Source organism: Erigeron canadensis, chromosome 3, assembly GCF_010389155.1.
Source record: "Erigeron canadensis isolate Cc75 chromosome 3, C_canadensis_v1, whole genome shotgun sequence".
NCBI classification, from domain to species: Eukaryota; Viridiplantae; Streptophyta; class Magnoliopsida; order Asterales; family Asteraceae; genus Erigeron; species Erigeron canadensis.
The window spans coordinates 29,368,356-29,419,377 of NC_057763.1; the positions used below are offsets into that span (position 1 = coordinate 29,368,356).

At 32.0% G+C, this 51,022-nt stretch overlaps 5 protein-coding genes across 5 annotated transcripts; all 5 read right to left on the bottom strand.

Moving 5' to 3' along the window:
• Positions 1-5,935: 5,935 nt before the first annotated feature.
• On the bottom strand, positions 5,936-7,143 carry LOC122591217 (probable carboxylesterase 12). The gene has a single exon (XM_043763443.1). The coding sequence runs from the start codon at positions 7,059-7,061 to the stop codon at positions 6,096-6,098; it is 966 nt and encodes a 321-aa protein (XP_043619378.1). The 5' UTR covers positions 7,062-7,143; the 3' UTR covers positions 5,936-6,095.
• An 8,613-nt stretch (positions 7,144-15,756) lies between these two features.
• On the bottom strand, positions 15,757-16,905 carry LOC122592926 (probable carboxylesterase 12). The gene has a single exon (XM_043765259.1). It carries the CDS (start codon positions 16,837-16,839, stop codon positions 15,874-15,876), a length of 966 nt encoding a protein of 321 aa, XP_043621194.1. The 5' UTR covers positions 16,840-16,905; the 3' UTR covers positions 15,757-15,873.
• A 5,015-nt stretch (positions 16,906-21,920) lies between these two features.
• Positions 21,921-23,163, bottom strand: LOC122591370 (probable carboxylesterase 12). Its single transcript, XM_043763640.1, has one exon. The coding sequence runs from the start codon at positions 23,043-23,045 to the stop codon at positions 22,080-22,082; it is 966 nt and encodes a 321-aa protein (XP_043619575.1). The 5' UTR covers positions 23,046-23,163; the 3' UTR covers positions 21,921-22,079.
• Positions 23,164-25,666: 2,503 nt separating this feature from the next.
• Positions 25,667-26,852, bottom strand: LOC122592587 (probable carboxylesterase 12). Its single transcript, XM_043764854.1, has one exon. The coding sequence runs from the start codon at positions 26,706-26,708 to the stop codon at positions 25,749-25,751; it is 960 nt and encodes a 319-aa protein (XP_043620789.1). The 5' UTR covers positions 26,709-26,852; the 3' UTR covers positions 25,667-25,748.
• An 11,891-nt stretch (positions 26,853-38,743) lies between these two features.
• LOC122591864 (probable carboxylesterase 2) lies at positions 38,744-39,942 on the bottom strand. Its single transcript, XM_043764093.1, has one exon. It carries the CDS (start codon positions 39,940-39,942, stop codon positions 38,944-38,946), a length of 999 nt encoding a protein of 332 aa, XP_043620028.1. The 3' UTR covers positions 38,744-38,943.
• Between the last annotated feature and the right edge of the window lie 11,080 nt (positions 39,943-51,022).

Below are 51,022 nucleotides of genomic sequence, written 5' to 3' on the forward strand. Positions count from 1 at the left end.
TACCTTTTTTTTTCGAACATTCAGTCGTTATGCGACATCAAGGAAACCTCACCGTATAATGGTGAAGTCTTGCACGTACCCTAGAAAATGAGATGTTGAATATGGGCCGTTATAAGTATTCAAAACGTGTATTTTGGAAAGAACACACAAGTCCTTGATACTTTGTACCTAGCTTTCCCACCCTGTAAGGGGTCACTACCGTGTGAAACTCCTGAGCATGATAACCCATGGTTATTGGAGACGAATGAGATTCGATCCCTCGACCTTAGTATTCAATTGGTCTCCCCATAGTATAGTATAAAATCTACTAATTGCATATCAGCCAAATATTTGTTCCAGTTTAGCATGTATAGAGCAAAATGTACTTCTAGTTAACAATCTACACGTAACAGTTTCAACTAATTTACACAGAATATCACGGCTAAATATCAACTAAATAATAAAGCTAGAAGTGATTACTGTTCTACAACCACTTATACTGTCTACACATACCTATATAGTCAGCCATCAACATTTTCGTACACTTTTTAGAAGTGATGATCTTGGTCAACTACGTTTCTGCCTTTTGATAATTTCTTATAAGAAATTCAACTATTTATTTATAGAAATTCTTAAAATATAATGACTTTATCTGCTAATATATAAGCAATTTGGCTATTCTTGTTACATCACATATATCAAATCTACTTTCAGGGACCAGCTTGCTAATATAACAATGTCTATTTATCATCAAACGTGCATAATTTCATTAATGCATTTTCCTCGAACTAAAGTCATGTTACCAACAATTAATTAAGCTAACTAACAATATCATAACTACTTAAGTCTAGATAACCCATAATGGATTCCCAAAATTTCTTAAAGCAATATTAATCATATAACTGCAATTAATCATTAATAAATAGACATTCAGGGGCATTATAGCAATTTGAGGTAAATATATTCAGGGGCATTATAGCAATTTGAGGTAAATAACTAAGTTAACAACATAAAATCAGCACGGCTAATCATGCATATTCTATTGGTTTAAGTCCAGACAATCCTATCGTAGATCATCTAAATCCCTTAAACTACAACTCTGATACCACTTGTTACACCCGTTTTTTTTTCTTTTTTCTTTTAAAGAAAACTTTATTTAACTTTCTATAGATAAATATGTATTCAGTAAATACATATTTATTCGACAATGCCGAATGCCAATTTATTTCAAACGACACCATAGAAAAATTAGAAATTTCGGCATGACCTCATCGTAATATCAACAATCAATATCTGCTAGTTTCAATACAACCTGCTTTAAACAGTCAAAATACTTGACACGACTTAGTTTAACGACCACATTGCTAACTTAAAGAGAATTACATATTTAGTTCCAAAATATGGGCTATTAATATAACAAACATAATATACTCGGCTGTAATTTAAAGGTACCACTTGCATAAACCTTCAGCAAGTGATCATCCACGACTATGACTTTCCTCATGCTCGTTCTAGCCAGTTGCTCATCATTAAACGTTAAATCCATAGGCACCTACAACATTATAATTAAAGGAATAAGCACATCGCTTAGTGAATATGTAGAAAGTAAACATGTTAACCTTCTGCATTATATAAACTGCGTGTATATCTATATTAACCTTCTACATTAAACTGCGTGTATATCGTACTGCGTAAGATAAACTGCATGATAGTCTGCAATTATAATCTACCAGCTATTCAGATATATAGACCAGACTACATGTATATAGCCAACCTCCATATAATCAACTTTGACTCTGCCTGCTAAAATAGATTCATTATAACAAACTATAAGAAAGTAAATAATACAACTTTTTGCATCAAGGATTAACTGCTATCACATCGTCATACCGCATATATCCCCTAAATCTGCACATTAGCCTGACATATCCAAATTAACAATACACAATCACATAACACTTAAAGCATGTGTGATTACATAACATACACACTTACACAACAAAACATCTACATACACATAACAACATGACTAACACAATTTTACGATCACATAACAATTAAAGCTCGTGTGGCTGAATAACATACACAACGAAACATCTACGTAACACTTGTTAATCGAACAAACAACATGGTTATCACCAATCTAGCCTCCTTAGCGTTCTAACTCACAAATAAGTCGATTTAACGCTATAATCATATCTCAATATACAACATCAACTGCCTAGATTCTGCCTTTGGCATGATCATTATCTAAGGCCAATAAAAATGTTTCACGACAAATATTGGCTATTAATCTTCAGGCTGCTTAATTATTGCCTAAAACTTACAACTACAATAGAGATTCTGCCCAATCTATCAATCTATCAGCTTACTATTATATATCGATAACAAATTCTGCTACTAACTTATCTATTACCATACTAATTACCATAACAACAATGTCATTGCTGCAACTTATTTATCTTCGTAACTTTAACAAAAGTCATATCAAATAACTAAACAAGACTGCATATCAACTACTACTATATTAGTACCAACTGCACCATTACATGGAATAGATAACACATATATAACCGAGTTCCATAGAATTCAATGTTACGGCTCAATCATTCCTAATTTAATTAATAGCTGCAATTTTAACATATATTTTCAACAATTAAAACAACTAAACAAATACGGCATTATATAACTATAATGAGCATATGAGAAATATAATGCACATCTGCCCTCATATGATCAACCTGCCAGTTTAAATCCTGTATACTCACCTGTGGCCCTACTACAGCATACACTTGTATTCTTCAAAATCCTTGGTTACCTATTAACCAAATCCATATAAATCATCAACATTGAGGTATATCGTCTTTTCTAACTTTTCTCTGCCCAGTAATTCCCAGGTCAATTATTTATGTTTCCTTATCATTATTTCATCATTACCTTACAAAATTATAACTTTTCTTAAACTTTTTATGTCACATAACATGACACAAAAACTATCTTCAAATCTTACCAAAATTTAATATATGCTTCATAGCTGAGCCTAGATATTAAGAAATTAATATGGACCCAAACAACCACTTTTCTTGACATAAGATATTTTTATATAACTATTAATTAGACTAGAAAACAATACCTTAAAAAGATGATAATCAAAGTCTATAATCAATTACGAATGATTTAGCATATTTGATTTGACCCGAAACCCGCTATTCCTCCTCTTCTTCTCTTTTCTTTTCTTCCGGCCGAATTCCCGTCGCGTTATTCTTTCTGCCGACTTCAATCTTTCTTTTCAATTTGAGAATGATCATGATGATCATTTAAATATTACTTTATATTTATAGAGTTAATTTCAATTTTTCATTAACACCCCCTCTTTAGAAGTATCTTGCACTTTTAGTCCTTTTTGTAAACGACACTTAAAACAATAGGCCCGACATTTGATTTATGCGGCTTTTTAAATAACTCAACATTTATTCATTTGATAGATATTACTTTTAGTAATAAAATACTACTGCGAGATTTGGGGTGTTACAAATACCCACATCGTTACTACCACCACGCGTCGCCGCCACAACCACTGGTTGCCGCCGTTGCCATATCGCGCAAACATTTGTCTAGTATTATAAAACATATATCATTTTGTTGAATTTTAAGTTTTAACAATTTATCAAAACCACAGTTTATCAACAAACTACATTATTCGCCACCGCCGCCTAGGGCTGTAAACGAACTGAACAGTTCACGAACAGTTCATGAACCGTTCGGTGGAAAGGTCGTTCGTGTTCGTTCGTTTAGTTAAATGAACGAACATGAACAAAGCTCTCGTTCGTTCATTTACGTTCGTGAACATTCGATAATCTGTTCGTGAATATTCGTTCATTTATGTTCATGAACTATCGTTCGGTTCGTTTACAGCCCGCCGCCGCCGCTACCACACGCCATCACCATACGTCACTGCCATCACTGCTACCGCCATTACATTGCCGCTACCTACATTACCATCGCTACCGTCGCATACCACCCCCACCCATAACCGGCACTATCGCCACCGTCATTGCACAGTCATTTCGCATAATCAAAAGAATTTTTGTTTTAGATCTAAACTTGTTCAATTTATACGATTGCATTTTTTTATAGTTATTAAATATATTATGGGTTTGATAATTGATACCCGGTTTAAGATTTTCATTTCCACAAACTAAATACCATTAACACTTTCATTTCCATTACCTTCCCAACTCCTAAAACCAAACACACCCTTGGTTTCACAAATCTCAAACATTATATATTTAGGATGGTAACACTTCATTTGTTTTTGTCTGAAGTTAGCTAGCTTGTATTTAACCTTTCGTTGATTACTGATTACATTACATATATATCAATAGGCATACTGAATATCGGGAAACTACATGTAAGTTGATTTCACTACATATAAAAAATTAACTAGAAACTACATGTGTTATATGGGTGCAGAATATGTGATGGAAAAATCTATTACTAGTATGGTGGTGGCGTAGGTGGGGGTTATGGTGGTGATGGTGCAATTTGTTGGACGGGAGAAAAAGGAAAAACATCCATATATATTTTAATATTTTTTAATTAATTTAATGGACGAATTCCACTTTTTTTTTTCTTTTTACATCTTTGGATTTTTAAGTATAATTGTGTTTTGATTTATATATGGCTTATACATGTAAATTTAGATTTTATTTCCATTTGATAGATTCCTCTCAATATGATTTATTTATGTTAACTTTAAAAATAGTCCATGGCTTAATAGCCTAGTAGCATCTTGATGGTGGAATAAGGACTTGTAACCATAAGGTCATGAGTTCAAAACTCACATAGGGGGTTTTCTCATATTTAATGAGTTTCCTCCTGAATTAGTGTATTGGGTGGTACTCTGGTGGCACGAAGATACTCCAGTGGTCCGTCAGTGATCTAAATTTGTCGTTCAAAAAAAAAACATATGGAGAAGTCCATTATATATCGAGTCACACTTTCTACATTTCTAGAGATGAATTATTTGGTACGGGTAGTTTTCAACACAGTCTCGCAAACATATGTGTAATTTAGGAGTTTAGTAGCTTGACGTTCAAAATTATAAAATGATATATACAACTTATTTAAAAAAACTAACATCACGAATGATATATATATATATAATATATAATAGTTAATCAACCCGGGTTTAACCCGGACATGTTAATTGAAATTGTAAAACTATAAAATAAGTTAAAAGAAATTATATAATATATTTTCTTAAAACATTATAACTTGATATAAATCTAATTAATAATTCAACTAAAACAATAATTATATAGTTTATAAATCAACTAAATAAAAAAAATATTTTATTTGTGATATTATATAAGAGAGATTTTTTATTCTTTAAACAAATGATTGATATTTTTAGACTATTTTTATATTATTTATATATATATGACATCATAATTAAATAAAAAAAATTTTTAAGTGAAATATGATTTTGCCACATCAACAACTTTCTAATAATACCTATAAAAAACAATCTTGTTTTATTATATATAGAGATACAATAGAGATTTTCCCATTGAAAATGAAGATGAGATCAGTATATCACAAATTAATTCGATATAAATTATAGTGATGCGGTAATTTGATAATTGTGAGTGTAATGATAACTTGGTAATTAAGTGAAGATTTTAAGATATCATATAAATGTTTCCATTTATTTATATGGAGAACCTAGTAAATTAAACTCAATATTCAATAAAAATTAGTTGTATCGTGTGGTTTACACTTGATAGGTACACATATATGTTGGATCGTGTGGTTTACACTTTACACTTGATAGGTACACATCTGTGGACCTAATTTCATAGTCGTTTGATGCTTAGATTTTTTGTTTTATTGACTATAAAATCAAGCACTCACACGATAATGGCCGGCCCCATATTACACGACAGATTCCTAATGAGTAACAAACATTATAATTTCCACACAAACGAAAAGTAATGAATAACAACACTCTCTCAACTCTCAAGTCCAAATACTATCACATTATTGTACTATATATACTTTGATTAAAGTAAAAGGAGACGGAGATTTATGGCCCTACGTGAAGATTATTGAGGCTAATTACCATTTGCATGATTGATGAAGGTAGAAATCCTCTTGCGCAAATTAATAGCATTTTCACTAGTTGGTTTAAACAAGAAAAACAAATGGTCCTCACCTTTGTGCTCAACAACCTCAATTTCTCCAATCCATCCATTCTTAGCCAAAATATCCTTATAATACAACCCCCTATCTTTCAATATATCGATTCCTGCCACACAAACTAATACCCTCGGGCATTTAAGATCCGACACTTTCGGATCCTTATCCGGGTTAATAAGCGGGTCATCGAATCCACTTGTTTCCGGGTGGGCAAGCATCCATAGATCACCAAGTACACTCTGCCATGGGTGCTCTTCCTCTGATTTCATCCGATCCTTTCCCCAGAAAAAAGGATTAAGCAACATAATACCCCGAAGATTTACAACCCGATCCGGTTCCTCTGACCCGATCCGAATTGCCATGTGGTGGATGATATTTGCACCCGCGCTATCTCCCGCCATAAATACATTCCCAAAATCCGCGTACTCGTTAAGCCATGACTCGGGTCCATTTCCATCAACATGTTGCATGGCCCACATGATCGCGTCCCAAGAATCTTGGAAACACGCAGGGACAGGATACTGTGGGGCTGTTCTGTAGTCCACGGAAACTATGACAACGTTGGATTCGGATGCTACTAGATTTAGGAAATTTTGGTATGTTGGTGAGGAGGCGGTTTCTACAACGAAACCACCTCCATGGTAGTAGATTAAAAGGGGTAGTTTCTTTACGTTAGGATTTGCGTTCATGGGAACGTAAAGCCTAACGGAAAGAGGTGTATCATGTGAGACAACAACGTCTTTAGATTGGACGTTAGTAGAAAGATCAAGGCCAGGTGCAACGACATCAGTGCCGGTAAGTTTTAGGAACCGGCCATCTTTGTAGACTCGAATGAAGCCCGGAATTTCTTTGATGATTTGATCTGTTGTTGATTCAGCCATATGTTGAAAATTTGGAAAAATATAAAGTGGATGTTAGAAATTGAATGATAATTGGTTAGTTGGCTCTATAGAGCTTTTTATAGCCTTACCGAGTATAAAGTGTCCTTGTTGATCATTTGTCTTTGTAAAAGCATTTGGTCCTGATGTCGGCTTTTTAGAAGTTTCTTATTTATAAAAAAAAGCTAACAAGAATACGAGTATATGATATATCACACTGCACCCAATAGCCAATAATCTAGAACAATACTAGTTTCACATTGATACGTATAAGAGTCAAAACTAAAGTCATAAAGTAGAAACGGAAGTCTTAAATTTTTTCAAAAATATTGAATACAACCTTAATTTATACGAGTATTATACATGGCTAAATATAATCCTAGTTTCTTCAGGAACGAACCATTACACCTTCCCTTGATGTACTACTTTTACAATTAATTCCCTTGATACGCAACGGATTCATACAAGACATTCTTACAAAGTATAACGCATGCAAACGACATATATGGACGTAGTGGAGCCATGTGGTGGTCACGGGTGGTCATGACAACCCCACAATATCTAAAAAAGTGGAGAATTATTATACTATTTCTATGTATTTATTGTGTTTAAAGGTAATTGGCAACCCCACAAATTATGTACTTAAGATCTCATGTCATTAATTAAGCTTGTTAGTACTATGAAAACTATTTGAAAACCCAAGACTCAAAATCCCGACTTGAACCGACAATTGATTAATGATTTATGTACATACGTATGAAGGCCCCATCCATTTTAGTAGTTTTTGATGAATTTATGTAACATCATAAGTTTTGTATTTGTTTCATTGAGCTACCATTCATTTAAATTGTGGGCTACCACGCATTTACATTTTTGGTTTTTGAGGCAGGTCCCAACGCCTCGTCGATGCAACCGTCGACAAACTCGTCGATGAAGACAAGGATGGCACGGAGCTCGTCGGTCTGCGTGTCATTAAAAGCCGTCGATGCATCGATGGGTGCAGAAGAGTGGGGTGGAGCGTGTGTGGGGTCCGCATGCAGTCTTCCAATCATATGCCGATGATATCCCATGTAGTGCGACCCCGGCCCGACTCCAAATGAAACGGGTTCCTCATTTGAAAGGTTATTTGGCGATAACCTAATTAAGCGACCACTGGGTTGCAACGTAAGCTGTAGGTTGTCTAGTTTGTCCGATGCAACATCCAACCGATCATCGGGTTCGGAAGCGGCCCAAAGTATTATTATATATGCTCGAATGCAACATGATATTTTGCAATGGCTCGAGGTTAAGGATGCCATGAAGTCTAGCAAAACCGATTAAACGGGTTTGATGAGGATAGATTTGAAGACTCACATGGCGTATAAAAAATACTTGCAAAAAGAGTATGGAAGCATGTTTTATATGGATGTTAACGAGGACGAGGATGGGGATGTCGAGGAGGACAACGAAGAGTTGTTTTATTTAGTTTAATAATGTAGTATGAATATTATTTAGTTTTAATTGTAATAATGTGTGTTAATTTTATTAATGTGAAATTTTTATAAATAAAAGTAAACTTAATTTATTTTAAGATAATATAAAATATAAGTAAATAAAATTGAAGAAGATGTGAAAAAGAAGTACGGTTGGTAGTGAGTGAGAAAGAGGTGACTTAGGAGAGAGAAAAGCGGGTGTAACAGTGTGAATGAGGTGATTACGAGTTCAAGGGTTAAAAGAGGCGTGAGAAACGAATTTGGGTATGCATAGACGGCAAAAAAATTTTTGAATATTATCTAGTCTATCTATACTTCTATATCTATACTATATTAATAAATAAACTACCCTCTCTTTTTTTTCAACTCTCTACCTTTAAAATACCTAAAATACCTTTAATTTTTAACACAATCTTAACTCACACACTAAATCTACCCAATAAATCTCTAAATTATTTTACACCCGTATTTATCTAAACTATCTATTTCTTTTATTAATTAATTATCTATCTTCTTCATTAATTAATTTAAGTATTTTCACTTATCTCTATAATATTTTTAATAAAGTTATTTACAAAAGATATACATTTCTTAACCATAAAATAACTATACTACCATTTACGTCAATTATTTTTAGATTAATAACCATTGTTACCACCACTGCCACTAACACCACCCGTTACCACCACCACTGCTGCATTGTGCGGGTACCCATCTCATAAAAGGTTGTTTTAACGGTCTCTTAATTGCTTCGTTCTGCACTATATAAACACCATACAGGGAGAAAAACCAAATTCTACTAGTGGCCAATAATTAAAAAAATGTCATCCGCTTTTCTCACTTGATGGGCTTTCGTAGGGGCGGCAGGGCTGCTAAACGAAATTTACTGTTTCGGCGTCCCGACATATTAAACTATAAAATATAAAATATAAAACTTATGTTTATCCTAAATATTCAACTAATTAAACTAGTTAAAAAAAACATCTAATCAAATTTGATTAAAAAATTTTTTTTTAAAAAATTCGTTTTCAAAAAAAATTCTTTTTCCATCACCAAACTAATTTATACGTTTTGATTTTCCATTACCAATTTACACTTTTAAACCTTTTCACTAAAAGAATAATTTGATTTAAAAAATAGATAAAATATCCCAAATATCAACCTAATTAAATTAATAAAAATCACCTAACCAAATTCGATTAATTTTTTTTTTTTTTAAAGATGTGGATCATTTGCTCGCAACAAGAGATGTAGCTTACGTTATCTTTACCGAGTCCGCGCTAGAGAGCTCTCACCCTCAATACCTAATAAATAACAACTATATAATCCAAAACTTTCATGAAGAGGAAATACACAACAAAATATAACAACTATATAATCCAAAGCTTTCATGAAAAAACAAAAGACTTTTCTTATACATTTTTATTCTTTGATAGAAATTTCGAACCATTTTTCAGGTTTCGGTTCGGTTCGGTTAGTTAAAAAATTTGAACCGTTAATTTTGGTTACCCGCAAATCGGTTACCCGAAAAAGTCGGTTAATTGCGGTCTAAGTTTAAGTTTTCAATATAATAGTCAATTTACATTGTATTAATTAATTTTTCTATGTAAAATAGTTATTTAACTACATTAATATTTTGTTTTATAAATAAATATCTAATTTTGAATTACTTTTTTCTAACATTATATTTATGCAATGTAAGTTCATATCGAAGAATATTTTATGATTTACTACTTAAAATGTCTTCTATACGATATTACTAATATTTTTGATAAATATTTGAAACAATGTTAACAGCTTTTTATTAACAAGAGTATATATATACATATATATATAACAAAATTAATTAGAATATCCAAAACTAATCATAGATTGTAAAAGAAACGTGATAAAATTGTTAATATTTTAGGCAACAAAAACAAAAAATTAATTAAATAGATATGTAAATGATGTATTAATGTAATACATATATGTGTAAATATACATATATATGGTTATATGTAGGCATATATCAAAATTCGGTACGTTCGGTTAACCGCGGGTAATGAATATTGAAAAATGTAACCTAACCGTTACACATCGGTTTTTTCGTTTTTGGGTTTCAGTATTTTTCGGTTTCGGTTTTTTTGGTTTCAGATCACGCGGTTCGGATCGGTTTTTCGGTTCATTTCTTACACCCTATGTCATATATTTTCATCTTACCATTAGGTGGATATTAGACTTTTCCTTTTGGCCAATTAATCAATTTTTTAATTTTATAGTCTTTTGAAGCTTAATTAATTGTTTTATGAACTATATATTTAATGGAATTGATATTAGCATCACACCTTTTGATTATTTTATCGTATTTGTGTCATTGATACTTGTACAGTTTATAATAATACTTGAACAGTGTGTTAAAAGTATTAAAAGAATTGATACAAATATCACGTCCCTATAGTTATGATTAACAGGATTTGGCCCCACATAACACCACATATTCCTAGATAACAACATTAAACATATGCTTCATTCGGTTATTAGACTAAATGGTATGAGGGGTTTTGGGGAGGGGGTTTTTGGCTACATGGCTCCAACTAAGCAAATGGGGGTTCTTAAAAAAATGTGGTACGAGGCATCTTGACACCATGGGGCATCTCTTGCCATGTGTCAAGACCAAATGATTAATTTTTTTTTACTTTTTCTTTTTTTATTACAAAAATATTTATGTTTTATATATTTATTCCTAATATTTCATAAGGTAACATAAAGTGAATAAAAGTTCACTTTCCGACGGTTGAATACTTTCATTCCTATTTAGTGAAAGAAACTGGGGATAAAATCCATTACATAGAAACTAAATAACATAAACTAAAAAGACACATAATCAAATTAAGGTAGTACATAGCAAGAAAAACACATAAACCTACTAGTTGCCATAATACTTTTGTCAAAGTTCCCTTTTCATGTCCTCCATTATAGTTCGTTCACGCTCCTCAAAATAACTATAATCTTTCGCCAACATCTTCAACTCATCCCTTTTATCCTTTTTCTCTTTAAGCAACTATTTTCTTTCACCCAACTCCGCACATTTATTACTTGATTCCATTAAACCATGTAACTCGTTAGTAACTTTCTCAAATACCTCCGTGTAATCTATATGCCATGCCAAACTCGAACCCGAAGCCGACCCCGATGCGAATGCCCTTTTGTCTGCGTCTCGACCTATCGGTCGAATATACCGACCTTCAACTCCCTCGTCCTTGTTTAAATCAATGTTCATCCCAGCGTTGGACCCTTCACTTTGTGGATCAACGGATGAGGAAGTTTTTGACCTTTTGGCGGTTGGTTCACCGCGTGATGCCTTTCCATCAAACTCGGCAAACTTGTAGAATGAAAATGGGAGTTGATGTAGGTGAAAAGGAATAATTTTTTTTAAAAAAACTTTTTTTTTATGGGAATCGGCAATCCAACGGGTATAAGCCCTTGGGAAGGAGGAAAAAGCATGCCTTGGTCAACGTTTTTGCCCATCTTTCCACGACAAAAAAATTGGCCGAAACGCCCTTCGGGGTGATGTTCACCCTGTTTCAGGCGCGTTTTGAAGCCGGAACACCACTCTAAATGCCTCATAACGTTTGGTCTTATGGTCACGTGTTGGAGAGGGTAGCGAATGATGCAATTTTCAATAGGGATTTGGTATGTGGGCATCAAGTGGTGCAATATTTACAATCCTTGGAATTCTTAGGGGAAACGGTGTAGTGCCAATTTTTGGCTCTTTAGCAAGTTTTGGCAAAAAATTAGCCAATAGTACATGGCCACATGTAATAGTCAAAAACTTGTCAATATTAGCTGATCCTTGCCAAATTTCATGATATAGTGCCAATTTTTGCCAATTTCAAAGTTACCAAATACACCGTAAAGTTTCATTAAAGTTAAAAACACAATACAAATACAAACTAAAAACATCAACTAGGAATTAAAAAACAATACAACAAAAAAATAAATAACAAAGTAATACAACCTGTCATGAGGCCACCTGTATTTGTCGGCGATTTCGCGTTTGCGTTGCAAAACTATGCTACGCACGGGATCGATGATCGTGAGGTTGCGCAACAATATGGATTTGTTGATCCATCGTCTTTTGTCGTTGCCAATCGAGTTGGGATTGTAGCAAATCCCGCGCAAGCTTCTCACGTTCGGCAATGGCGGCCATCATCATTTGCCGATTGAGCCTCATTTCTTCGTTGTGTTCCATACTCACCTCCCTATACTCTTCAACGGAATCAAGCAACACTTCTTTGTTTTTGACCGAACTCGCTCCCTTACTACGTGTTTTGCGAGGAAATTAGGGCATCGAGTCCTCATTCAAATCGAGAACTCGAGTGTAGTGGCTCGACTCATCGGTTCGAACCCTTTTCTCACTCCCGCTAGTATCTTCGGTGTGAGGAGTGCCAGCCGTAGGAGTAGTAGGCTCGGTCGAAGTACTACCAAACCCACTCACCGGTGGAATATACGAGAACTTATCATGCTCCTTCACAACTATCCAAGCTTTGATATGTTTGAATCCCTTGTTCTTGTGTCGTCTTGCCCACTCTTCCAAGCTTTGTGTCAAGATATACGCCTCATCGACACCGCTAGCCCATTGATGTTTCTATAAACACATAAATACAAAATATATATTTATATAAAACAACATATATATATATATGTGTGTGTGTGTGTGTATATGGGTGGGTTAGATTAGGGACTCCTTATTTTAGAGACTGTTAGGTACTCGATCTAGACCGTCCATTTTCATCAGATCTAATCACCACTAATCATATCCGGCGACATCTCCGGCCATATTCATCTCGTGCGACAACTCCGGTGAGACTTACACATGTGTAAGTACAACTTACACATGTGTAAGTTGAATAAAATTTATGATTCAGAGCGGGCTTCGCCCTTAAGGATATTCATAAACCAAAGCTGGTGGGGGTGATAGGTCATTGAGGGTGATAGGTCATAGAGGGTGATAGGTCATAGGGGGTGACCGGTGATGGGTGATCTACCTAAAAAAATTGTACCTAAAACATGTGTATGTCTCGCTAGATATGGTCGCCGTCGTCGGAGGATCATGGTGGTGGTCGGAGATGATCATGGTGGTGGTGACCGGAGAAGGAGGTAGAAGGAGTCCCTAACAGTCCTTAAAATAAAGAGTCCCTAATTTAACTTTTCCCTATATATATATATATATAAATGTAAAACAACACACATATATATATAAAAACGTAAAACACCTATATATGTATATATATATAAGGGAAAAGGGAATATAAGGTTGTCCGACACCTAAGCTTGGGTGTGGAACCACTCACATACTAATATTTTATTATATATTGTTTAATGAATAAATGTTTGGTCCCCTGTGATTTTTTTGGTTTAAAAAATTAATATGTGAGTGTCCGGCATCTAAGTTTAGGAACTTAACAGCCTTATATTCCTATACCCCTATATATAAACATAGAACAATATATATATATGTATATATATATATATAACCGTAAAAATATATATAGGGTGACTATCAAATGAGAATGGAATTAAAATGGGAACACTTAAAACTACATTTTGATGCATTAAAAGTCCATAAAACTAACATAGTTCATAACTAATTATCATTATTTAAGTGTTTAACAACACATCTATCCGTCAGAATCCAAAAAATCACGTTTTTTGTTGGATGCATCAATTTGATGAATATGCATCCAAGATGGGTGCACACAAAAAAACGTGATTTTTTCGATTTTGACGGATCAATGTGTTGTTAAACACTTAAATAATGATAATTAGCTAAACACTATGATACTTTTATGGACTTTTAATGCATCAAAATGATGTTTTTAAGTGTTCTCACCGTTCTTATTTTAAAAGTGTTCTCACCGGAGTGTTACCCAATATATATATATATATATATATATATATATATTTATATATATAAGAAGGAAAATTAACCATCGTTGTGTAGATGCCGTTAAACTTGTTCAATAGCGGGTGCATTTTCTTCCACTTTGTGTTGACTTGATGGTATGTTCATGAATGATTATTTTGTTGCTTATTGTAGTGTTCATGAATCCTATTCCAAAAGGATTCGTATCTTTGTTGATTGGCGGTGGCGAGATCCTTAGAGATATGAAAATAAGCTCAGGCCAAAAATTCTTCATCATCGCCACTCCAAGCGATCGGGGGTGCTCTTGTGGTTGAGGTGGTTTTTTTCGCCTTCCCACGACCGGGTGGAGGTGGCGCCTCCACCTCTTCGCCAGAGTTGTCTCGAACATCGTCCTAACTTGGACATCATCATCATCTTTAAGAAACGTGATTGTGGGTTCGGTAGGAGGAAGTTGAAAGCGGCCCGTGTCAAATTGCACGGGGAAATCCGAGGTCAACAATTGACTTGAAGAACCGCCGAAATCATATTGTTGTTCGACGGTGCCAAGAAGTTGAAATGGGAGTTGATTTCTTGGTGCTCGGAATGTTTTGGATTTTTGTTTTTAGTAAGAATCATTTTGAAGAATATATGTGAAAGAGATAAGTAAGAAATATACAGAGAAGATATGAGTATTTTTTAAAAGTGAGAAGAAATGAAAGATTAAAAGGTATATATAGGTAATAAGGAGACGGTAAGTTTTGTAAAATGTTAAAAAAAAGATCACATTTAACCAAAAGACACACACACAAAAAAAAGATCCCAACATTCACAGCAGACGCTCCTAACGTTTACTAGCATCGGCCAAAACTAGCCGATTTAACTTGTCAAACTTGCTTATTAAAGTTGCCGATACATGTGCTATAGGCTTGCCAAAGAGCCGATGTTTTTTGCCGATAAAACTAGCCACCTACACCCTTGCCCCTTATGAATCAAAAATAGAGCTAGGAGATTGAATTTCACATGAGAGAATATATTGGAGGAATTAAATTTCTATATTTGTAGATATATATAGTTCTTTTCCTTTGTAAATCTTTCATGTAATCGTATATGTTTTGTTGTGATAATGAAATGGGAAATATAAAATATAGCCTTAAGGGCTATATTTAACGTGCATAAAACAACTTGTACCTTCCATATTAAAAACTCACTCTCTGATTTTCATGGTAAATATACAAATAATTTATGCACATTAAACACAGTCATAAGACTGTATATAGCAAACCCTTAATGAAATTTGTCTTTCCAAAACAAAAAAATAAATAAATGACGACATTAACAGTTCCCACAAAATTAAAAAGTAATTAATGACAACACTCTATAAGTCCAAACAATATCACATGATTGTAGTTTATACTTTAATTAAAGATTTTCGGCCCTACATGAAGATTATTGAGGCCTAATTACCATTTGCGTGATTGATGAAAGTACACATTCTCTTGCGCAAAGCAATAGCATTTTCACCGGTTGGATAAAACAAGAAAAACACATGATCCTCACCTTTGTCTTCAACAACCTCAATTTCTCCAATCCATCCATTCTTAGTCAAAATTTCCTTGTAATACAATCCCCTATCTTTCAATAAATCTATTCCTGCCACGCAAACTAATACCCTCGGGCATCTAAGATTCGACACTTTCGGATCCATATCCGGGTTAATAAGCGGGTCATCCAATCCGCTTGTCCCCGGGTGGGCAAACATCCATATATCACCAAGTACACTCTTCAATGGGTGCTCTTCCTCCGAACCTATCCTATCCTTTCCCCAGAAATAGGGATTAAGCAACATAATACCCCGGAGATTTATGACCCGACCCGGATCCTCTGACCCGATCCGAATTGCCATATGGTGGATGATATTTCCCCCCGCACTATCGCCCGCCATAAATACATTACCAAAATCCGCGTACTCGTTAAGCCATGACTCGGGTCCATTTCCGTCAACATGTTGCATGGCCCACATGATCGCGTCCCAAGAATCTTGGAAACACGCAGGGACAGGATACTGTGGCGCTGTTCTGTAGTCCACGGAAACTATGACAACGTTGGATTCGGATGCTACTAGATTTAGGAAATTTTGGTATTTAGGTGAGGAGGCGGTTTCAATGACGAAACCACCTCCATGATAATAGATTAAAAGGGGTAGTTTCTTTCCGGTAGGATTTGCGTTCATGGGAACGTAAAGCCTAACGGAAAGAGGTGTATCATGTGAGATAACAACGTCTTTAGATTGGACGTTAGTAGAAAGATCAAGGCCGGGTGCAACGACATCAGTGCCGCTAAGTTTTAGGTACCGGCCATCTTTGTATACACGAACGACGCCCGGAATTTCTTTGATGATCTGATCTGATGATGAATCAGCCATATGTTGAAAAAAGTGTAAAATATAAAGTGGATGTTAGAAATTGAATGATAATTGGTTGGTTGGCTCTATAGAACTCTTTATAGCCAAATTCCGAGTATAAAGTGTCTTTGTTAATCATTTGTATTTGTAAATTAAAGCACTTGGTCCTGATGTCGGCTGTTTAGAAGTTTCTTATTTATAAAAAAATTAGTAAGAATATATGATATCACACTGCACCCAATAGCCAATAATCTAGAACAATACTAGTTTCACATTGATACGTATAAGAGTCAAAACTAAAGTCATAAAGTAGAAATGGAAGTCTTAAAATTTTCTCAAAAATATTGAATACAACCTTAATTAATCTATATTACACAGGGCAAATACGTAAAGAAGAAAAGAGAATGTGTAATGGTTCCTGAAAGAAACTAGGATGTGTGATATAAATTAAACATGTATCTCACGATCCGCTTTTCTGTATGGAAAATGATCAATCAACCTAATAGTAGTGATGACATTTGGCATAATCAGGAGAAGATATTGAGAGAGATAAAATGAGTAGATTGCACTTGTCACCTGATAAAAACTTTAGGTTGATTATTAGGTTGATTTTGAGACAATGAGACTCTTATGTGTATTAAATATGTGAAACTAGTATTGTACTAGATTATTGGGTGTGATAAATAATTGCTCGACTAGCTATCCTGCTTATCCAATTCTAAAATTTAATTACCTCATAAATCACGAACGACAAGCAAAGTTGTTGTAATGTTGTATAACTCTCTTATTGTCTAGTATCAAAGAAAGACATAAATTTTTTCATTTTAAGGGAGTATTTAATTTGGTTCGCAAAATTTCTTGAAATCTGATGGAATTAAAATCTGAATTCCATTTCATATTCTGTATGGTTGGCAGCATAAAATGCAGATTTCATTCCATGAGGGGTTTGGTTCACAATGAAATTGAATTGGATTTCTTTAAATTAATGAAGAAATTAACATTCTTAGCAAAATGTTTGAAATTCTAATGGAATTCAAAATTTGATAAAAATTACATTTTTTATAATTATTGTTTGATTATATATTTGTTATAATTATTATTACTATGATTTTTGAGACTATATATGTTACATTTTATTATTATTATTATTGTTATTATTATTATTATTATTATTAATCATAAATAATTTATACATTTAAAAAAAATTATTGTTGTTTTATAAAATTTATTTAATTTAAATTATGGGAAACATTTTTTAAAATGTTTTATTTTATTAAAATAATTTATTTTATAAAATATTAACTTACTTTATAATTTACTGTTATTTTATAAAATATATTATCTTACAAAGTAATACAGTATTATTTTATAAAATAAAATAACTTTAAAATATTAGTTTATAAAAAAAATGGATTTTAAAATTTTTATATAGTTTTTTATTTTGTAAAAAAAATCATATTATCATTATTTAAAATATATGTTACTATTACTATATAATTAATACCGTTAATATTATGAAGTTCGATTCATTCCAACAACCAAACACATACAGATTATAATTTATAAAATTTTAATTTCATTAGATTTTGAATCCATAAATAGATCTTTCCGATGATATCCATGGCCCACCCTCAAAATGGCCAAGGCTTTATAATCGGGAAAATTCCAATTTATTCAGATTCCAAATTTCAAATTCTTATTCTTTTAACATATTCGAATTTCATCTATACAATTGAATTGTACGACCATTATGCTTGCAATTCCCTGCGCCCCTTGTTGACTCACTGACCTTTGGGGCTAAATATTTTCTCAGCACACAAAACTTTGATTTATCATTGTCACGTTAATAATACACTGAGTTACCATACTAAAATACTTTTAGCACTAACCAACATATTCAAATCGCAATTTATGGTATCAGATGATTATACCAACGCACCTTTTTAAACCACAAAAGAATAAAATAATATATAATAAACACCAATACAACGATGGTTTGAAAGTGGTAGCCACCGCACCGACGTCCTTTATGCAATACGCCAGAGGCACACATGCATATTGAATAGAATACGCAGAGAATACACCGAGGGTCAAAGATGGTTATGATATAAGAGTATATAACTTATGTTGTGTGAATGTGTGGTAAGAAACTACGGAGTATTAGATTCTAAATTTGCTATTGTCCTGAATACGATATAAACACGAATTTGTATATAATTAAGTGATGAATATAAATTTTGTTAAAGTTTAAATTATTTGTACAGTAAATATTAAGCACTAGCCATTATATATATAGAATAAATAAAATGAAACACCAGCGCGTAAATGTTAAAAGAGCGATATGGATCAAAGTAGAAATCATAAGCAATGGGTGTATATATGGATGAATGAACACGATGGGTAATACTCTAGTAAAAACACTTTTACAATAAGAACGGTAATAACTCTTAAAAACATTATTCTGATGCATTAAAGTCCATAAACTAACATAGTGCATAACTAATTATCATTATTTAAGTGTTTAACAACACATTGATCCGTCAAAATAAAAAAATCACGTTTTTTGTTGGATGCATCATTTTGATGATTATGCATCCAAGATGGATGCACAAAACAAAAAACATGATTTTCTCACTTTTGATTACCAATATGTTGTTAAACACTTAAATAATGATAATTAGTTATACATTATGTTAGTTTTATGGACTTTTAATGCATCAAAATGAAGTTTTAAAGTGTTCTCACCGTGTTCTTATTTTAAAGTTGTTCTTATTTGATTGTTCTCTTGAACACAATTATATAATTGCATTCTTTTTATATAGATCAACTAACTAAAAAGTTGTATTTTATCTAGATACTGATACATATTAAATAACTAGTCTTTAGTCCCGTCTAATGGACGGATAAAAATTCTCAAAATATAAATTTCAAAGGCAGATATCAATATGTATATATTTATACGTATACATATATATATATATATATATATCAAAGGTAAATATAAATACAATAAATAACAAAACTGGTGAAAAATAATAACATATGAATAAAACAAATTAAAAATTAAACTTTTTTGTAGTAGAAGAATAAGTCATAATCAAACTACATTGACAACAAACTAAATTAAAAGAGATAAGAAATAACAATAACATAACAATTCAATATCAAATAATAAACAAACACAAACAAAATACAAAAAAATAAAAATTAAAGTGATATATAAAAAAACTGTATATATAGACACGAATGTTTTTTTTTTTATAAAAATTATTGAACTTGATTTATTTATTAAAGATAAGAAGGAGGGAAGAATAACATGAATGAGAATGATTAATAAAAACTTAGGTTGTATGTATAATAAATTAATAATTTATTGAGAGAGTTTTATGGATATTATATATCTTTAAAATTTAAAAACGTTTGTTTTGATAGATAAAGATTTATAATAGAGGTTTAAATATAATTATATATTCAATAAGCAAATAAAAAAACCAACAAAAAAGAGAGTTCTAGAGTAATTAGAAGAGGGATTTAGGCTTCATATGGGTTTATGGGTGTCAAATATACCTCAACATCTTCTTTTAGTTATAATATAGATAATTTTTTTATATCAAACTTTTGTTTTGCTAAAACAGTCCCTTATAACTTTTTTATGGGTAAGGTTGATGTGAGAACCAAAATATATATGAGAACTGTAAGAACAACTATATCTTTTTCTCCTTTTTGGTATGGTTTTTTATTTTTTTTTAATTTTGAGTTTTGAATTTTTTTGAATTTTCTTTTATTTAAAATTTTTTTTAGAAAAATAAGTCATCGGAAAACAACCAATGGCGACAACCACCTCACCGGTATGGTTTCTTTTGTTTCGTTTTTTTATTTTATTTTTTCTCTTGTTATCTTTTGATTATAGTTTTGTTTCTTTTTCTTTATTAAAAACTTTGTAGCCATCACCACTCACTTCATCAACCGCCGCACCATCCACCATAGGTATATTTTTGTTCTTTTATTTATTCTTAATTGTTACCTTTTTTTCCCGTTATATACTCGTATATATCAGAAAAATATATCTTTGAGATTTTTATAATAATATTTGATTTTATTAATTAATTATTATTTTCTTTTATATGTTTTCAGATCATTTGAAGGAGCAAATATGTGAGATTCCGTTTTTCAATGTTGTATGATGTATTGTATCATTTAGTTTGTAATTTAGTTATTTAGTTATTGGTTTTTATATGTGTGTGTACAATAAAATGCTGTTTAATTTAATGTATTATGAATATATTCGTTAAATTATATGTTATTGTTTAATTTTATGTCATTGTTTAATTTGTAGATATTGAGGGTATTGTGGATTAGTGGTTAGTAAGGTAGTGATTGGTGTAATTTTTTAGAATGTAATTATGTTAAATGATGGGTGTAATATCTTTTTCAGTAAATTTTTGATTTTTTTCATACAAATTTTATATTCTTTATTCCCCTCTATTATTTTCATTTCCCTCCATCTTTGAGTTAAAAGTCCAAGTACTCCCTAAGAAGCTTCACCAGGGACAGTAGGAAAACATAATAAAAAAAGTTCATTAACATATAGTAAGGACTTTGTCCTTGCTATAAATTACACATCTACTGTAGTTTTATACGTTTCTAAAACAGCTATACACTTATACAAGATACAAGTATAATTATTTATGATAGGTAGTTTTATATTTATTTATCAAAAATTCTATAGCAAAGACAATGTCCTTGTCGTAGGAAATTATTTTTATTTTTACAAAATTAGAGATGTCCTTGCCGTAGTCGTCGACCATTCTTGCCCACGCTTAATCGAAGACGAGGATTCAGAGAGAACATGCCCTTGCTGTAGATATTCAGCAAAGACAATGCCACATTTAGCAAGGAATTGCTAAAAGTCGATTTTCTTGCAAGATTTACAAGGATTTCTTATGAATCAAAAATAGACCTAGGCCTAGGAGATTGAATTTCACATGGGAGAATTGGAGAAAGTTTCTATTTTTTTTGTAGATAAGTAGTTCTTTTCTTTGTAAAATCTTTCATGTATCTGTTTTGTTATGATAATGAAATTCGTCATTTAAAAACAAAAATAAATAACATTAACAGTTCCCATAAAATTTAAAAGTAATGAATGACAACACTTTCTTAAGACCAAACAATATCACATTATTGTAGTTTATACTTTAATTAAAGGAAATGGAGATGGATGTTTTCGGCCCTACATAAAGATTATTCATTATCGATGAAGCCTAATTACCATTTGCATGATTGATGAAAGTACACATTCTCTTGCGCAAAGCAATAGCATTTTCACCAGATGGATAAAACAAGAAAAACACATGGTCCTCACCTTTGTCCTCAACAACCTCAATTTCTCCACTCCAACCATTTTTAGCCAAAATATCCTTATAATACAACCCCCTATCTTTCAATATATCTTTTTCTGCCACACAAACTAATACCCTGGAACATCCAAGATCCGACACTTTCGGATCCATATCCGGGTTAATAAGCGGGTCATCCAATCCGCTTGTCCCCGGGTGGGCAAACATCCATACATCTCCAAGTGCACTTTTCCATGGGTGCTCTTCCTCCGAACCTATCCTATCCTTTCCCCAAAAATAGGGATTTAACAACATAATCCCGCGGAGATTTATGACCCGACCCGGATCCTCTGACCCGATCCGAATTGCCATGTGGTGGACAATATTTGCACCCGCGCTATCGCCCGCCATAAATACATTACCATAATCCGGGTACTCGTTAAGCCATGACTCGGGCCCATTTCCTTTAACATGTTGCATGGTCCACATGATCGCGTCCCAAGAATCTTGGTAACACGCAGGTACAGGATACTGTGGCGCTGTTCTGTAGTCCACGGAAACTATGACAACGTTGGATTCGGATGCTACTAGGTTTAGGAAATTTTGGTATTTAGGTGAGGAGGCGGTTTCAATGACGAAACCACCTCCATGGTAGTAGATTAAAAGGGGTAGTTTCTTTCCGTCAGGATTTGCGTTATTTGGAACGTAAAGCCTAACGGAAAGAGGTGTGTCATGTGAGATAACAACGTCTTTAGATTGAACGTTAGTAGAAAGATCAAGGCCGGGTGGAACGACCTCAGTGCCACTAAGTTTGAGGAACCGGCCATCTTTGTATACTCGAACAAAGCCCGGAATTTCTTTGATGATTTGATCTGGTGACGAATCATCCATTTGTTGATTAAATGGAAAATATAATGTGGATGTTAGAAATAGGAATGACTGGTGAGTTGGCTCTGTAGAACTTTTTAATTTATAGCTAAACTCTTATCATAAGGTGTCGTTGTTCATTTGTCATTTTAAAGCACTTGGTGCTAAGGTCGGCTGTTTTAGAAGTTTTTTTTTAAAGCACTTGGTGCTTATATATTAAGGTTGTTAAGAAGTTTTTTTTTTTTTTTTTTATAAAACTTTAAAAATTATACCTGATTATCCAGATTACCCATTTGTAAATTGTAGGGGTGAGTACGGTTCAGTTTGAATCGGTTTTTGATTAAAGCCGTAAAACGAACCATTATAATTCGGTTTTTGAAATCATTGGGTTTCGGTTTTTTCGGTTTTAATCGGTTTTTAACCTCTTGTGGATTTGAACCAACTTGAGCTAAAAAAGTTCAAAGTTTATACCCTATGATTATGATACAACATCAATAACTTATCCAAACAATATCAGTAACAAAAACAATACAATAATGATGATAAATCCATCAAAAGAAGTTGAACAAACTTTAAATATTTATTTCAAATAACCTTCATATATAACTATTTATATGTTTCACATGCTCTTTTAATATGCAATTGATCGAATTGAAACGTTCTTGTTGTGTAGTTTCACATAAAACATATATTTAAAATTGTTTTTTATACTAACAATCAAAAATATTTACATATCTAATGAGAATGAGTATAAAATGATATAAATACAAAATAATATAAACAATATATATTTATGGTTCGGTTCGGTTTTTATGGTTTAGTTTTTCATATGAAACTAAAACTGAACCATAACATTCGATTTTTAGAAAATCAAAACCGAAAACCATTGGTTTTTTCGATTCAAATTTTTCGGTTTTCATAGTTTTTTCGGTTTTTGCTCACCCCTAGTAAATTGTAACTCATACACCCACGAACACCAAAACAGTAGACATTTTTGCAACGACATATTGATTTATTGTCACGACACCTATCGTGTCAAAAAACTGATATTCTTGTAATATCTATCAAGTGAACCAATACAGGGTTGTCATGCAGCACCAGATCTAAAATTGATATTTTTTCTATTTGTCTAAAATACAAATTCGGTACATCTTTAATGGTGATTTATGCAAATTTGAATGGTGCGCAGCCGTTACGGCTAACAATTTGTATGTTATAAAAGTATAATTTATGTGTTGTCTATTAAGAAATGACAAAGTATTATGATGCTCTCTTTTATATATTAACCGACTTGACATTTAGTCAAGCGCATATTTTGTTGGTTTATAAATATAACGAGGGTATACCTTTTACCCAAGGAAAATGATTTATCTTCTTAAAAAATTAGCCAAAAAATCCTTTTAATAACTTTAGTTTGTGACATGTGTGGATACCACTAATTCTCTTTTACCCAAAGTATTATGATGTGGATGCGGGGTCATGGAAGTTTAGCTGGTCCCAGTAGCCCAATAGGCCTAGCTCATGGAGAAACACGATGGGACGTGGCTTTCTTTTCTTAGTGTGCAAGATGAGATAATTGAACTAAATTCTTCTAAGAACACATGCACTCTGTACTTTATTATGAATTGCAAAAACTGGGTTACAATGACACGTTATGGTATTTAAGGGAAAACAAATCCTTGATAAGCTAGAAAGCATATAACATAAAATAAAGTTTGGAAATAGAATAACTTAATTAAATTAGATAATTACACCTAGTGGAAGACATAAATATGGGACACCTGATGCGTCAGGCATGGGCCAGGACCGGGTTGAGGGTGATGGCATGGGGTACGTGTTTTAATGACACACTTAGCACCTTTGCATCTAGCGTGAGCTTTTTTTGGCTAGGCATGGCTCGAGCCATTGATTAACCTTTTAGCTTTAACTAGCTATAAGGACCTGTTAAATTATGTACAATTTCATGTGTTGATTTCGCTATTATATATGTTGAGTTTGAATACAATATAATCACTCCTCCAATTAATGGTGCATTTTGGGGACACATCAATATATATAAGCTTCATCTTAATTCCCCTCTATACATAGATAGAGCCTTTGTCAAAATAAATATCAGTAGTACATAATGCTTTGACTTTTATACACTGATAGCCCGTTCAGTTGGGTGGCATGAAATCTGTCTTAAAAACCCTTTGTTTTTAGAATCCCTAGCTAGTTTATGTTTTTTTCTTTATCATCATATATTTTCTATTCTATAATCAAAAATTATTTTCGTACTTGTACACTACTTTCTAGCTAGTTCTTGTAACTTTATTCAATATTGCAATTTCGTTTAATTTCATTATTTTAATAATTCCAAATTTCATTGTAATTCCATATTATAATTGGAATAAATATTTTACATTTTTTTGAACGGTGTTCCTATACCAGAATATCTAACAATTGTTTTTTAAGACAAACCTTATACGATAAAAAAGTTTTTCATTACATATTAAAAAGTTTTATATCGGTGAATGAGCATACATAATAATATCAGTATGTAACATCATGGTGGGGCAGTGGGCTAAGCTAGTGGCTCAATTGCTCAAATAACATCAAGAAAACGACGTCGATGGAAACTATAAATAATGAAATATCAGTCCATATTAAGCCCAAATAAATTATTCTTTATTTTAAAATGGAGATTAAGACATTTTCTCGTCTTACATGAAGGATGATTAGGCCTAATTAATTATCTGCATGATTAATAAAAGTACCGATTCTCTTGCGCAAAATACCAGCACTATCTGAAGTAGGATTAAACAGAAAAAACACATGACCCTCACTTTTATCCTCAATAACTTCAATGGATCCTTGCCACCCATTTTTATCCAAAATATCCTTATAATACCATCCCCTTTCTTTTAATAAATCATTTTCGGCTACACAAACAAGTACCTTGGAGCATCCAAGATCCGACACTTTCGGATCCTTATCCGGGTTAATCAACGGGTCATCCAACCCGCTTGTTCCTGGATGGGCAATCATCCATACATCACCTGGCCCGGCCTTGAATGGGTGCTCATCTTCCGAACCTATCCGATCCTTTCCCCAAAAATACGGGTGTAGCAACACAATGCCCTTAAGATTTATGACCCGACCCGGATTATCCGACCCGGCCCGGATAGCCACATGATGGGCGATAGTTGCGCCCGCGCTATCGCCTGCCAAAAATATATTTCCATAATCAGGATACTCGTTAAGCCATGAGTCCGGTCCCTTTCTGTTTTCATGTTGCATGGTCCACTTGATCGCTTCCCATGCATCATGGAAACACGTAGGGACCGGATACTCTGGTGCTTTTCTATAGTCCACCGAGACTATGACGACGTTGGATTCAGATGCTACTAGGTTTAGGAATTTATGATATGTAGGAGAGGAGGCGGTTTCAATTATGAAACCGCCTCCATGATAATAGATTAAAAGGGGTAGTTTTTTTTCGTCAGGATTTGCATTTTTTGGAATGTAAATCCTAACGGAAAGAGGGGTGTCATGTGAGATAACAACGTCTTTAGATTGAACGTTAGTAGAAGGATCAAGGCCGGGTGGAACGATATCAGTGCCACCAAGTCTTTGAAACCGGCCATCTTTGTATAGTCGAATGATGTAAGGGATTTCTTTGATGATCTGATCTTGGGATGAATCCATTGAGAATAAAACAATATTGTGATGAAAAGGATAAGAAATATAGATTATTGGAGAAATGAGTGTAATTATTGGGTCAATGAAGTTGCTCGGTAATCAAGTCCATGGATCTATTTCTAGATAAGAAATCTTATGGATAATGTATGATGTATATATTAAAGAAAAAAAATGGAAAAAACTGTGGTTGTGGGGTTTAGCCGATCAGGGAAAGAATTACACACGCAATGATGCAACCATAGTCATCAAGAGATTGTATAATTCTCATACCAAACCACGTGTATGATTCACGTCAAACAAATATATATATTAAAAGATACCTGTACAATAAGACGGTGGTGGTAAAATGACGGTGTTGATATACGACTGTGGCGGTGGTAAGGAGGTAATGATAAGTAATTTAGTATTGGGTATAAATACAATTATTTAGACGAATATCCGCACAATGCGGCGGTATAGGAGGTGGCGACGGTGGAGGTGACGACTTGTAGTGGCAACCAGAGGCGGTACCAGAAAAAAATTTCAGAGAGGGCAAAATTAAAAAACTCATGAAATATAAATTTAGAAGGGGGCAAAATGTTAAAAACCTATAGTAAAATTTTTAAAATTTATGAAAAATTAAAAAATACATAACAAAATCTAAATTTGGAAGGGGGCATTAGCCCCCCTTGCCACCAGATCTGGTGGCAACGGCGACGAGTAAGATTGATAATTGATGTAAAATAATTCATGTGATTTAAATAGTTAATAAAGGTAATTTAGTAGATAAAAGATGTATGTTACTCGTATAAATGTTTTAAGAGATTTAAAAAAAAAAATTCCTAGTTTGTATAATAAGGGAACTAGCATTATACCAGAGCGATGCATCGGTACCTTCAAAAAAATGGCGGTTAAATGTGGCGATACCTTCTCGTTGTGTGGATACACGAATAAACCCACAGGTGGTATATATCTATATTTCATAATGAACCAAACCCATTTTATCCACTAAGCAGCGAGTCAACGATAGAGAGGGTGAAAGAGCATATGTTTTGTGAGTATGTTAAATTTTAATTAAAGGGTAAGGTGGGTATTTTAGAGGGAATATTATAAATATAGTAATATACGTAAGGGTATTTTAGACTTATCAAGTTCTTACCTAAGTAAGGCGGGAAAAATGAGTTTGCTTTATAATGGAATATAGATTGTGTGGATACATGAATAAACCTATAGGTGGTATATATCTATATTTCATAATGAAGCAAACTCATTTTTTCCACTAAGCAGCGAGCCAACGATAGAGAGGCTGAAGGAGCGTATGTTTTGTGAGTATGTTAAATTTTAACTGAAGGGTAAGGTGTGTATTTTAGAAGGTGTATTATAAAGATAGTAATATAAGTAAGGGTATTTTAGACTTATCAAGTTTTTAATTAAGCAAGATGGAAAAAATAGGTTTGCTTTATAATGCAATATAGATATAAATATAGATTATTTAAAATCTTAAGAAAAGTGTAATTGTTAATTATTAAATAATTTTTTTTAAGGGGTATATATATCGTGACAATTTTACAAAATTTTCCTTAACTTTCAAAGTCATTTTCTCAATGTGTCAACGTCAAAATCACTGTCAAGATATTTTTCGATTTCTTAGTCACATAAACTTCGGAGGTAAATTATCTGCTTTGATAAAAATATCTGTTTGAATATTTGAAAAAACAAATTCAACCAGTTAAATATTATGGGTCTCACCGTCAAGAAGCATTGCATGGTCATTAGTTTGAGAGAAAATATTCCTATACGAGAATAAGGATTAAGGGGTTTCTTGACATTTACCTTTTTTTTTTTTTAACTTTGGAGATAAAATTAAAGATGACAAAAGGCATTTTAAAATAATCTATACTACTTATTAAAAAAAATGCATTCCTCTTTGAAAATTACATAGAGAAATGTTTGAAATGTCACCCCTTATCAATGCTATGTAGTATTTTCATTTAATGCCAATTAAAATATTTTTATATATGTTATTAACTTTTTGCCGTTCAAAAAAAATTACACTATCACTCCACTGGTCAAACCAACAATAGCAAATTTACAATAGTTTCAAAGTTTTAAGTGTACGACCGTCACTTGAAACAATACCATTAATCAACCGGTAAACAACGAGCTATTAATTAGAGCTATGCGTACAAACCAATTTGTACACCAATACTACTCTTTCAACCACTCTAATAATAAAACCCTAAAAACATATTTGCTTAAGAACCAAAACAAGTTGAGATTAGCGCACATCTAAATAAGCAACTACAAAATTCGAAAGCTTCTTCACGCAACTATTGTGTGTCGTTTTTTTTTACGTCCTCTGTGTTTCCACACTTTGTAAGGCTATACAGAGTGAAGCGTCCTCATCTCGTGGCACGCCCAAAAAGCACCCGGAACGCCTGGGGAATGCCCAGCACACTGCCCCCAAGGGAGTTCCACTCCCAAAAAATTGTTGGCTCTTTCAAATTTGGACGCCGCTCCTTTTGTTGACCAACCCACCCAACGTACACTCCCCCCCCCCCCCCCCCCCCCCCCCCCCCGTTTACAAAAAATTGTTGGCTCTTTCAAAATTTAAACATTTACAAAAAACACCCCCGTTTCTTCTTTTTCAACTAAATTTTCTTCTCCACCCATTTTCTTCTCTTTTTTTTTCTTCCCCCTAAGCCGAAAATCACCTATATGTTTCACCATCTTCTTCTCGATATGAATGACCCAAACCTTCACCTTAATCCTTAATTTATTAGTTTGCTCGTCGGTAACATTCCAACCTCTCCTATGCCGGGATACCTTCCCACTTCTCCTATGTGCAGGGTTTCAACGGTGGTCGTACAACGTGGAAAATGCGTTTGGTAATTTTTTTACATATATATATATATTTCGGCCGTATATATGTATATAGCTTTTAAACTTTTAATTTTGTTTTAGAATTTTGATAGAGAGTCAAGGAACACAATTTCAACCCGTTGACGTCGGTACATCATCCGAGAAGAAACATGCACCTAAAAAGAAAGCTCTCGTGGAGCCTCCTGAGAGACCAAATCAACAACCTTGGAGTGCCGACAAGAAAATGGCTTTGATCCATGCATGGCTAGAGGTTACCGAAGATCCCGCAACCGGTAAACTATGTTTTTTAATTTTTTTTCTTGTTTTAATTTTTTTTCTGATTTATATATATATATATTTCTGTTTTTAAGTGTTTTTGAATATATATTTTTGGATTTTCGGATTTAGCAGACTTCTAGTGTTAACATTATATGATTTAGTATACTTTTAGTGTTAAGATTAGATAAAGTTTAGTATACTTTTGGTGTACAATTTTTGGCCATTTAAAGGTTTTGTATATATATAGATTGTTTACGCCTAAAACTCCTAAAAGACCAACTAAGCCCATTTGGACCCAAGTTAATTCATATCAAATAAAACCCAATAGGCTTATTAAGCCCATGAGCATATATCGGGCTAGACACACATCAAACTTTTCATCATATACACACTTCTAGGGAAATACTTTCCAAAAAAAGCAATATATCATTGAGTTACCCTTTGAGCAACATATCATTGAGTTACGCATAGCCAAATCAAGTTTAATGAGTTTGATAGTAGTAGAAACTAGAAAGGATGTATATGTAGAAATTTTTTGAAAGGCTAACAAATAAAGCTCGGCTACCCGCGGCAACCCGATAACAAAAGATAGATGACCTCATACGCCTACGAACACAGACAACGTTGGGTAGCTTAAGCCACTGATATCTTGCTCTAACGCATGAGCTGACTCTATTTATTTCAAAATCTCCAAACCTACATTACGAAAACAAAAAGATAACATTAAACTAGACTGGACGAAGCCAAAGGTTTATACTACAACCGACTCAAATAACACAAATTGAGTACAATACTAATACGCTACTTATTTTTAGAAACATTAACTTATTAGGAAACTTACTAAATAAACGACAGAATACTATATTTATTTAATTCTTGATCTCTTGATCTCTTCCAAACCGCCCTTAGAGAGACATAACCGTATGTCCGTATAGTACCCACCCTTATTTAACGTTGCATAGATTTAAATCTTTAGTACGAGTACTACAATTATGCTTTGCAACAAATTGGATTGGTAAATGAACAAATTCAATCACGTACTGTGATAGCATTGTCAATTAAAGGATTAAATAAAAAGAACACATAACCAACTCCACTTAGGTGGGTTGGCCAGAGATATCTTCTAAATTCACTATGTGGTCCCCCGGATGTGAGTTTTTTCCAAGGTCTCGGGTTCGAGTCTTGAGTTTCTCATCTCAAGGTATTTTCTATAAGGAGGGGGTAGAGGTCCAGCGATTTGTTGGTTAAAATTGTCTCTAGCACGTCTGAATCGAAACTAACTTTAAAAAAACAAAAAAAAAAACACATGCCCATCCCCTTTGTTCTCACTTCTCAATTAGCTCAATTTTGCCTCTCCATCCTTTTCCATCACGTTCTTATAATTTATCAGACCCCTATCCCTTAGTTTATCCTTATCGGCAACAGAAAGAAGTATTTTAGAGCACCCAAAACTTGAAATGGGCCGAGTTAAACAATGGGTCATCTGACCCGCCTATCCCTAATGGATTTGCATATTTCCACCCATGATCTATGAACATTTTGTCCTCCTTATTCTTATCTATCTCGTCTCCAGTTGGGTTTTTTAAAATATAACTTAATAACTTGCTACATTTATATGTGAACAATATATGTGAATAAATTCAATAATAAATTCAATTTGTTCACATATGAATAGATGAAATTATACTTAATATTACACTAAGTACCATACCACGTAATGTGCCGGTGGTCGTGATAACGACGGTGTGGTGATGAGGGTGATTGTTGGTAGTGGAGACGACATCGAGTGGTGTAGATAATTGTTAATATATAAAATTTATTGATTTAAAAGATTAATGAAGATATTATAAAAGATAAAAGATTTAATCATTAATGTTAAAGAGATAGTGTATGTGAGAATATTTTAGGGGATACTAGGTAAAAATATTATATAGTATAAATAAAAAGGATATCTTAGACAATTTTTTCCTATTTAACTTCCAACAAAGGAATGTTTTTTTTTGTTGATAAACTAGCTAATTAACCCGGGTTCAACCCGGGCCGCTTAACTAAAAAGTTAAAACCAAAAAGTATATAGAAATATGTATATAATTTGTTGTCGATACATTATAATTTGATATTGAAATAGCAAGATATTTGTAAAGTTGAACATTAATATATAAAACCCGATTAAGGTGATGAAAAAGTAAAACAACTACGATAAATCAATAGTAGATATGGATTAATTAAAAATAAAGAGTTAAGATAAAGTCGATCTTTTTTCATATTAATTAAAAAAAATTAAGGTTAGACAAATAAAATGAAAAAAAAAAATGACATAGGGCCTAAAAAAAAATATATTAAAACAAAATAAAAAATAATTATGACATCATGTATATTTAAAAAATAGTTTAAAAAAAGAAGTTGGCATGCCACATATGAAGAAAACTTCTGAAAACATTTTTGTTTTATTTATATATGAGATTAATTAAAAAAAATTTAAGGTTTGACAAATAAAATGAAAAAAAAAATGACATAGGGCCTAATAAAAAATATATTAAAACAAAATAAAAAATGATTATGACATCATATATATTTAGAAATGATTATGACATCATATATATTTAAAAAATAGTTTAGAAATTTTTTTTTGACATGTCACATATGAAAAAAACTTTTAGAAATAATTTTGTTTTATTTATATAAGAAAAGAGATAGCATAACTGTATATTGTTTTGTAAACATTCAAAACAATTCTACGTATTATAAAGAGAATAAATTAGTAATTATATTTTCTAAATTTGTGTTAACTAGGCCTAACGCAATGTTTGAATGCTGTTTTCTTTTTACTTTGTAGGAAGGCCTAACGGTATGCTGATATTGAATATACGTTTCAAGCCGGCCAACTCAACAAACTTTAGAGATTTTTGTGCATGTTTAATTCGATTATCTCAATAATATTACTTACAAATTCCATCAATGTCATGATTATTTTTTGACTTTTTGAGTCTTGCCACCGAACTAAAACTAAAATGATAATTTTAGAGGTTATGTACTATACGTATAGTAACTAACTAGTGCTTAGACCCCGTGCGATGCACAGACAGCCCTAAATAATTTTTCTTAATGATTTTACCACACAACTTAATGATTAGAGAGTTTTAATATGAAATATAAATACATACCTAGGATTGATGAGAACTTTTTTCTTGTTACATGAACAACAAATTCACATTTTGTTTTCCCTTAAAGCATCAATAATGTCGACTGCATCCATGTAGAGATCGGTCAACTTAACTTCTTGAGAACAGTTCACACATTCCATTGAATACCATAACTGGTCGGTTGGAATAAAACCAATTGTTGCAACAACAACCACTTTATCAAACTGTCAAAATGAAAATGTTTATACATTAGAATGTTAAAAAGCTAGTTATAAATTCGAAAGAAAGTTATGTTAAAAAGTAATCTAATCAAAAAAGAAAAATTCACAAACAATGAATACTTACATGTTCGTCCATCAGGATCATCTCAATACTACCTATGTTATTAACATCTCCATATAGAGGTTGCTTCCATAGCCGCAAATTCTAACCGTTATCGTACATGGCTTATTATTTGGACGCAAATTTTTAATTGAAACATGGTTTAGTGAAGCCATGCTAAAATTGATCTGTTATGTGTTTACGTTTTGAAATGCATTAAAACTGAATGAAAGTGGCCTTATATAGACATAGACATGCAAGGAAGTAACCGCCACAAGCAATACACGAACGGTTACATTTTCAAATTTTCAAAAATTTGAACTTTTTGAAAGCATAATTAATCCGTTTTCGAAAATTTGAACTTCTTATAAAAGTAACTAATCCGTAGACCTTCCAAAGAGCAATATTGTAATGATTTTTAGGCTTTCTTGCATTTTTAAGCATGCCACATAGGCAATAACTAACAAATTTTGAAGTGAGATTTATATAATGTAGGGATATGATGAAAACTAATACGGTCATAATAGTTGTGTAATAATCAAAACTAGCACCTAATCTACGAGTAGTGAATGATATATTTGATATCTCATATTTCTAATTTCTAATATTTTATATATTATTAATGAACGAGGATACGTGACTTGCACTTAAAAATAAAACCCATCTAAGTATGTGGCAGGCAGAAAAAAAATCTTCCGTCAAAATAAATGCCTAATATCGCCCACTCATCATATTTAGTCTTGAACTCTTGATAAGGGATTTTTCAAATAATGTTTTAGTCCTACCATATTGATGAAATACCATGCAATCACAGGTTAAAAAAATCAGTTTTTAAAACATTGTATTGAAGATTCTTTGAAAGGAATTAAGAAGGTACGATGTGACCGATGTGATGAGTGGCCGGAATGCATGGATATATATATGTTGAGATTATGGAAAGCGAATTTGAAGATCATATATTGTTTTCATCTATTTTAATTCAATTCATAATAATACTTGTGAGAATTAATTTATCTTCTTTTTAATCAAAGTTCGAAACTTTGTTTACGAATTGTGTTAAAGATAAATAAAAAATGAAGTGTTATTTTTATTGTTTTAGACTTTTAGTTCACACTTCACACGGTAGTCGATTGTTTAAAAATTTGTCAAAAACATCAAGCTAATTAACGCTCACAAAGTCACAAGCCATATGCAATAAAGCAACAGTATCTTGAAATAATAATTGCAAGTATAGTTTGGTCCCCTCCTCCTTAACGGATAATGAATTTTATTGTGAAAAGTGAAATTTATTACTGGTGGAGTAGATGAAGGCGTCCAAAAAAGTAGGGGTAAAGGAATAGTATCAAAGAAGGCAATTTTAGTAAATTTTTCACCCAATGCTAATGAGCCACGTGTTCTCTTGTGTGTTTTTCCCAAAATGTGCCAAAGTGAGCCAAATGCAAGGTGTAAGGAACCAATTTATCAAAAAGTGTCGATGCACACTCCTGACGTTCCATAAAAAAAAATCAAATGACACATGCTTCAACACTACCAACATTCAATGCATCGGTTTCATTAAGCTGATGATACTCGCCAATACCCCTTGCCAATTTTTACCAAAATCAAGGTGTAAAAGAACCGATTTACTAACAAGTGTCAATGCGCAATGAACGATTTAACCGATTACACCTAGCCCCTTGTAGGTGTCACATAATTTTTACTCACTTGTACGAATTATGTGTTACTTTTTCTTAATTTCAAATGAGATTTGAGTACCAAAATAATGTAACGTTATATTATCACACAGTACGCATAAATTGTACTTCATATATCCAGCCTATTAGCATTAGATATTCAGATAGACATATTGAAAGGCCAAAAAGTTCATTGTTAGACTATACGTAATTAAACTATTCCGTCAAAACAAAAGCAAATTATAAAATAAGTTCAAAGAAAATAGCTCATAACGATCATAAGTAGTATATATATATATAATATTTGAGGAGTCACCAATGTCAATTTAAGAAACCCAGAGTAGAAAATAATTGAGGACCTTTATGTTTTGTAGCAAACTTTTTTTGGAGATTCTACCTTTAGCTTATAAGGCATCTCCCTAAGGTAGAACACCCAACACCTCTTCCACACTTTCACATCAGTTTTTCTCTCTCTTCATCCACCTCTTCCACACTCACTCTTTCAAATCCCTCTTCCACACATTTTTCACAACTTTTATTTATTTTATTTTAAATTTATCTAAACAATAAATTAAACATTTTTATTAATAAAAAAAATATGATATTAATTTTCACATAATATAATTAACCTTAAAACTTTTGAAAACTTTCAAAACTAAATTATAAATAAAATAATACTTCAGGGTCTAAACTGAAATTTATATATAAACATATAAAAAACATGAGGGACTAATAATGTTAATATATTAAAATCTATCTCCTTCTTCTTTGTTTACCTGCACACATAGCCACACACACACATAAAAATCAAATAAAAAAAAAAGAAAGAAAAAGAAAAGGTTGCCCCACTTTCACTTCTCTCCCTCTCGTCCAAGCCCATCTACGCAACGAAAACACCGGACGAAAAAGTTGGTCGACGTAATATTGCTACCAATGGCATCGTTCGTCGACGGATCTTCGAAGGGGTTGTCAATGAGTCCTTAGTCACCGGCCTAAGAAAAACACTTAAAGACTATCTTCAATGGGGGTGCCCTTAGATATCCTTTGTCGTTTAAGCTTGTCCAAAATTAAGGATTTTTTTAAGGATGCTCTTACCTAAGGGCATGCCCTTACTTGTCCTTACCTAATATATTTTTGTTTTTAGTTGGAGGTAAAAGAATATGTAAAGATATATAAGGATATCTAAGGTCCTAAGGATGTTTGTATGGTTGGAGATAAAATTATAGGATTTGAAGGATATATAATGATATGTAAGGATATGATTAGGCAGCTCAAGGAAACCTAAGGGCATCCTTAGCATTGGAGATAGCCTAAATCATTTGGTTAGGAAAGCTTCAATCGGGGGTTTTCCCCCCATGTGGTCATGGTGCAGCGGTTCTGAGGTGTTTTAGCGCAAGCCCGGTTAAGACAACGTTTGTCTAGACCCTCAGAAATTCGCCTTTCCAAAAAAGATAAGGAATGCTTCAATCTTTTAATTTGAAATAAAAAACTTCAAAATCATATGTACATTTACAAACACTAGAAAAAGGGCTGGAGCTTTCAGAGTGTAACAAGAATTACGCCAGCAGTGCGTTGTAACACCCCAAAATTTTTAAGGTAAGAAAATTAACCCCTTTTTATAGTTTTGACATTAATGTTATTTCCTAGTATTTTATTTTTAGATTTGGGGTTAATTTAGTTGAAACTTTAGCGGATAGCGGGTAAAAATACCCAAAAAAATTGGTATGAGTCGTGGCATCTCCAAAGAGTGCCAACCACTTCTTTCTTTTGAGTCATCTTCCCACTCACTCTTATTTTCTCCTCGTTCACCATTTTCATGCATTCCATTTCATTCTTTCAAAAATCAAAGATAAATCCTCTCAAGTTCAAGGAAGAATCTATAGTAATAATCATCACCATCATATAATCTTCATTCAAGAATTTAAAAGTTAAGGTTTGTGGGTTTTGGTGGTGGTGGCCGAAAATTGAAGAGAAAAAGGGGAAGGAATTGTGAATTGAAAACCCTAATCCATTGTCTTCCATTGTTGACGTATTGATTTTCCCTAATTTAGTTTTTATCTTTCTTTTGAAATTAGGGTTCTTGGAGTAACCCAAATTTGGGGGGTTTGCTAGAAATTGAGTTATGAATGATTTTTCCCTAATTCCTTAGATAACGTAGTTTGTCATTGAGTTATGTATTGAGTTTGGCTAAGAAATTGATAAGCTAATGTGGTAATTCTAGTTTATGAAAAAAGATGAGTTTTTACTAGTTATTGAAATGTTAATGAAAATGGTAGGTTGAACTACCTAGTGTTATTGTTGAGAATGAAAGTAACTCAATGACAAATGGGTTGAGTTTGGGTTTAGAAAGGATAGTGATTGAGTATGACTAGGTTGAGCTAGTCAAGTTGTGAATGTAAGCTTATGCACTTTTATGTTATGATCATAGGTTGAAGCTTGTTTATGCATAATCGTTTTAGCGTTATTGTTCAAGTTGCGGATGAAGTGAGTATATTTGCATACCTTCATGTATACGTTGGGTCAATCGACCGCATCATGTTGAAGTTTGTTTATATATGTGTGGTGATTGATTTGGCATAGGCCCATATGGGGCATAGTTATGAGGCCTAAGAACCTCCGGGGCCTAAGAACCCTGATAGTTGATCTAGTGAGGCCTAAGAACCTCCGGGACCTAAGAACCCCGATACTCGATAATGTTTATGTTGTTTGCTTATATGGATCCATGTAAAGTGTTTAGTGTGCAAAGGTGAGTATGTAAATATGACATGACGATGTCATAGGTTACATGTAATAGTCTTTTGTACTTTGCCCTCCTTCGTGTTCATAAATGTATGCAAGTATATTCACTAAGTCTTTGCTTATATTTTAGTTGTTTACCATTTTATAGGTAGTTCCGGAAGAAGGAACTAGTGTTGAGGATTTGAAAGACTTGATTTAGAGCTTGAAGTTGAATTTTGCAAGACTTGAAGGTATTAGGTCATTCATGGATGAATGACAATCTTTGGATTAGAGGCTTAGAAATCCCCCTCCTCATGGCTCTTGGTACATTTTGATATGATGGTCATACTTTTGTTAAAATTATGTACATGATCAGGTGTAAAGCTTTTAGAAAGTTTGTGAAGTTGCATTTTGGACGAAAATAGTGTCAAAGTGGGTAAATGACCCATATGATGGTGTTCATGGGATTTGAAACAATTTGATGTTGTAAATATGTTAAAATGTGTCTATGAAGTTGTTATAAAACTCTGGATTGTGTTTTAAGATGTTTGTTTTGCAATTTGAAGGTTATAAGTTTGATCAAGGTTGAAATGAGTTTTTGGCTTGCTGATCAGGTTGCCCACTGCGGCGCAATGGGGGTGGTTTTGCCTACTGTGGCGCAGTGGAATCCTACGTCCAAAATTTTTATTCCTCCCACTGCGGCGCAGTGGGAGCGTGTCAAACCCACTGCGGCGCAGTGAGACTTTTCCAAACTTGAGTCCGAGACTTCCCACTGCGACGCAGTGGGAGTGCTCAACCCCACTGCGGCGCAGTGGGGGTATATAAAAAAATATATATATTTTGCATTTTCGGTTTTCGAGTTTAGTCCTTTCATGCGTGCAAAAACATGATTCGTGTATGAGTTAAACTAAATTAGATGTTGATATATAATTAGTTAGATGGTAAGAGTTATTCATGAATCATGAGGTAAGTAGGTAACAAGTAAATTCATGAAAAACCATACACCTTCACATAGATCTTTTGCTCAACTCAAATCGAGAACAGAACATAAAACTAGATTGGAGGCTGCCAAACTGATACACGACTTATATTTAGAAACTAATTAAACTTGTTAGGAAACTTATTAAACAAACTACCAAGTACGAGTATTTATTTAATTCTTGATCTTAATAGGTCTTAGCTCCTCCAAATTAACAGCCCCTCGAGAGTCAAGACCTAATTAACCGTGCAACCCTTATTCAACGTTGCATGGATTTAAAAACACAATTACGCTTTGCAACGAATTGGAATATTGATAAATGAACAAATTCTATCACGTATCGCTCTAGCATTGTCACTTGAAGGATTATATAAAAAGAACACATGGTCATCTCCTTTGTTCTCAATTAGCTCAATTTTTCCTCTCCATCCACTTTTCTCCATCACCTTCTTGTAATTAAGACCCCTATCTCTTAATCTATCCTTCTCGGCAACACACAGAAGTATTTTAGAGCACCCAAAACTTGAAATATTAGGGTCCTTGGCCGGGTTAAACAATGGGTCATCTGACCCATTTCCTGATGGATATGCAAATTTCCACCCATGGTCTATTAACATTTTGTACTCCTTGTTCTTATCTATAATTTCATCTCCAATTGGGTCTTTTCCTCCAAAAAATGGGTGAAGCATAATGACACCCTTGAGGTTGATAACATTAAATTTGTTTAGCCCGACACGAATAGCCATATTGTGAGCTATGTTGGCTCCTGAACTATCTCCAGCAAAAAACACGCGTTGAAAATCAGCACGTTCGTTTAACCATGGCTCTGGACCGTCTCTTTTAGAATGGCTAGCCACCCATTTGACCGCTTCCCATGAATCCTCATACGCAATTGGTATAGGATACTCTGGGGCCAATCTATAGTTTACCGACACGATAATCACGTTAGATTGTTTAGTTATTAAGTTAAGTGTCGGGTGGTAAGTTGAAGATGCGGCTGATTGAGTCACGAAAGCTCCACCATGATAGTAAATCACAATGGGGAGTTTATGATTGCGAATAATGATGGTTTTTGGAATGTAAAGCCTTACAAAAATATTGGATTCGAATGAGATGATGACATCTTTAGATTCGATGCCTGTTAGCGGGTCGAATCCAGCAGGGATGAGATCATTTCCAAGAAATCTTTCACATTTTCCATCTTTGTGCATCCGTAAAATGCCATGAAAATGGAGAGGGAATTCTTGAGATGTAGATATATATTTTGAAGGAAAAGAAGGTTCCATTAGATATAGTGATTCTATGTACTGTATATACTATCTATTCTTAGACCATACCATTTATATATATAAAGTTTCAGGTTACTGCGTGAAGTGTGCGAATATGTTGCTTAAATAGTACTTTCTCCATCCACTAAACTTGTCCATTTTTAGAATTTTAAAGTCAAATTTTACTAACTTTGACAATAAAAAATTTTACTAACGTAACTGCGTTATATAATAGTTAATGAAAGTTATACCAATAAAACATACATCTAAAACACAATCAATTTATATAATTTTCATCAAATACTATACTAGCGAATTTACCCGGGTTCAACCCGGGCGTTTTAATTAAAATTATAAAACTATAAAATATGTATGTAATTTTTGTCATTAATCTCTCTATATAATTAAAAGAGGATAATGTTTTGATTAGGTGACAATTATAAAATAATGCCATATAAGATTTTTTTTAATGTGTCATACCTACATTAATTTCCTACTTTTAAGCATTTTTTTAAAAATTATTCTTCATCCTAATCTTCATTAATTAATAATAAAAAAATTAAAAACCAAAAAAAAACAAAATTTACAAGTCGCCTAACAAAATAACATGTCGGCTAACAAGTCTTATTTATATGAAATTAAATAAATCAAATCTAGAGTTTCAATGAAATTATCATGCGTAATACAAATATAGAGTTATCGTAAAAGTTGTATTTTTTAAATAAAAATTGTGATTTGACATTCATATAAACTTAAATCTAAATATTTGAATATATCCGTATACTTTTTTTTAAAAATCAAAAATTTCAATCTTGTTAAACATTTATATAAATCATTAGCATTATATATATATATATATATATACACGTTGATGTTTAATTTGACTTTATGATAATATAATGATTTTAAATTATCATTTATAATTTTTATTTTTTTAAAGTTACACTAGAATTAAGGTAATCTCATGTTTTTTTCATTTCTCATAATGTTATGTCATCCTTCAAATTTGATTGATACATTTTATTTTTTTTGGTATGATTATATAATGTGAATTATAACTAATTGTCTTACCATGCAACGCATGGGTTTAATCTAGTATATTATAAATCGATATGGAGATGATGAATTGAATAACATAATAATTATTAAAAAAATTTCTTTGTTTGTAATAAAAAGATTAGGAACTTTAAATAAGTATTTAGTGAGCTATTTTTAATTAAAAATATTGTAATATATTTATGACATCATAATTAAAATAAAGATCTTTTATGAAAAAATGTAAACTTGCTACATCACAATTTTTTTAAAAATATTTTTGAAAGACAATTGTCTTTCATTTAGTATAGAGATAACACAAAAAAATATATTTATGGTCAAAGTTTATAAAGTTTGACTGTAAAAATTTAAAAGTGGACAAGTTTTAATGGAATAGAAGAAGTAATAACATACGGTCAATAGGAAAACATATAGGTTAAGTATTTCTTTTTCTATCAACTTTTGTATCATTGTATGCTAGTGTAAGTACATCACATGCATCTTTGTAACTAAGATGCATCTTAACTTTATCCCTAGCTACCTTCCATAATGGAGCCATGACAGCAACGCCCCCATACCGTATCAAACAGTACCTTTTTCTTAAATCACCACCTATCAAATGTAAACCATTTCAAAATGTGTATGTAGCGCCAAACCCCTTTATAATTTCCCTTGAGGCCGGGCTAAGAGCGAACCCCTCACTAAGGGCATGAGTGAGAGGAGGGGGCGGGGGAGGTAGGAAATGAGTGGGCGAGAATGTTCTTTTGTTTCTTAAAAGGGATCATTTAACTAATAAAATAACTTAATCTTTCTAAACACAAGATAATTGACATACCAAAAAATCATGAAAAAATACTACAAGATTATAAAAAAGATTTAATAGAATTCACATGTCATTATCTTGTGGTTTTAAGAGAAATCTTAAGCTAATTTGTAAGTGGATTTATTATTTTTTTTTTCTAAACAGTATTCTATAACTTATTATACTTAATTATATATATATAATATATAAAATATAGAACTTACTAGATATTTTTTAAAGATACACATGTGTTATATTAAATAAAAACATGAAACATATAATAATCTTAAATGTCTAAACACATGCAACGTAAATATATATAAAATAATCAAAAAAAGAAAACTTAATTACAATAGAAAAAGCTACAATGATCTTTTATGCATATCCGAAAAGCAGACTTACTATCATCTACCGACTACCAATATATATATATATATATATATATATAACACTCCGGTGAGAACACTCTTAAAATAAGAACGGTAAAAACATTTTAAAAACATTATTTTGATGCATTAAAAGTTCATAAAACTAACTTGGTGCATAACTAATTATCTTTATTTAAGTGTTTAACAACAAATTCAACCGTCAAAATCAAAATAATCATGTTTTTTGTTTTGTGCATCCATCTTGGATGCTTATTCATCAAAATGATGCATCCAACAAAAAACGTGATTTTTTCAATTTTGATGAATCAATGTGTTGTTAAACACTTAAATAATGATAATTAATTATGCACTATGTTAGTTTTTAAGGTGTTCTCACCGTTCTTATTTTAAAACTGTTCTTATTTGATTGTCCCCATATATATATATATATATATATATAGGAAAATGATTAATCAACCTAATTGGTGTACCTAAAGATATGTCTAAAACCTTAAGATTTTGACATGTAGATTCCACTAATTCTCTTTCCTAATCTTGCCCTCTGATTTTTCCACATATCATCATCTTACAATTAGGCACATCTTTAGGCACACCAATTAGGTTGATTTATCATTATCCATATATATATATAACAAGGTCATAAATTCATTTCTAAACAAATAGGAACCCTTTAATGAGTTTCAACTTTGATTTAGAACCATTAGATAAAATTTAATTATTCCCGACTACCTATAATCATTAAATGACATAATAAGCTAATAAGTACCCACTCACTTATGGTCATGACTCAAGTCTAAATACCTATAAACACGACTCATGACAATACTTGATGTATCGGAGGTTCGTTTAATACTTAAGGCTTACATAACTCGATGGAACTCGACATTCACTTACTAAATTAACCTTTCTGGAAACTTGAAATCATCATCATCTTTTAAAAGTATTACCATTAGAAAGTAGACTCTCTCACGATTCCATGGATAGCTTATTTGTTAAAAACGGAGTTACGGTTCAAAAGTTATGGCTATTTTGCGTCGCAACTACCAAATTGCGTCACAACTAAGTGTCACTATTTTCTGGTTATGCCGCAGCTAGCCCCAATTCTGCACAAAACTCATTGTTTAACCTCCAAAACTTAACCAAACACACTCCAAACGACCCCAAACCTTATGAACGACTTTTGTACCTCAAAATTCACCATTTTAAGACCATAATGATGCAATGAAATCATTGATTAATCCTTACTTGATTTGCATCACATAATTAAACGTTTTAGGTCAACGAATCAACATTTAAGACATCAATTGATCATCTAATGACCTAAATCAGTTATGGATCTGATTATATTATTTAAGTGATACAAAATCAATATCATTATACCTTGAATACCTAGAGATTAAAAAGAGGATGCAAAAACTTGATCAAAACACTCTCGAATCAACCGAATGACGATGAAATCGAACAATAGGATACTATGGAACAAAGGGAACGGCTAGGGCTTCAAAGGAAATGAATATTCTCTTATTTATGAGTCTAATGACATATTATTAGACCCTTAACCCGTTTTTTAGTTTCCAGCTATATCAAAACTAGTCCCTAGACTTTCGTATGGATCATATTTAGCTTAAAACACATATGGGGAATACTTACAACATATTAAACCCTTAAAGCACATCAAAAGGCTCATAAAACATATCTTAAATACTTTAGCACATCAATCATTAGGGCACTAAAGCCTTGCACATATAACACATTAAACACATATAGTCATTAAATTATTTAAAGGCTTAACATGTGACATGTGACATGTGAAAATTTGGGATGTTACATGTGACATGTGAAAATTTAAGGGGAGATTAAGAAAGAGATTAAGGGAAATCTAAAAGAGTTTTTAGGTTAATGTTTAGGAGGATCCATCATTTTCGTTTTATTTTATATGGTAACAATCATCATAAATATCAAATCAATAAATAAGACACATATCAATTTGCTAGAACATCTTTAATTCTACTATCTCTAGATAAATATCTTGGGAAAATAATCCGTACTGCACAGCTTTAATTATCTTAGGTACTGTCATGTTAAAAAAAGTTACAAATTAAACATTTGAATTTAATAAACATACACACCCCCTCTCCCGAATTTTACATAATCCCCCCTAAATTTTACATAATTTCTTTTTGTTTTACCTAAGATAGGTACTAAATGCTTTAGCTGACATTTTCCCATCTTTAATTTAATTCAACTAATATTCCATTCAATAATCAATAGTTTGTTGTAGAGTTATATGTTTTATTTGAAAGGATTCGTATAGTTTAGGATTAAAGATAGGATAGTTTGTTAGTTCTAAAAAAATGAAACATAATTAATTAAAATAAACTAATCTTTTACTCAACTAATTTATTAATTTTATATTGATTCAAGATTTAAACATAATCACAAATTTTGACTTAAAAGAGATGTTATTGGATGTAATCATTAAATTTTGTATCTATATGAATTAAAGGAATAAATGATATGTCAAAAACAAATATTTTATATGATTCATCTTATTTAAAATCAAATAATTCATTTTATATAAAAATCAAATATTTATATATAAAATCAAATATTGATTGATTTTGAATTTATATAAAAATAATATGTTATCATGAAATGATCGATAACATGCCATTAATTATATGTTTGCTCGTGTATTACGCGGGACAATAGTCTTTGGATGGATTACATTTTTGATTTAGAACCATTAGATTAAATTTAATTATTTCATATTTATTAAATGACAATATTAACACTTATACTTTTGATGATTATACAAAAAATCTCCTTTTAAATTTAATTTATACTTTTTGATTTTTCATTACAAATTTACACATGAGATGCTTAAAGGAGAGTAAGGAAATCGGAAATGAAAATTTTAGCCTGCCATATATGTGAAATAAGTTCATCAAGTTGTTACATGGCTTACACTGTTTACACAAAATTATTAAAACGTACTGAAAACTTTAAAAATGATCAATTTTCTTTTACGTGCAAACAATATTGAGAATGAACAAATAACTACTCATTTTTAATTTTTAAAGCATAGTTATCAAGAACGTACTATTAACTTCTTTAATAAAGAAAGTGGATGTTAATAGTAGCTATTTTGTCTTCATCTGCATTTTCAGTATAAATAAAATATATGTCAATATATGCTTAAAGCTTCAGATTAGTTGGTTGGTAAAGCCTTTTGCCTCTCATTGGAGGGGTCTTTGGTTTGACTCCCTCTTTATCAATTTTAAACTTTTAGTTCCTTTATTTTTGCACCCACATAATTTTCATATATAACCTTGGAGTTTTATATATAAACAGATTCATATTTATACTTTTGCCCCTTATTGTTTCATTTGATTTTATTTGAAATTAATTTAAGTAACATGATTTTATTTAAACATTATCATTTTTAGAAAAAAAAAAACTTTTTTTTAATTTTTTGTTTTTAGATTTTACTTTTGGGGTTTTTTCAACATTTATTTTTTGTGTAATAGTATGAATTTTAATATTTTGTTTCTTATAAAAAAAAAAATCTAAAAATATTGTTATATTTTTAAACAAATTTTTGATATTAAATTGTTTACATATATTCTGTTGATTCTTATTATCTTCTTTTGACTTTTGAGTTTATTTTATTAACATTTTTTCCTTCTTATTATTTTTTTGAGTGACATAAACATAATAGTGTATTGGTACATTGCTACTTTTTTCTTCTTTTTAGACCCTTAACATATCTCATTGAATGACATTATTTTGTAACTTTTTGTACTATAAGTTTATATTTCATAAAAAGTAGATATGAGTTGTAACTTATGTTTTTTTTAACATTTATTTTATACATTTTGTCTTAACTTTTGTTTAGCTTTTTGCTTTTTTGGCTTGTATTTTACAATTTTGTTTATACTTTGTAACATTATCTTTTTTGTAGCATTTTTTTTCAACATTATGTTTTAATTAATATTCCATTTGTATATTTATAGTTTTTAATTTTTTGCTTTCTACAATATTTTTAATAAACTTTTTGTTATTTTTTTTGTAAAGTTTTGTATCACATATATGTTATTCAATTTTTTTTTCATTGTAATTTTTTATTCTCTTTTGATTTTTGAGTTTGTTTTTAAGTTATTTTATAAAAGAATAGTATTTGATATGTGACAACTTTATTTATCTTACCACTTGTTTTTATATTGAATTAATTGAATACTAGGTGTTTTTATAAAAAGTTTATGGTTCTATTGGTACTCGGCGCATGTCTTTGATCAACAACAGTTCCGTCATTTTTACCCATATACATCAACACTCTTCTAATACCCGTTGGGCGGCCTAGGCTACCTAGTTGTATATATATCTACTGTCACTACTTACCTCTTTCTAGAAAATCTCTGTGACACTGTAGATGGATTGTCGACTTGTCGTGATAAGAGTGTAGGATCATCTTTGTATTTTTCTAAAATAGTGATGGGGCGGGAAATATACTTTAATTAACTGTTCAATTTCTTCAAATGAATAGGAAAAGCATGTTTCAATTAAAGGTGTACACATATCATTCTAAAATATGATTCATGAGGGGCAAAGGTGTAGTGCCATACTTGTGTCAATTTGGCAAAAAATCAGTCAATAAAAAGATGCCATGTGGCTGTAAGTTTTTTTTTGCCAAAATCTACCAAAAAGAGTCAAATATGTGGGTGTAATGACTAGTTTGGTTCTATCGGCACATGGCTGTACTATCTATCTATAACCAATAAAATAATAATTATACTAATAATAATATATATTGTATCCAATAAGAACATGACAACTTTGCCTTGATGCACGCAAAAGTCATAAACAATTAATATATATATATATATATCACCCAATGTTCACTTGCATCGGTCAAAACATGTCGATGAAACAAGCCAAAACTAGCCGATTTTGCTTGCCGATACAAGTGCTATAAGGATGCCGATTTGCCGATGTTTGCCGATAGTTTTTGTTGATAAAACAAACCGACTAAACCCTTGCCCCTAATGACGGAGTTATGTGGTGATCAAAAGATGATCATGACAATTCCAAAATAACTATAAATTCTATATTTTTAGTATTATTTTTATGTATTTATCCAGTTTAAAGGTAATTAAAAATCAAAAAATTAATTACACTTGTTAATATCATAAAAAATATTTGTCAATTTCACATTGAAATTTCTGACTCTATTATTGTCCAAATAACTTGTATTATTTCCAAAGACAAATTTGTGGAAGTGAAGGTGTTTGTTGGCCATAATAAATTAAAATTTGAAATTTGAGAAGTATTTTTATAAGGTATATAAAAAATATAAAGAAACTATATATCAAATAAAAACATGAAACATATACTAATATTTAATTTGTTTTTATGCACATGCAACATAAATATATATAGGTAAATGATTAATCCTTTTAATTAATCAACCTAAAAATTCTCTTATTTACAAGATCATGACATGTGGCATGATCAAGAGATGATATTTGCTAAAAAAAATTAATGAAATCTACATGTCAAGTTTTGGATGTTTTATAGCTAATCGATGAAGAAAACTTAAAAGAGAAAAAAAAAATTACTCTTATATGTATATAGGGCAGTTTTTCACTAAAAATACCTTAAAATGAGAAAACGGTTAGGCCTATGTCAACCCAAGACACCATCCTCCCTCTTTCACACTGTCACGTCAGTTTTTCTCTTTTAAATTACCTCTTTTTCGCTTACTACCAACCTTACCTCTACCTCAACTTTTATTTATTTTTATTTTATATTTACCCAAAGTTATAATTACCATATAAACCCTAAACTTTCATTATTTATATTAGGTTTGTGGGGACTGTTTTCTTGGTGACCATTGCTCAACTAAAAAAAAATATTTATTCTAATTTTTGAAAATAAGGCTACTAGGCTTTTTTTGTTTGTTGTTTTTTTTTATAACCCTATTCATTATCAACTTAACACAACCATTTTAAATCATAACAATTTCTTTCAACTCATTTTTATCTTACTCAAACCATTCTATTTAAAAATGTCGATACAAAGGTGGACTAAATCAGAAGATCTTTTGTTGTCGAGGTATTGGTTGTGGAGCCAACCTGACCCCGTGACCGGTAGATGTAATATGACTAATCCAAGCAAAAACGCATGGAAGAACATTACTGAAATGTTCAACAGGGACACGACTGAAGGTCCACGGAGTAAACATTTACACAACATGGTAAACTAGAAGAAGCTCTTTCAACGTTCAAAATTGAAAATATTTACACAATTAGTCCCTCCAATTACGGGGAAGACAAAACCACGTGGGAAGTCAAATGCCCGCAACACGACAAGTGTTTGCTCGATGAAAACGCTAACCGTGGTTTGGGAAGTATGTCAATAAAAGATGATGAGTAATCGTATCATTATTATGTATTTCGTGTTTTAATCATGTACTGTCTTTTTTAATTATGTATTGTCTTTTTAATTGTAATGTGTTTTCATAATAATAAAATGTGTTTGAACGTAATAAAAGATATAAAAATAATCATCTTCACCCACACATATATACTATACATATATATACACTATAAAAACAACGTTCAAGGATTTTGGAAGACTTGAGGATCCCACACACAAGCTCCACCCCGTCCACCATCTTCGACCCATCGATGGAGCCGGAAGAGTTGTCGTTCGTCGACCTCCCTGCCAACCTAGTCCTCGTCGACGAGGCTGTCGACGAGTTGGTTGACATAGGGTTGGCACCGGGCTTATAAGAGCACTTAAAATCGTTAGTTTGATGCATTAAAAGTCCATAAAACTAACATAATATATAATCAGTTATCTTTATTTAAGTGTTTAACAATACATTGATCAATCAGCACACACTCATCCATAAAACGCTACCACCACCAATAGGCGCCTCCATCACCACCGTTTCCGACACCACTAGACTGTCGTTGCAGTCATCATCGCCGCATTGTGAAGGCACTATGCTAGTATATTTAAGAGATATACTATGTAATTTTTAGCATGTCGATCATATGTGTGATATATTGTATTTTGGAGGAAATTTTACAATCGGGAAGGAAAGTCTATGTATAAACTTCAAATTATATGTCATATGTGTGATATATTGTACTTTAAATTACATATATTATTACAAGGGACAATAAAACTTTGTAATTGAATTTACTTTTACTTACAAACGAGTAACTTCATTAAAGCTTAGTTAGTTTTTTTAGAACGGCAGATGGATTATATTAAAAATAAACTTCTAGCAAGGCGCTAGAAATTAGTGTATACATAAAAGAGAATTACTAATATATGTAAGTTACTGTGGATATCGAAAGTGGGTGATACGGGTGTAAGATCATCACCGTGTTATGTAAGGGGGCATAAGTTACTCTTGTTTTTCCTTATTATGTAAAGAGGTCAAATAACTATAGTTTATATAAACGGAAGGTGGGCATTGGCCCATTTTGTACTTTGTGATACTGTCCCTACTACTAAGGGTGGGGAGCACCTTGTCATCTCACTCTTTCCCAAACTTTTTCTTCTTTCATGTCCGCTTCTTAAAACTAGGAGCACCTTGCTACCCTTCTCTATCATCCCCACCTTTTTTATTTAATTTACTTTCTATTTATTTTATTTAAAATAATAATAACTAATACTTTTATTTAATAATTTAAAACTAATACAATATTAAACTAAATCAACAAAATAAAGCACCAAACTACAATCTTAAATGAAACAACAATACAATATATAAATAAATTAGCGATCGAGGCCCGGAATGAACGTGCGATGAATATGGTCAATGAGATCCATCCGAAGATCTTTGTGAACGCTCGAGTCCTGTATCTCTGCAAGTCGAGCATTTGATGGTTGTGACGCGACCGGGAGAACTAGGATATAATCAGGACATAATGCGTGGTCCTCGTCTTTTAAAATCATGTTGTGAAGAATACAACACGCATACATGATCTTACGAATGGGTAATTCATCCATTTGTCATGCTGGTTCTCTAAGTAATTTAATTTTTTTTTTTTTTGATAATACCAAAAGCTCGTTCCACATCCTTCCTTGCAGCCTCCTATGCCCTAGCAAATCGAATCATTTTCTCACCGGTTGGATGAGGAATGGTTTTCACAAACATCGCATATCATGGGTAGATCCCATCCACGAGAAAATACGGGTACTTATATTCGGTTCCATTAAACTGAATTATTAATATGTATCATTCATATACTTTTCAATTCATATATTTTTCAACTTTATTTTTACTTTTTATTAAAAAAAGAAATTATTAATTTTTGCTTCTCTCTCATCTATTTTTTTTCTTCATCTATATCAATCATCATCCATTTCTTTCCATTTCAAATTTTTTTTACACCAAAATTTATAAATTCATCTCTTTATCTTGTATGGGTATAAGAATATTAAATGGGTGTTTTTCAAACATCAAATCTGAAAAACACTAAAAATTATCAAATATGATTACCTTCTCATTGACTATTAAATTCCAAAAACACACACAAAAGTCAGGCAGGCAAAATATTTTGGCCATTATTTTCCAACTTACATCTGATGGGTTCATCTTCTCTTGTTCACCGCCGGTTTTTGTAATGTTTTGGTTACGAGACCCATTAGCTTCATGATTACCTTATTTCGATGATGTACCACCAGTAGGCACATTCTCATTATTAGTGTTTTCAACATTAACATGTGCATCAACAGATTTATTTAATATGCGGAAAGCAGGGATGGCCCCTTCTTCACATCCATTGTTTAATGCGATTTATTCTAACTGATAGGAAAACAAATTTTAAAGGGCTATTTCTCTTAGGCTATG

Bases quoted from the DNA above. Each gene is read 5' to 3' on its own strand.
- LOC122591217 (XM_043763443.1), bottom strand. From the start codon at position 7,061: ATGGCTGAATCAACAACAGATCAAATCATCAAAGAAATTCCGGGCTTC.
- LOC122592926 (XM_043765259.1), bottom strand. From the start codon at position 16,839: ATGGCTGATTCATCATCAGATCAGATCATCAAAGAAATTCCGGGCGTC.
- LOC122591370 (XM_043763640.1), bottom strand. From the start codon at position 23,045: ATGGATGATTCGTCACCAGATCAAATCATCAAAGAAATTCCGGGCTTT.
- LOC122592587 (XM_043764854.1), bottom strand. From the start codon at position 26,708: ATGGATTCATCCCAAGATCAGATCATCAAAGAAATCCCTTACATCATT.
- LOC122591864 (XM_043764093.1), bottom strand. From the start codon at position 39,942: ATGGAACCTTCTTTTCCTTCAAAATATATATCTACATCTCAAGAATTC.